Source organism: Leptodactylus fuscus, chromosome 1, assembly GCF_031893055.1.
Source record: "Leptodactylus fuscus isolate aLepFus1 chromosome 1, aLepFus1.hap2, whole genome shotgun sequence".
In the NCBI taxonomy this organism is placed as follows: Eukaryota; Metazoa; Chordata; class Amphibia; order Anura; family Leptodactylidae; genus Leptodactylus; species Leptodactylus fuscus.
The window spans coordinates 297,944,381-298,016,469 of record NC_134265.1 but is presented as its reverse complement, the minus strand read 5'-3'; the positions used below and the strand labels follow the sequence as shown (position 1 = coordinate 298,016,469).

Sequence of the window (72,089 nt, the reverse complement as noted above, 5' to 3'; positions counted from 1 at the left end):
GTAGGTTATATCTTCCAAAGACGTCTCTCCTTGTAATACCCACTTCCACAATACCCAGTCAAATATGGAAGTGGCCCAAGAGCTAAAATATTGATTGGGGATGTCTGGTTCAGTTGAAAAAAATAATTCATCCTAACTAACCATAAGAAAAGGGAAAAACACCACAATAAATCTATTAGACAATATTCATATAATAAGGGAAATATAAGTAATAGAGATGAGTGAGTAGTACTCGATCGAGTAGGTAGTCGATCGAATACTACGTTATTCTAAATACTCATACTCGATCGAGTACCACTCGCTATTCGAATGGAAAAGTTCGATGCAGAACCAGCATTGATTGGCCGAATGCTATACAGTGGGCCAATCAACGCTGGTTCTTCTCCTACCTTTAGAAGTCTTCTCCGTGCAGCTTCCCCGCGGCGTCTTCCGGCTCTTCATTCACTCTGCCAGGCATCGGGGCTGTGCAGAGCCGACTGCGCATGTCTGCTTGTAGTGCGGACATGCGCATTCGGCTCTGTCCAGGCCTGATGCCTGGCAGAGTGAATGAAGAGCCGGAAGACGCTGCGGGGACGCTGCAAGGAGAAGACTGCTCGGAGGATCCAGCCCGACCCTCACTCATGGACTTGGTAAGTATAATTTGATCGAACGTTGCCTACCCCTGAAACAAGCATTCCCCCCCCCCATAGACTATAATAGGGTTTGATATTTGATTCGAGTAGTCGAATATTGAGGGGCTACTCGAAACGAATATCGAACCTCGAACATTTTACTGTTCGCTCATCTCTAATAAGTAACAGTACATAAGATTGAAAAATAATAATAGTCCACCAGGTATATCCTATTATTCTACTATCCTTGGAAAATGGGTTCCCTGGATGACAGCTACCATAAGAGGTGTTACTTTTTAGTAGGGATGGGATGGTTCTAGGTTATCCCAAGATTTTTTCAAGGGATTTTTAGGAAGGTTCCACCAGAAAAACTATTATGTAGGTGACAGTTTCCACATAATAAGGGAAATCGGACATACTATACATAACTTCTGATATTACACTGTCAATGTATCAACCATCACAAAGTCCCAGGCGTTACGTTTAATATTCTCACTGATCTTATAGGAATTCTCCTCTACGATGATGGCAAATCCTTCTTTTCTCTGGATGTAGAGCATGCCTTATTCTCATAGTCACAGGGCTAGGTGTAAAAACGTTTAATAGAAGATCATCCCCATATAGATGTACATAGTTAAGTCTTGTTTTTGTTTTTTTGTTTTTTAATTCAAGTCGACATTATTCAGTATATCTATTGGTATACACTAAATTTTGTCCTCTTTTTGGTGGCAACTTCAACACACAAACATCTCACAATATCAGAGAAGTGTCCAAAGACACACTGATAGAGAATTTAGATTGTCAGCCCTATATGGACAGTACTGACAATATCTGTAATGCGCTGTGAAATATGATGGCATCATATCAGTAAGAAAAAAATGGCATCGTTACCAAGTGTCAAAATCGTAGTCTTGGAAACATGTTTTGATGTATTTCTGCATTCATGTGCCTCACATAACTGCTCTTTGAGGGCATCTTCAGATGGCAGATATTCATGGTCATGTGTCACGACCTGAATTCTGGTAATAAAATTGTGTGTTTTTCTGGTGGAGATATGATCCGGTGTTTTGTGGTCTTCGGGTGGTTTCCTTGCCATTGGTCCATTCTGTTTGTGTGTTTGGCATCAGCCTTCAGAGTATACTTGAGGTTCTCTGGAGCGAATCTCAGGTGTTGGTCGTTGTCATTATCCTATGGGACGATTCTGTGGCCTTTATTAGGAGGAGGGCTGGATTCACTAGTTGCTGGTTTTCGTGGTTACCACCTAGAATTTGTGGCTCAGGGAGGAGTAGTGTTTTGGTAGTATTACAACTGACTAGGAAGTGGTGTGAGTGTTGCCTTGTGTGTGAGTCTGGTTTGTCCCTCCACACTTCAACTCTACCCTGTCCTTCAGTTCTGTTCGCCTGCCACTGTCTTGGTGTTTGTGAGGAAGTTTGGGTTCCCGTTTGTTTTGCCCCAGTCCTGTGTTAACCCTTTCCTCACCTCTCCACTGTCCCTCTCCTCATTCTCTTGTTGCGTATTGTGTTGTGCTGTGTGTCTGAATTCATGGTTTGTAAAGTCACCGCAAACACTAAAAAAAAAACCACATACATAAGTCCTATCTTTCATAGACATAAAGCAAGGACGTATTACATACAGAATACAAAAGCCTCCAAACCAGCCATGAAATCTGCTCACACTCTGCCAAGAGAGTTTTCTAACATTTCCTACAGAGTTATTTCTCTCCATAGGCTGATATCTCATTATCATATTAAAAGACAAAGTGACCTACAAGTGGCAGCTACTTGGCCGCACATGGGACTTTTGGCCAGACATTAGAGGATGGGATAGTGTAGAAGAGTAGGCTAAGTAGGTTTCCTGTTCTAAATGTTAGGCGCTATTTATGTAGTACTGTGGAAATCACGCTTCATGGGGTGATGTAGTAGGCATTTTATGGGGTATTGTGACAAGCACTATTTATGTGGTACTGAAGCCGCCAACATTTATGGGGCACTAGGACAAGTACTGTTTATATGGCAGTGTGACAGACACTATTTATAGGACACCAGGGGCACACATGGTTTATAGGGCTCTGTGGCAAGTACTGTTTATTGGCCAATATGGCTGGAATTTTTACACTGTATAAAATGTGGGTTTTACTTTAACCCTAACTATACATTTTTCGTAATCTAGCATAGAACCTTAAAGGGGTATTCCCATGTACATAATTATTTTTAAATTTGTAGATAATTAAAAGTTAAACATGTTTGCAAATACAAGTAATTAAACATTTTCCAGAGTTTTAAGGATTTTCTCTAAATATCTTGTGGTCACAGTCTGTTGTCTTGATCAGCTGCCAGTGGATATGACCACGAATGCAGGAACTTTCTAAGGTCAGAAAATCAGCCATGATTTCTTTATTGTGGCTGGGATATCTTCTAATACATGTAGTGTCCCTGCCTGATATTCCAGGTACAATAAGAAAATCATAGCTGGTTCCTGACAAGTCCCAGACCATAGAAAGTTTCTGCATTAGTGGTCATAACCATTGGCAACCAATCAAGACAACAGACTGTCACCACTAAGAAAGTGAGAGAAAATCTTTAAAACTCTGCAGATTTTTTAATTACTTATATTTGCAGAAATGTTTAACTTTTAATTATCTACAAATATAGATATGATTATGTACATGGGAATACCCCTTTAAGGAATACATAAGAGAGCCATCTTTACTTTATGCGTCACCTTCCATTCTAAATCCGCAAACAACTGCACTAATACTGCATGTCTAAATTCAGCCTTCAGTTTTCACACCATATTGCTATATTAAAGCATATCTCATAAGAATGTACCAAAAAAAGGAGGAAATACAAAAGTGGGCAGTATGTCCTTTATACTCCACCTTCCATTTTTTGACTAAAAACAACAACAAAAAAAAAGCATTAAAAACTGCCCCAAAAGCTGTATGTGTGATTTTGGCCTTAACTACTTACCCACTAGTTTTATCCATAAGGTTCATTATATTTTGCAATGGCACCTATTTGATATGCCTATAACTTATTGACTAAATTTTATGAAATTCAATTATTAAAATTTTTAACCCCTTTAGGGAAGAATTAAAAAAATTGATACATTTTATCACTTTTTTACATTAAAAACCTTATGCCGCTCACTGTACAGCATAAATAATATATGAATCTTATTTTATGGGTCAGTAGAATTGTATTTTTGGCATTTTACTCAATCTGAACACAAAAAAATAAGTTGTTTTGTATTGGATAAATATGTTTATTTTTCATAAAAAAAGAAGGTGAACATGTCTTTACCTCTATTTTGTGTTTTTTAAATCAGTTTTTTTAACATTGGAAAACTTTCTTTAAAAAAAAAATATATATATATATTTTTTTTATTTTTTTTTGAAGAGTAGACAATGGTAATCTTCTGATCCATGATAGCATATACTATAATACTAATGTATTGCGGTTCATTTTGGTGTTAGCACAAGGCTGCCTGTCTCTGCAGATGACAGATGCAAGAGTCTTGATGAGGCCCAAGGCTGCCATAACGATACATTGACTGCCCTGATCACTGTATTGGGGTAGGGGGCACAACACTAAACAACCCCTTAGATTTTGATGTTAAGACTATGACATCAAAAGGCTTCAAATCGTGCTTGACTCCTCTGCTCCTGAGCATTAAAAATCTTCATTGTCTGCAGTACATGTTCAGCACTTAGCATTAAAGGGGTGTCCCCATGAACATAAATATATTGAAATTTCCAGACACTTCAAAGTTAAACATTTTTTGCAAATATAAATATAAATTTTGCAACTATAACTATTTAAAATTTAGCCACGGTTTAAAGATTTCCTCTAACCAGCTTAGTAGTAACAATCCTTTTGTTTTTATTGCCAATTGGTAAGTCCATGAATGCAGGGACTTTCTATGGTCTGGGGCTTGTCAGAAACCCAGCCATGATTTCCATATTAAAGGGGTGCATTCTTCTGAATGTTTAAATAACCCGAAACGCGTTACCATTGTAATAAAGCTTGGATTGTACATATCGGTTGATGTGTTGAATTGCTTGGTCATTAGGAGGCGCACAGTGCCTGGGTTTTTTAGGAATTATATGTTGCAGTTGTATACTTTCCAGTTTGAACGGCCTGTTGGACGTAACCCTCGCCTGAAGCCATTTGTGCCAGCCATGCACATTTCACCCCTGATTGGGTTTAGTGAATTACCCTCTAGTTTGGAGGAAAACTAAGGGGTTATTTTGTCACATTGTGATAGGAGGTCACTGAGTAAAAGGAGCTCACTCTTTCCTTGGGTTTCCTTTCCTCATCAAGTCCTATTAGAAAAGATAATACCGCAACAATAACTGAGTTTCTGACAAGTCCTAGACCATAGAAAGTTTCTGCATTCATGGATGGTTGTATCCATTGGAAACAATCAGGAAAAAAGATTGCCACTTCTAAGATGGTTAGAGAAAATCTTTAAAACATTAGCCCCTTTCTCCCTTCCAGACCCATTAGTAGTACCCATCAGAGCCCAGTCTATTGATTTTCATGTCATCGCTTCAAATCACCCATTTCCAATCTTACACTGTTCACTGATATTGAAGTTGAGGCTTCTTCCCCTTTTTTCGGATCACCATTCCAGACTTGTGTTACACGTGTTGCACTGTGTTTGCATAGACGTCTGTGATCCATGTCCTGGCTTTTGAATGGATAAGCCGACTTAATTTAGTATTTTTCCAACTCTCATGGCACTCACATGATGCAGTTTGGCATTTCCTTGGCCGAGAGACCGTTTTCGATGCATGAGTGACCTTTTGCCTGGGAATCAATCTCTAATAAAATACTGAGTGATTAAGGAATATAAGAACAAGTTGTAATTTGTGGTATACAAGAAGAAAAAGATTTTTCCAAGATAGGTAGAAGACCAATTTACAGATTTTGAATTGGGGCCCAGGAACCTCCCGTTACACCTCCATTAACCGTCATTGTTACGCTAGGTTCACACTAGCGTTCGGGTCTCCGTTCTTAGCTTTCCGTCTTCTCCCGGCAGAAGATGGAAAGCTGTCAGAGCAGGTCCGGCCGTGAGCGGCGGTGAGCTTTTTATGCTCTCTGCCGCGAAACCGTTTTTTTAAAACCGGACACAGAGTACTGCATGTCCGACTCTGTGTCCGATTTTAAAAAACTGGTTTCGCGGCGGAGAGCATAAAACGCTTGCCGGCGCTCACGGCCGCACACCTTTGAAACCCATTCAAATGAATGGGCATGAAAGAGTCCTGCAGGTTTCCGTCTCCTGCCTCTGTTTTGTGCAGGAAACGGAAACCTGCATAACAGAGACCGGGCGCAGATGTGAACGAGCCCTTAGAGACACATATTTTGTATCAGAAATGGAATTTTTAATGTACTATTATAAATATTGTATTATTAGGTATATTGTAGGGGTTTGTAATATTTATGACAATACTTGACAAAACTTGAAAACCTAAAATAACGATATCAGGTCTGCAAGTGTACAGTAACCTGGAGGTTATTCAGGACGATGGTTTGTTAAACCGAGTACTGAAAGGAAATTCTTTGTAGTTGCTATAGGATACAACGTATTCTCCCGTGTTATTGGCTCAGCCTTAAGAATTCTGTTGTAACCTTAAAATATCATGATCGCAAGTATTAAACATATGTCATACAGTTGTGAAAATGTACGTATATAAGTCAGAGGGAATACTGATTTATTGAGCATAAAATGGGAATCTAACTTTGAAAGTCTTCTCTTCCCTATTTATTTCTTGACATTCATTTAGGGCTGTTTGAACTGGAGGTAAGCAATCCATTAACTGTTACACTAACAAGTGTTAATGTAGTTCCTGTCTTTCCTCTAAAGGCCCATAAAACCTTGGGGCTTTTAGGATTTACACATTCTCATAAATCTTGTATCCAGGTGTTTCTAAACCACTTTCCGTAATCAAAAATGACACTGCTCTTGCCCAAATCTGGCTGAATTTCTTTCAGAGTGCATAAGATGTTTGCATAGACCCGTTCTCGAAAGAATGGGCGTCATGACTGAAAGCAAACTTTGTGACAGGTTTTCTTTCAGACCCGTTGTCTAATGAACCATGAAATAAGGCTAAGACATACAGCTGTGAAAATCCTACAAAAAATGTCATAAATGAGATACAAGCACCTTCCACGAGTGCCTTTTCTTCTGGTTGAAATGTGAGAATACAATTCCAAGGTAACGTAATAGCGATCCTTTTACTTTGAGACTGAAACGATTTAACTCATTAATGTAGTGTTAGAAATGACTTTCCGATATTAAATAAATGGAGCTTTTACGTTTTCACTGGAGCGGTTTTACTTCTAATACTTTTGCTTGAGCTTAAAAATGTTCACTCATTACCCCGCCATACCTAATGAATCCTATAATAGGCACCAGTCAGAGCACCTATGCTATCAGAGGAAGGTATGTGTCGATACGCTCCATGTCCTGCTAATTACAACTAATTAACTTTAATGTACATAGCAGAATGTTAATTATCCAGCGCCAGGAATGAGCATGCAGACATGAAGCTATGGATCAAGGAACTAATTCAACATCAGCAGGGATGTCTAGAGGGAAAATCCTATATTCATAAATAAAACTGTAGCTATGTGTCTAATATGGCAACCAGACAAATGGGACACACTAAAGCTGGCCACACACTTCAATATCTGTCTGTGAACACCTGCCTAGCCAGCAACTACTCCTAATAAAGTCCCCATACAAATGTAGGCTCGGATATTGCTGACCGTGTATGTGTTTTCAATGAGAATGGAGAATAAACCACTGCCAGCGCTTTATCTCCCTTCAGAGTTACAAATAAAAATGGTGAAATTCAACATGCCCATTTTTTTCTTCTCGTGACAAATGCCAAGTTAAAGTTGGCTGAACACGTAATACGCATTAGGTGGTTGGCCAGTCCCTATGAAATCACCAGATAAGACCACCTTTCGTCTAAGCAATGGAAGTAGACATTTACTGGAGTGTAGAGATGAGCGAACAGTAAAATGTTCGAGATTCGATATTCGTTTCGAGTAGCCCCTCAATATTCGACTATTCGAATCGAATATCGAACCCTATTATAGTCTATGGGGGGAAAATGCTCGTTTCAGTTGTAGGCAACATTCAATCAAATTACACTTACCAAGTCCACGAGTGAGGGACGGGCTGGATCCTCCGAGCAGTCTCCTCCTTGCAGCTTCCCCACGGCATCTTCCGGCTCTGAATTCACTCTGCCAGGCATCGGGCCTGGGCAGAGCCGACTGCGCATGCCCGCACTACAAGCAGACATGCGCAGTCGGCTCTGCCCAGGCCCAATGCCTGGCAGAGTGAATTCAGAGCCGGAAGACGCCGCGGGGAAGCTGCACGGAGAAGACTTCTAAAGGTAGGAGAAGAACCAGCATTGATTGGCCGACTGTATTGTATTCGGCCAATCAATGCTGGTTCTGCATCGAACTTTTACATTCAAATAGCGAGTGGTACTCGACTGAGTACGAGTATTTCGAATACCGTAGTATTGATCGAATACCTACTCGATCGAGTACTACTCGCTCATCTCTACTGGAGTGGTCTCAAGTCTTAGGGGGCTTCACACTACCGCCACTGTCTGCCCCGGGCTCTCCGTCCTATTCCCGGGGAAACAAGACAGGGGACGGCTTGCCGGCGGTCAGCTTTAAAATCCATTAATTTGAATGGGTTTTAAAGGTAACTGCCAGTGTTTGTATGCGGCCTCTCTGCCTGGAAACAGTTTTTTTGCACGAACACAAAGTCCTGGATTTTAAAGTCAACCACTGATAAGCTGTCCCCTGTCCAGTTTCCCCAGGGTTTAGGATGGAAACTCCGGGGGTGGACAGTGACAGTAATGTGAACGCCCCCTTACATTTTTAGAAATACTGGAGGAAGTTACTGTTTCAGCTATTCTAGAAACTCGCATAGATGATTGTAGTTGTGGTTCATCTTTGGAGCAAGGTCCATATTTGCACCATAGATGTCCTCATTTCCCCGACCGAGTGCTGTGCCACTTTTGCGAAAGAAGGGTGGAGTGGTGTGGCGATCAAGGCAGGTTGGGTTGGGGATGCCTTGGCCCATCTGAATTTATAAACACACTTGAATGAGAAAAGGGTGAGGAGGAGAGGAGAAACACAGCCCACTTGCAGAAAAAATGTCCATAAAAAATATATGTAATAGAAAAAACTCACATCCCTTGATATAGATCTGGATGCACGGACTTGGAAGATTCCATCGGCCTGCAACATATCCACATAGGAAAATTGTTTTGAATATGGAGTCCAGCAACCTCGTATTTTAAAATCCAACTTTTATTTAGTCCATAATAAAATTACAGGGTTTTCAGATCACTATAGTGTTAAATATTATATATTTACAATATTCTCTAGCAGACATGGGGTTAACACTCTACTGACATCATAGTCTTATATTTTGGGTGCATGGGTGCGGTTAGAGTAGACCATTTTAGAAATCTCCTTACATAGCTACAAGATGGAAGGTAACACCCACTCTCATGAATATAAATGAGTAAGAAATACACATGTCTGGGTCTGTCTTTGGGAAGACCAGGGGAAGACCAGGAGGTCTGTCTTTGGGAACACCAGGGTGGGTGGTCCAGGCAGATGGACATCCATGGACGTCGTAACCAGCCCAAGTCCACCAACCAGATGACAAGCATGAACCAAGCTGTAACTACAAGATATCCAGATGATTTAACTTCTCTGAAGATGTAAGCTATTGACATTGACTGATATTTGTATTATTTGGACATTTTCCCTGTTCCTGTGTTTTCCTTCAAGATATTAATAAACCTCTACACTGATTTATAACAAGCTGACTTCTTCCTATCGTGGACAAGGCCAGGTCCGGATATTTAACAGTGGACACAAGTCTCACCGGCAAATACAAGATATTTAACAGTGGCGAGCCAGCACGGTCGTTTTTTTTCCTGTTTTTCTCGTTCCGTTCACTTGCAATTAAGGGGGAAGAGAGGAGTATTTTGCAAGTTGTATGAATTGCAAGATTCAGGAAGACTTCGAAAAGAAACCTATATTGGTGAGATACAGATGACTGTTGTACGTGTTATATGATACGGAAGCCTGTGTGAGGAAAGCCTGTGAGGAAACACAGAAGGACCACAAGTGCCAGACGTACTGAGACGTTCTGATGACAGGGACCAACTGTTCCAAGGACAAGCTAAAGGTGAAGCTTTCTACAGTGGTGAGTAAAGATTTTACTTTTAAAGTATGGAAAAATTAGAGTCATTGTCTAAAAAGTGTAACGTTGAGTTTAAAATTGTGTCTAGTGACAATTTAGCGAGTATATGGCAAGATTTGTATACACAATGTGAGCAGGCAAATTCTAAGATTGAAAATAGAATTTGTTCTACAAAAGAGAAGCAGGTATTTAGGAATATAGCTTCTTTGGTAAAGATTTTTAATGACATGGTAACAGAAAAGAAATTAAGTAATAGTATGCATAAATCTGTTCAGACAGATGAGAAATCTCAATATGTTGATAAAGAGCACCATGTGGCAGTAATGGCCATAGATGGTGAGGAACAAATGATACAAGAAACTAAATTGAAATTAAAATCTCAGGAATATTTGATGAATCTGAGTAAAGCCATTCCCACATATGATGTAAAGATCCATGTGTGTAGAAACTCAGAAATTTTTGAAAGCCATGCAGAGAAATTTGATCTAAATATTGAACAGAGAAATAAACTGTTTAAATTATGGCTTCCTATTGATTTTACAGAACGTTTGTCTGCAAAAATGTCTTATGATAATGAGTCAAATGAATGGTTAAAAGACAGTGATGTGGAGAGATTAAAGAAACTAATCTGGTGCACTAGAGGTGACAGCATGCCAACATCTGACATACTGAATGAGATAAAGATTGGCAGAAAAGAATGTACTTTTGCATTCATGTCTAAATTTGAAAGGACATACAAAACTGTCATTCAAAAGGTGAACTCTTCATCTATGGTGAAAAGTTTTGTTAAAAAGTTCAAATTCTTGGATGCAGTCACCCTTGCCAGTGCCTCAGATAAGAAGACTTTATTTGAAGCTGCTAGTTTATTGGACATGGCCAGAAGACATCAGAAACATATGTCAAATGTAAATCGAGTATGTCCAAAGCAAAAAGCAAAGCCTATTAAGAGACATCTGTCAAATCATGTTAAAGTGTCCCCTATTTATAGGAGGGAAAGTGACAAAATCTATGAGAAACGTAGGAAATTACATGTTGCATATAAACCATATGCCATGCAGGAAAATCCACAAATTGAAATTCCAGTATTAACTGAAATTAAAGAATTGCAGCCAACCAAATCTATTGATAGTCAAAAGATTGTATCTGGGAATGTACCAGTTGTCTCCAAAATGTCAGATCTTTTCAGTAACCCAATGGCATCTGACCTGTCTTATATTCTTAGGAAAAGGGCAAGCTTGGCATTCTCTCATGACCTGGCGAGGCTATTATGGATGGACGTGTTGACAGGAAGTTCATGGGTTTAACTTAAAAATATATATCTGAAAGGAGTTCAGGGGTCGAATTTAAAAGTATCTCTGAAGGAATGACTATCTATTGAGTTTTACTTATGTACTATCTGGCTATGTAAAGAGAAATCCCTTTTACATGAGGAGAAGTCCAATGATCAGGTATAACCCACATGATTATGTGATAATGTTTGTAACATAATCCTAATTATGCTATTGTGAATAATACTATGGATCATATTATTATATATATACACACACATATAGGAGGAGAGCCTGATGTGTGGTGACAGATTTTTGTCATAGTCCACTCTCTGGATGCAGAGAGAGGAGGAACATGTTATGTACATTATATGAATATGATCAAATAGTACTAGGGATCCATAAAGTTATTAAATTTTCCATTGGTTAAAATCATTATTGTATTAATTTGGTTTTTGCTAACGTTTATCTATTTTTTTCTCATCAGATATAGATATATGGAAAAATGGATCAGTTCAATCAGTGATGTCCATTCATTCATCATTCTTTCCTTATAGCCAAAAGAATACATGGAGTGTCTAACTATTAATGAGTAAACTAATTTCACATGGTGTGACTAATAACAATGCATGATAAAGTGATAGAAGTTCTAACTTACCTCAAGCATGTTTTTCAATAGTTTCATGTAAAGTCCATGTTTTTAGGATTTTCAAGTTATAATCCATTATGTATGAAGGCATGCAACTAGGCATGGAGCTCTTACTTACTGTGAGAATAAGTGTTCGTTCATGTGGTCAGTTGATTGACAGCAACACACTGTGACCTGTGACCCTGATGGGCTGGTCAGTATAAGTGTTATGTGTGTTATGTGTCCACTGGTGTATACAACAGATCTGTGACATCACAAATAGGCCTAAGAAAATCAGGATGCATCCAACAAGGAAAAAAGGAAAATATATCCAACAAAGAGACGTCTATTTTCTTTCTATTTTCTATTTCTTTCTATTTTCTATTTCTATTTTCTTTTTCTATTTCTTTCTATTTTTTATCTTATATGATCCTCTATATTAAATTGGGAAATTAGCAAATATATTTGAAATCCATTGAAAGGAACCTCATATGTTTATACCAAGTGTTTAAGTCACATGAGCTGAGGAAAAGGTGACAGCTGCACTAGGGTGAAGGTTATTTTAGTTTGTGAATATTTTGTAGCAAAAGAAGAAGCTTTTGACTAAGATATAGATAGCTCTTCAATATATTTGTTCAAACCTGACAAATAATAAAGGCTTATTGGGGTAATTGGATCATGGGATAATAAATATATTAGTTATGGTGGAAAATCTAGTTAGCTATAGCCAGTATTGTATTATTGTTTTATTATATTATTATTCATTATGTATTCTTACATGTACACACACACTTGCATACACTTACACACATCAACATCTACAAACATTGGGAAAACAAACATTGGGAAAACAAACATTGGGAAAAATATGTCTTATATGCAAATGAGATAAGCTAATCATCTTCATGAAAGGAGAAGTATAATATCATCAAAGGATATGGGATATCAAGAGAGATAGTCTCTGGTTTATTCTTTAAACTTCTGATTATAGGATGTGACATTTTGAAATGCTTATGTTTTATATACTTATTTAATATGTATGGTGTTCACATACAGCCAGTACACAAGAATATATACAGTTAAGTTTAAGACAGAGACAAGAGTGTGTTGGCACAAGTGTTGTCTCTATTCTTGGTATTGGAGGTATCTGAAAGGTTAAGAAGGTCACAGGAATCTGTGAAGAGACGAGGTGTTAAGAGGAAACTTTAGGCACATACGTTTTTATGAATAAAGGTTAATATTGTGTCTCAGATAAAGAACACAATGATATTTAATAAATGAATGTTTAAAATAAAATAATATCTTATTAAAAAGGAAATAAAGTGATTAAACTTTAGAAAATGTATGATTAAGTATAATATAACACATTCATATAGGAACATATGTTTAGTATAATTGGTGAAAAGTTCTAACTAAAGAATAAATATTGTGATTGTCTATAGAATGGTAATTAATAATCACATTATATTTCAGAGTTATGTTGCAATTTGTCATCACAAGTAAATTACACATATATATTCATACATATAGATATAAAGATATATATGTTGATATATGATGTTTATATAGATTATTGTATCCAAAGTACTATTATCTGATAGTTTGATAAATGTATTGAATATCAATATTTTAATAAGTCAAATATAAATATTGATACAATGTAAAGAGAAGTATGATATATAAATGAGTGGTATGGTACACTGTGATATTATAGTTTAGTTAATTGCCTAGTTTGGCTTAGCTATTAGGGAAAGAAAACTTATCTTCAATCAAGTCCAAGATTATGATAAAGTTTGATATCAAATGTTAATAAAAAGACTTTAACAGTTACAAGAAGAAGATGTGCGGGAAAAGACAAAATCTGAAGGTATGATGCTATATGCTTAAGCTTATGCCAAGGACTGTGTTTAAAAACTATTACTGGAGTTTGGAACCTTTGATCAGCGGATGATTGGACAGATATAAAGACGTCCTCATCAATGTTTGGTGGAATCCTTTCTATTTCAAGACTTCAAGTTGTTTGTACGCAAAAGGGTTATGAATGATAAAACCCGAACACAGATATTGTGTATCCAAGAGACTGAGATTCCAGGACTGAACCTTACTGACAAGCAGCAGGGATGATGTCAGAATTCACACTTGCCTTGCTTTTGCAGTATTGCTCCAGAAGTGTCACATGATTGTACAGTGACAGGAGGTCAAGGTAATTACAGAAGGAAACCCTTCTACAGTCTATGTCTTGGTGAAGTGAAACATAACATATGGACTTTGCTGTTATATCAATATCTTCACAATATGAACTTTAATGGACAATGTTATAATATCTGCACAACACGGAGGAAATCTAAAGGACTTTAAGTCAAGAACTACATTTGTGGTAATAAGCCTTCTATTATGACGGAAGAAGAGATGACCAGAAGACCAGACGATGAAAGAAGAGCCTTCATCAGGTGTAGGTTAGATAGTGGATCAAATTGTTTCCATCTTTGATCACAGTTTACCATAACATACCATAACATTTATTAATGTCAAAATGTATTGCAAATTGATGAAATTATTGTTACATGGACAATCAATGAAAATTAAGTTCCAGCAAAGAAGAAAGAAGATATAATCTAATTGAATGAATATTGTTGTATGGTATATCTTGAGAGTTCAAACAGATATTTCACTCTCAAAAGGGGGAAATGTTAAATATTATATATTTACAATATTCTCTAGCAGACATGGGGTTAACACTCTACTGACATCATAGTCTTATATTTTGGGTGCATGGGTGCGGTTAGAGTAGACCATTTTAGAAATCTCCTTACATAGCTACAAGATGGAAGGTAACACCCACTCTCATGAATATAAATGAGTAAGAAATACACATGTCTGGGTCTGTCTTTGGGAAGACCAGGGGAAGACCAGGAGGTCTGTCTTTGGGAACACCAGGGTGGGTGGTCCAGGCAGATGGACATCCATGGACGTCGTAACCAGCCCAAGTCCACCAACCAGATGACAAGCATGAACCAAGCTGTAACTACAAGATATCCAGATGATTTAACTTCTCTGAAGATGTAAGCTATTGACATTGACTGATATTTGTATTATTTGGACATTTTCCCTGTTCCTGTGTTTTCCTTCAAGATATTAATAAACCTCTACACTGATTTATAACAAGCTGACTTCTTCCTATCGTGGACAAGGCCAGGTCCGGATATTTAACAGTGGACACAAGTCTCACCGGCAAATACAAGATATTTAACATATAGTAATTCCCATATTGTGAGAGGAAAAGCGTTCTGGCTGACGAGTTTTGGAAGCCAACCTTCCTTAGTTGTAGCCATCTGAATTTATGCCAGAAATGTACTCCACCTCCTCACTGGGATAGATTTCATTTTTAACACATGGGACCTCCTGGACTGTGCCACAATTATTAAGAAGACAGAGTCTCAGACTAATTCTGGTGCCTCTGCATAGTTAGACTATGGACACAAAATGCAACAGTGAAAGTTTTTTTGGTTTTTTTTTAAGTATGTTTTAAGTTTTTCTAGTCTTACTTACCTCTCAGGTCAAGCACAACATTCACCATTCCAGAATGGAATGCAATTCCTTTCTAAAAATAAAAACTGGATGAAGAATGTCTAAGTGGTTTTTGTTAGTTTGGAAAATTTGTTTCCTCCTTATGCTTTGGAAAGTTCAAAGGCCAGGTCAGGACAAGAGCCTCAGCCACAAAAACCCAGATAAAGTACTATGAAAAAGTTTTAGGCAGGTATGGGGAAAAATGCTGCAAAGTAAAAAAAAAAAACATGCCAAAATTAGAAATAGAGGACGGTACTGCCAATGACTGTCTTATAGGACGGACCCCTGACTCAGTTAATGAAATTAAAATATTTTTTTAATTACAATATATTAAAAAATGACCAGTTATAACAAATCCATTCCCACAAAACTACATATTATGCTGTCCAGCTCCTCCTGCTCTATAAGACCCTGCTTGAGGAGTATACTACATATTCAAGGTGACACATTTCCTATAATGGTTTATTTTCTTCAACTAACAAAATGAAGTGAATAAACATAAGAGAAATGTAAATCATATTAATATTTGGTGTTAGTGCCTTTGCCTTCAGAACAGCATCAATTCTTCTAGTTACAATGTTTTTGAAGCTGAGAGGTTGCACCAAACATCTTGGAGATCTAACCACAAATCTTCTGTGGATATAGGCTTGCAAATCCTTCATGTAATCTCAGACAAACTTCCAGGACCAAAAGATTGTCACACCAAATATTGATTTTATTTAGATTTATCCTTTTATTTCATTCATGTTAACAGTGTGACAAACTTAAACTATTAAAACTTCTATTTTTGAAAGCATTTTTATTTTGCTGTATTTTTCCACATCTGTCTAAAAATTTAGCAAAGTACTGTATGAATAGCTTTGTCTATCCCTCATACTATAGTACATGGAGTAAGAGTCCTACCAATATTATAAGGATGTTTGTTACTCAATCACACAAAAACGGCTGAACGGATTGAATGAAACTTGGCACATAGATAGATTGTAAACCCGATTAAAATATAGGCTGTTTTTTATCCCAGTAAATGACATGGCTTTGCGACTGTTATGAATTTATGTTCATATACTATATTACACTGCTCTTATCTGCACTTCTGAGAAATCCAGGGCTTTTATCTCTCAGTGTAAACACTCGCCTCTGTGGTTTGTGTACATATATTTGCATATTATCTGATCTGCTCCAGAAACTGCAGGCAACTTGACATGGGCAAACACCTTTAATCCAAATTGGCAGTTTGTCAATTTTAAACATGCCTGGAAAAAGAAAATCTAATTTGTTGCAAACAACAAGACCTATGAAGGAAGCCAGAAGTCAGAGAGTTCTCCTCAAGGGGAACTGAGGGGGATCATCAACGTCAACAAAACATGCATTATATGGCGTCGCAGCGAGCTGCTGAGCTGCCGCAACAATTACAGGCACGGTGCAAAGAACAACTTCAATGCCAGGTCAACTTGAGAGCTGCCGAAACGCCAAAGCAGGCGGATCATCAACGCCAACAACACGCTCATTATATAGCATCCCAGCGCACTGCTGAGATGCCGCAACAATCACGGGCTAGTATTAAATAAATCAAATAACGTGTAATCTTAGTATTAAGCTAAGACACCACATTGTAGAAATGCAGCAGAAAAAAACGTGCGTTATATGAACATGTCATTGAACTCAATGGCTAACTACATTTTACACGTGTAAAATGTACAGAATACACCGCGCGTAGACAGAATACACGGAGCGTAAACTCCGTGTGAAGGGGCCCTTAAAGCAGTATTTTTGGATTTCAAGCTTTCCTTAGAGCAAACAAAAGCACAGGCTAAGATTATGTCAAGTGAATAAAAATGTCTGAACGTAAAGGAGTGAAAGTATAAGATATAAATCTAAAACTGTAGGAAAAATATTAAGATCTGAACTTTATACAACCATCTTATTTCATCTCTGCAGACATCATACCTCAAATATTAAAGTGGCCTAGTCTTCTTATTAATTTTGGTATATTTCAGCCTTGCCTGTATCTCAGACTTGAAGGAGCTGGTGTAGATTTCAGGTAATACCTAAGACAAATTATAATTATAATAACATGACAATAGAAGAGGTCTTGTCTCTGCCCCTGAAAAGCTGGAGTACCAGTGTCATATTCGGCTGCAGTTTGCTTGACTGTGCCCTACCTGCTCCCCAGAACTATCCTTCACATTCCCTTGACACAGTAGCACAAGAAACCCCACAAGGTCATTAGTTGTAAATACTGGCCCACACTAGTCCAGCACCCATGACCTTGCCTCCTTTGATGTTGCTCAGATTGCTCAATATTTCCCATTTCAATGTGAATTCACACTAAAACTGAACTCACTCCTATTGTCTGAACTGATTTATGACACTGTTTTGTCTGTACATGAACCCTATGGTTTGTACACCTTAGGGCTCGTTCACATCTGCGTCGCCCTCTCCGTACTGCAGGTTTCCGTTTCCTGCCTAAAACAGAGGCAGGAGACGGAAACCTGCAGGAGTCTCTCTCACCCATTCATTTGAATGGGTAAGAGAGATGTCCGGCCGTGAGCGGCGGTGAGCGTTTTGTGCTCTCCGCCGCGAAACCGGGTTTTTTAATCCGGACACAGAGTCGGACATGCAGTACTCTGTGTCCGGATTAAAAAATCAGGTTTCGCGGCGGAGAGCGCAAAACGCTCACCGCCGCTCACGGCCGGACCCGGTCTGTGGTTTCCGTCTTCTGGCATGCAGAAGACGGAAACCACAGAACGGACAGGAGAATGCAGGTGTGAACCTAGCGTTATTAAGCAATGGCTAAGTGTTGTCTGTTTTTATTTTTGTTTTTTTTTAACAGACGTCAGAAGACAACTTTATATTCAACTAGCTGGTACCCGCGACTTCGTCTGCGGTGATTGTAGAAGTGGGTATATACAGGCGCGGGTAAGGTTTTCGTACTGTGTATAAGGGATGGGATATAAAATGTAACTGTGTATCTTGTTTTTGCTGTAATTCTGAGAATACGTGAGACTTTTGTGTTGAATGTAATTTATATTTCAGCTGCTATACGGTGCTGGTATAAACTGTACATAGTGTCTTTGGGACAGAGGTATTTCAGGTTAATATACTTGGATATACGACATTGTATGAGTTGTTATTTTGCGCCAGTACAATGTAAGTTTTGGGCACAGGATACTCTTGAGCAAGCCACATAAAGTCTGGCCCTGTGCATGACAGTTTAGTAACTCCATGTGCCTCTTATTAATAGCAATTAACCCCATAATGTCCCTCACATTAACCTCTGTGTAAGAGTTACTGATAGAGATGAGCGAGTACTGTTGGGATCAGCCGATCCGAACAGCACGCTCGCATAGAAATGAATGGACGTAGCCGGCACGCGGGAGGTTAAGCGCGCCGGCTACGTCCAAGCGGAAGTACCAGGTGCATCCATTCATTTCTATGGAGCGTGCTGTTCGGATCGGCTGATCCCAACAGTACTCGCTCATCTCTAGTTACTGATATGTGAGAGACTTGGAGGTAATAATTAAGTATCTTCATTACTGAGGTCTTTTATTAGTCCCTCCATATGTCTCACATATTAGTAATCTTTATATGGGGCACACAGGGGTTAATATGAGGGACATGATGGGGTTTATTCCTATTAATGTGAGGCACATGGAGTTACTAACACTAAACTAATAACCCCAAATGCCTGACATTAATGTGAATAGGAACTAAAGGAAGGGAGCTGTGTGCTTCTTACTTTCAGTTTGCTAGCAGCTTCGGCAGGAGCTATCACTATAGCAGGCAGGCAGAGACTTGAGCGATTAAGCTCCACCCCCTGGGTTTCCTGCACACCTCGCAAAGGGGAGTGTCCTTATGCTTGAGCTCTAGCACAGCACTGAAGAGACTCGGACTTCATTTAACTCTTGCAGGTCCTGTGCTGCTGGCGTGCCAGTGAAATATGGCAGGAGTGCCACTCTTGGCACGTGTGCCAGGGGTTGCTGACCTCTGTTGTAGAGGGTAATATGAATTTTGTGGCTTGCTATAGTCCAAAGTGTGTGAGATTGCAGAGATAGTGATGTGAGTTTGGGTTTTGTGGGGGTCCTGGGAAAAATGTATGTGCGCTATTGTGACAAAAAGTAGCCTATTGCGCAATCGAGTGTAGTGACTATGTTTGTGGAAAATTTCAGCCAAATCGGTGGAGCGGTTTTTGCGTGATTGACCGCCAAACATCCGAACATCCAAAGTCACAAACCCACAAACTCACAAACATTTCACATTTATAATATTAATAGGATGTCTGTGATTGGGGACTATTCAGATGACTGCCCTTTTGATGGCCTGTTGCATTGGACCATCAAAATATAGGTCATGTCCTATTTTTGTCCCTCCATACCCTACACTACACTATCCATACACTATAATGTATGGATGGTCCATGAAAACAGGTGCCCTTCAGGTGCAAGATGGCTTTGAAAAATGGACATTTTTCAAGACCATTTTGCATCTTGGTCATAGGAATGTAGCTTTACACTACAAGCTTCCACGCCTGCAGACCCAGTGCTATAGGGTCCAGTAGTCATGGATGCCATATGCCATGGAAAGTGAATACTACAAGGTGCATGAAAGAAAAATAGAAAATTGAAGACTAATGCACAGACTACTATCAGCATGGTAGTATGTGGTCCAGATGTAGGGCTTATGTCATGAAAATTAGTTATCCTATGGATAGGGGATAAATTGCTGATTGGTGGAGGTCCATCTGCTGAGACCCCCCCCCCCCAATCCCAAGAATGGGGGTGTTTTATCCTTTTTGTGAATGTAGCTGTGAATACAGGAAGCTCAACCCTGCTCCATGCTCTTCAATGGTAGTGCTATAGATAGATTTCTGTACTTCAGCTATTTCTGGAACTAGCACTGAAATGAATGGGAACAGGAATGCACATTTTGCATCACTACATTCAAAACACACAACAGGGGTTAAAACATCCCTATTCTTGGGATCGGTGGGGGTCTTAATGGATGGAGTCCACCAATAAGCAATTTTTCTTGTTTAAATAATTTTTGTAACATCACTCCTTTAGATACTGACTGAGAATCACAGTAAACATGGATTTCTATTTGAACCTCAGTACAAAATCTATAACATGTACCCACCTACCATGTGTATACTTACAAGAGTGGTGTTTTCTAACCCTTAGTTCACATCTTCATTTGGTAATCTGCTCAGGGAGTCCACATGGGGAACCCCCGAACGGACTACCGAACACATTGGCAAGCCGTGTGTAGTGAAAGCACATGGACCCCATAGACTATAATGGGGTCCACGTGCTTGCCGCGAGATCTCCTCATGAGTCATGCAGACAGAACAGTAGATTGTGAAGTACTTTCCTGTCCGCATGTTCCCTCAGAGATCTTGTGGCAAGCACATGGACCCGATTATAGTCTATGGGGTCCATGTGCTTTCACTGCACACCGCTTGCAAATGCGTTCAGTAGTTCATTCGGGGGGGTTCCCATGCGGATTCCCCCGAACGGATTACCAACGCAGATGTGAACGAGGCCTTATACTGCAGGGAAGCCTTTGGGCCATCTTAGACCCTCTGTTTTATATGATACATTTCACTCAAGAGCACAGGCTTTATTTTGCTACCATATTCAATTTTAGTATTTGTACCACATATATAAAGATTGCGATTAGAAATATCCCTTTTGTTCATACACGACTAAACATTGACAAATGGACAGATTTAAGTTATGTTGATAGTTCTATTCCTGAATCCCTGTTCCCCATTGGTAGCCCTTTTAGATGTGATAGGAAGAATAGGATTGAATGCAAATGTGATATTAGCTTTCCTATCAACATAGCGGAACCCATAAAATCCCTTTGTAAGACAATGAGGTCCACGGGGCACTGGTGGTATTTTCCTAGAGACAGATCTGGCCATGTGTCATGGGGGGCCAAGGGCTGATTTATCATTGCTTTGTGCCAGAATTCTGGTGGTTTTTTTTTTTTTTTTTTTTTTTTTCCTGTTTTTAGTCTTTTTTTTTTTCTTGTGTGCACTTTATTTTTAATAAGGTCCATTTATTTCATGTTTTGCATCTTTTTTCAAAAGTGACATGTAACATGGGCATTATTGAGTGAATAGTCTAACTCACTATATACAACATTTTTTAAGGCTGAGGCCTCACGTTGCGGAAACGCAGCTTTTTTGTTGCGGGTTTTTTGAGCGAAAGCCAGGAGTGGATTGGGCAAACGGTAAAAGAACAAGCGCTTGCTATATATCTCCCATATACTTTTGTAGCCATTCTTTGCTTTGGTTCAAAAAAATCGTAACAAAAAAAGTTGCGTTTACGTAACGTGGGGTCTTGGCCTAAAAGTCACAACATTTTTGTGCAACCATACTTCACTTCAAACTTTAGTTGTACCAAAAATTTTGGAGCAGGAATGGAGACTAATTTATGAAACAGCATGTTACATATTGATAAATGTGTCAATAAAAGTCACACTAGGAAAAAAACAAGTCAGAAAGTTTAAAAAAAAAATCCCATCATGATACATAGAACCCATAATGCTTTCCAAAATTAGTTATAGAAATTGTAACAAAAAACAAACAAACAAAGGGCCCCCTTCACACGACGTAAGCACGTCGCTCATTTAGGCACATATACACATGTCCGAGCGAGGCGCTTCAAAACAGCCCATTGATTTCAATGGGAAGCGCGCGTATATGCCTATATACGCGCGCTGCCCATTGAAATCAATGCTCTCTGTTTTGAAGTGCCGCACTCGGACACGTGTATACATGTCTAAATGAGCAACGTGCTTACGCCGTGTGAAGGGGCCCAAAGGCTTTATTATTACATTACCCTTGTAACGTCTTGGTAAGGAAAACTAGAGGTACATAAAACATTCAGCTCTCAGTATACTCTCATCTCATGTGGGCACTAGCTTTCCTGTGAGACAACCAAGGCAACAATCCGGTATTAAAGCGCTCAATCTCTTCACCATCTGAATTGATCTAAAATAGTAAACAGATAATATAACATGGAGCGCTGCACCTGACCAGTAAAAGGAGCCTCTTCCTCTCTGAACATTGGGTATGAAATCTCCATATTGTTCCACTTTGGTTATGTTCAAAAATGAAATTTTACACATGTGAGAACGATCATCACAAATCCATCTGCAGGAATGTGATGTAAAAGTGCATCTCACGGAAGAAGATAGCTTATATAACTTATTACTTCAGCTGCAGTGAGAGTCTGAAGTTATCACTGCTGTCATTCGCTGTCAGCCTAGATGAAGAAGATGCGCTACAAAACAGACATTTGTCAGACTCAAACATATGTTACCCAATAGATGGTAAAAATCCACTAACCCAGCAATGGATACAGTTTAATCCAGAATATCTTTATCATCCAAAATAAGGGGCTGTAGAGGTAGGATATTAAACATAGTCCTGCCAGCTAAATAAGAAAGCGGGATTATTAAAAGGTTACACATTGATACAATGACTGCTTCTAAATGCACAATCATGTAAAAATAATATACATTATATATTTATATTTATTATATTTTATTTCAGCATTATAAATACTGAAAGAAATATATATTACATCTATTTCTATATGATGCATATACATATATAATATAAAAATAGATGTAATATATATTTCTTTCTTTCAGTATTTATAATATATATATATATATATATATATATATATATATATGTATATATATATATATATATATATATATATATGTATATATATATCTCCTGACATGTCTATTTGATTTATTTTAAATTTGTTTTTTATTGAATAAAGGGAAACAGAGAAAAACTGATTTTACAAATATCGTAAAACAAGTAAAATAGGAGGCAAAGGCGCAATAGCATATCTCCTTGTGGGATAGCACGCAAAGTCTTATAAGATCAGGTACGAGAAGTCCGACTCCATCGGAATCCGGGTGGAGGAACGCAGAGTTGTGTGCGGTTATGAGTATACACTATGCACATTACAATCTGCAATATACTGTATATACAACCAAGTGGTTACAAAGAAAGAAGAATAAGTCAAACAAACAAAATTAAGGAAACAGTATAATATAGCTCAGTACCTGTGAAAATGATATGTACTGATACAGATATGAAAGCAGTCTATCTAGTACTGATACGGATACAAAAGCAGTCTATCTAATATATATATATATATATATATATATATATATATATATATATATATATATATATATATATCTCAAGAAGTAAAAAATAGCCATCCAATGAAACTACAAAGAAAGTTCAGGATTAATTGATTTGCAGCTGTCCTAGGGAGAGGCATAGACCATTAAGAAGGGGCCCCATTGCGCTCTAGATAATGTAACCCCAGCTCCCACCTGGACCTGAAACCCCCCCATAATAATTTTGAAGCATATTTTTTTACATCTCTGCTTTGTATTATTCTGTTATTCCTCCTAGAAATGTATGAACTAAGAGTTGTCACCTTTTCCCTTGTCAACGGCATGTGTCCTTACAAATTCTATCAGTGTCCAACCCCATTTAATCATATATTTCTAGGAGGAATAACAGAGGAACAGCACTTTGAATGCAAAAAATCTAGTATTTCCTATTATAGGCATATGAATAGAAAGGGGAGAAAGGTGCTCTTCAAGGCTGAGGTTAAATGTTGTGTAAACGTGTTTTTTGGCTGTTGCAGAAACACAACAGAGAAAAATGCTGCATTTTACAGAACCAGCCAGTGAATGTAATATGTAAAAGAAAGAAAACTGCAGTAGAAAAGCTGTTATACAACATGTGTTTCTTCTTCTGAATTTTTTTCTGTAGCATTTTTCAACTGTTTTTTTGAAACATGTGACCTTACCCTAAGTGAACCATTATCTGTATTGGTGCAGCATATAGTTACATACCCCCCAACATTTGAAAGGTAGAAAGAGGGACAAAATGTGCGGCGCACACAGGGCGCCGCTGAAAAATTTTCTCCGCCCACTTTTATTTTCACTCCGCCCATTCTCCTTCATTTTTCATGTGCTCCCACACAGTAGAATCCTCCTACAGTCACCCGTAAATTATGTCCCCCCCTCCATCTCTCCCCCAGTTTCATATACACCCTTCATCTGCCCCTAGTTTCATGTCCCCCGTGTCTGCCCAGTTTCATGCCGTTCCCCCCCTTCATCTGCCCAGTTTCATGTCCCCCGTCTCTGCCCCAGTGTCATGTCGTTCTCCCCCCCCCTTCATCTGCCCCAGTATCATGCCGTTCCCCCCTTCATCTGCCCCAGTGTCATGCCGTTCTCCCCCCTTCATCTGCCCCAGTGTCATGCCATTCTCCCCCCCTTCGTTTGCCCCAGTATCATGCTGTTCTCCCCTCCTTCATCTGCCCAAGTGTCATGCTGTCCTCCCCCCTTCGTTTGCCCCAGTATCATGCTGTCCCCCCCCTTCATCTACCCCAGTGTCATGCCGTTCCCCCCCTTCATCTGCCCCCAGTTTCATGGGCCCCCTACATTATGTTCCACCTTAATGTTTAACATAAACAAACACACTCACCTTTCAACGCTCCCCTGCCGCTTTCTGCTCTCTCACTCATACACATAGTTGTAGGCAAAAGGAAAATGTTTGTTTTGGTACCGTGTTAGCCAGTGGTTATAAAATATAAAAAAAAAAAAATTTGCAAGTCTTCAGTAGGTGATACCTTTTTTAATGGCTAACTCATAATGATGACAGAATATAACGTTTCGAAGCTTCCTCTGAGCTTCTTCAGATATAACTAAAAAACACTCTGTAGAGGCTGCATATTTATGACTGGACACAGGGGTAGGATTACAGGAGGGAGGGGGGAAGATTGTTTGTTTGATTGATTGTTTGATTGATTGATTGTTTGTTGTTATAAGTATATAGTAATAAGCCTCTTCCCCCCTCCCTCCTGTAATCCTACCCCTGTGTCTAGTCATAAATATGCAGCCTCTACCAAGTGTTTTTTAGTTATATCTGAAGAAGAAGCTCAGAGGAAGCTTCGAAACGTTATATTCTGTCATCATTATGAGTTAGCCATTAAAAAAGGTATCACCTACTGAAGACTTGAAATTTTTTTTTGTTTTTTATAGTTGTAGGCGTGATGTGACGTCATCGCGGCTACAAATGCCAAAGCACAGCGTTAAAGCAGGAGCTGAGCGGTGTGACAGCTCCTGCTTTAAACGCCTATGTATTCAGCTCATCGGCATCCGTAGGACGCTGATGAGTTGAAATTGGGACATACCTCCCACCAACCGGGACCGCGGGACAGGACACCGAAATCGTGAGTGTCCCATGGAAATCGGGACGGTTGGTAGGTATGTAGTTAGAGGCTGATATGATGGACCTGGTCCATAATAATATGCTGATATTATTACTGTACTGCCAGCACCTATTCCTTTCACATGGTGCTCAGAGTTTCCATACATTTGGATTATTAGACGCACCAGAAGATGAAGGAATGAAAGGGATCCTAATAGTCTGACATATAGACATATGGTAATGACTTTGGCTTATAGTACTTTGCTTGTTTTTTTGTTTGTAGCCACTATAGACAAAACATTCTGCCAGCTACTAGCCCTTCACTACTTTCCCTTTCACTACACTGTAAAGACCAGGGATAATATCAGGATTGTTTTATGCCAGTTTATTGTTACAGAAGAGAACTCAGTAACTATGTAGCCCCTCTATTCAGTTCTTTCCAGCCCTTAATCATTGCTATACATATGCCCCCTAACTCTATACTCATCATATTTATTCATTTCTTTTCAGTTACTTTCATAGCGCTCATATATTCCACAGAGATTGTCCCCATTTTTATTAGTCATTGTTCTTAACGGGACTCAAGAATGTTTTCTTTCTTTTCTTTCTATTTTCTTGAAATCTATTATTTGTTGATTGCGATGATGAAATTGATGTATTTGATCAAGTATTTTTTTTAAATATAACTAAATTTTCAAACAAATCTTGATTTCCTGGCAGTATTTGTGTCATTAATAAATTTTGTAATATACTTGTCTCCTTTCTGTGAAACCCCTTGTAATGTTAGGAAAATAAGTGAAGGGGGTCATTTCAAACTGTGATATCTCGTGTATCATACCTACAACTCTTACCCTTTGGACACAAAAGTATGAAATATTGCATGTTTTTCTTGGCTAACATTTCCCTTATAATTCGCAATAAATGGGGCATTATAAAACATAGAAAAGAGCTTCTGGTGTCATAAACAAGAGAAGATTATTATTTTTTATAAGACACATATGTAGTTCTACATGTATAATTTCCACAGATATTGTCAATTGAGATATTAGGATATTGGGATATTTTTATGCAGCTGCTCCCAATCCCGATTGTGTTTTCAACTGATATCTCTGGAAATAATGCAGTTAGGTTCTAAGGTAGTGTAGGACATGGTAGTCACATATGAAAGATGAGTATCTCCTCTTCCATACAATACTAAACACACATTTTTGCATTTTATAATGCACAAGATATACCGTATTTTGCGGACTATAAGGCGCACTGGACTATAAGGCGCATTACCCATGAGCGCCTTATAGTCCTGTCTAGGTTCATATATAAGGCGCACCGGACTATAAGGCGCACCGAACTATAAGGTGCAGCGCTGTCCGGTGCGCCTTATATGTGATTGAAAGCGGCGGCATGCAGACTTTGCCGGCGGCCACTTAACCCACCGTGTGCCAGCCGCTTCTATTCATTGCAATTGCACGCATCCATTGAAATGAATGGAAACGCTCGGCACGCGAGGAGTTAAAGGGATTCTACCATTAAAAGAAGTTCTTTCCTCTTGACCACGTCGGAATAGCCTTAAAAAAGGCTATTCGTCTCCTACCTTTTGCCATAGCCAGCACTGCCTTCTTCCTGAGCTGCGTCCTCCCCTTCTGTGTCGTCTTCTTTGGGCCTCATGGATGACGCATGCGCAGTCGGCTCTGGCTGCGAGAGCCTGTTAGAGCCAACTGCGTATGCGTCATCCATGAGGCCCAAAGAAGACGACACAGAAGGGGAGGACGCAGCTCAGGAAGAAGGCGGCGCTGGCTATGGCAAAAGGTAGGAGACGAATAGCCTTTTTTAAGGCTATTCCGACGTGGTCAAGAGGAAAGAACTTCTTTTAATGGTAGAATCCCTTTAAGCGGCGGCCGCCGGCAAAGTCTGCATGCCGCTTCCATACATTGCAATGGGAGCGCGTTATTCAAATAGTATTCGCGCATCTCTAACTTCAATTGTAAGAAAGAATTGTTACAATTGAAGTTAGAGATGAGCGAATACTATTCGAATAGCACGCTCCCATTGTAATGTATGGAAGCGGCACGCAGACTTTGCCAGCGGCCGCCGCTTAACTCCTCGTGTGCCGCCGCTTCCATCCATATATAATGTGCATCAGACTATAAGGCGCACTTTTGATTTCTGAGGAAATCATAGGATTGTATAGTCCGGAAAATACGGTAGTTGTTTGGCGTGATTCTTCCCCCTATGGGTGTATGTACAGTGCAGATGCTACAGGCCCTTGACCCTGAGGAGGTCCCAATGGCTCCTTCTCCACCACATAAAATATATCAATATAAATTGTACAAAATAGCTAGGGGTTCCATTACAGGTTTTGCATTAGGGCTTAGAAGATATAAGTTACGCCTCTGCCTCTACACTTATTTTCCCTGCATTACACACAAACCACTACACAGTGAGAAGCAGAAGCAATGGAAAAAGTAAAGACATACAGGATTTCACAGATATGAACAAAAATCTGTTAATAAGTAGTGTTGAGTGAATAGTATTCGAATCCTAGATTCAAATAACTCCGCTCCCATAGGAATGCATGGGAGCGGTCGATCACGAAGGGGTTAAGTGCCGGGCGGCTTCAATGCATTCCTATGGGAGCGAGGTATTTGAAACTAGGATTCGAATACTATTCGCTCAACACTATTAATAGGGTATATATACAAAATTTATTGATCACTCAAATACTGTCAGAAAATCAAAAGTGTTATGAAAGTTTAGTTACACTTTATGTAATATATTTTTAAAAAAATCATTATCTCAAACTTTACCGACAAAGTTAAACCTATCTGCATGGTTACAAACTGTGGGAGAAGGAAACATAAACACTGGTATGGAGAGAGAACCTGGAGGAAACACAAACACCTGTATGCAGATGTTGCCCTGGCGGGAATTGAACCCAGAACCCAGTGTTACAAGGCGGCTATGCTAACCACTATGCCTAAAATCAAGGATTAGGCGTGCACCTTAAGGCAAATCCCAACTCTCCATATATAGTGAGATTTTCACATTAGTACAAAAACCTCAGAGCCCTGGTTTGTATTCTGCTACTCCCCAGCTGCTTTAGAACTACAACTTCCATAGGGCATTCTGTAAAGCTCTAACTTAAAGATCAATATCATCCGGTACTTTCCTGTATTATTGATTTATCTGAACCTTCTTCCTTATCATCAGAACAAGTTTCTGTAAATTTTGTGAATGATCCACTATGCTGCTATATCATTTCCTATCAGTATGTCTTTGGAGTGTGGGAGGATACCCATGCAAACAAGGGGAGAATATATATATATATATATATATATATATATATATATATATATATATATATATATATATATATATATATACAGTCCTATGAAAAAGTTTGGGCACCCCTATTAATCTTAATCATTTTTTGTTCGAAATATTTTGGTGTTTGCAGCAGCCATTTCAGTTTGATATATCTAATAACTGATGGACACAGTAATATTTCAGGATTGAAATGAGGTTTATTGTACTAACAGAAAATGTGCAATATGCATTAAACCAAAATTTGACTGGTGCAAAAGTATGGGCACCCTTATCATTTTATTGATTTGAATACTCCTAACTACTTTTTACTGACTTACTGAAGCACAAAATTGGTTTTGTAACCTCACTGAGCTTTGAATTTCATAGCCAGGTGTATCCAATCATGAGAAAAGGTATTTAAGGTGGCCAATTGCAAGTTGTTCTCCTATTTGAATCTCCTCTGAAGAGTGGCATCATGGGCTACTCAAAACAACTCTCAAATGATCTGAAAACAAAGATTGTCCAACATAGTTGTTCAGGGGAAGGATACAAAAAGTTGTCTCAGAGATTTAACTTGTCAGTTTCCACTGTGAGGAACATAGTAAGGAAATGGAAGACCACAGGGACAGTTCTTGTTAAGCCCAGAAGTGGCAGGCCAAGAAAAATATCAGAAAGGCAGAGAAGAAGAATGGTGAGAACAGTCAAGGACAATCCACAGACCACCTCCAAAGAGCTGCAGCATCATCTTGCTGCAGATGGTGTCACTGTGCATCGGTCAAAAATACAGCGCACTTTGCACAAATAGAAGCTGTATGGGAGAGTGATGAGAAAGAAGCCGTTTCTGCAAGCACACCACAAACAGAGTTGCCTGAGGTATGCAGAAGCACATTTGGACAAGCCAGCTTCATTTTGGAAGAAGTTCCTGTGGACTGATGAAACAAAGATTGAGTTGTTTGGTCATACAAAAAGGCATTATGCATGGCGTCCAAAAAAAACAGCATTACAAGAAAAACACATGCTACCCACTGTAAAATTTGGTGGAGGTTCCATCATGCTTTGGGGCTGTGTGGCCAATGCCGGCACCGGGAATCTTGTTAAAGTTGAGGGTCTCATGGATTCCACTCAGTATCAGCAGATTCTTCAGAATAATGTTCAAGAATCATTGACGAAGTTGAAGTTACCCCGGGGATGGATATTTCAGCAAGACAATGATCCAAAACACCGCTCCAAATCAACTCAGGAATTCATGCAGAGGAACAATTACAATGTTCTGGAATGGCCATCCCAGTCCCCAGACCTGAATATCATTGAACATCTGTGGGATGATCTGAAGCGGGCTGTCCATGCTCGGCCACCATCAAACTTAACTGAACTTGAATTGTTTTGTAAAGAGGAATGGTCCAAAATACCTTCATCCAGGATCCAGGAACTGATTAAAAGCTACAGGAGGCGACTAGAGGCTGTTATCTTTGCAAAAGGAGGATCTACTAAATATTAATGTCACTTTTCTGTTGAGGTGCCCATACTTTTGCACCGGTCAAATTTTGGTTTAATGCATATTGTACATTTTCTGTTAGTACAATAAACCTCATTTCAATCCTGAAATATTACTGTGTCCATCAGTTATTAGATATATCAAACTGAAATGGCTGTTATAAACACCAAAATATTTAGAACTAAAAATGATTAAGATTAATAGGGGTGCCCAAACTTTTTCATAGGACTGTATATATATATATATATATATATATATATATATATATATATATATATATATATATATCCATACAGATGGTGCTCTTAGTCCCGGTTCACATCTGTGCATGGGTTTCCTTTAGGGGAATCCGCTTGGTGACCCCAGAAAGGAAACATAATCCACATAAAAAACGTTTACCTTAGGAAACCTGCGGACCCCATAGACCAGGGGTAGGAACCTTCGGCTCTCCAGCTGCTGTGAAACTACAACTCCCAACATGCTTCACTTCCATGGGAGTTCCAAGAACAGCAGAGCGAGTATGCATGCTGGGAGTTGTAGCTTTCCAATAGCTGGGGAGCCGAAGGTTCCCTACCCCTGCCATAAACTATAATGGGGTCTGTGTGGTTTCCGCATGCATTTTTCATGCGGAGAGGGGAACGTAATGACCTGAACCGGGCCATAGCTGGATTAGAACCCCGCCAGCCGCGTTGACCACTTTTTTTTGCATAGGGTTCCTTTTTCCTCTTTTCCTGCGCAATGCACAATACCTAATAAAACAAGTGAGAAAAATGAAAAGAATGAAATTAAGAACTTGTCTTCATTTTTTTTCACTTTACGGGGAACTGTTCTTTGATTATATTGACTATGTTACTCGATCCCACCACATCTTAAGCTGAATTTGTATACCTAGAAGTGTTTTAAGGATAAATAAGGTAAAATATGTCTTGACAAGTCACCCTGGAAGCATTAGATGCCAACTTGAAGATTTGTTTAAGGTTTTCAGATGTGCCTGCTGCTATGGTAAAGCACGTCTCCTATTCTGTGCTGATGTTATAATTGGGGGCTTTTAGCAGACAGCTTGAGTTTTATGTCTAAAGTTCAATATTTAAAAGGCTCACATGAGAAATGAAAAGAATAACATTTTAGTACGTACTTAAACAGGTTCTGGGATATAGAAAGATTGATCTAATCTGTAATACATACACCATCTGTAATTCCTAGCAGAACATAACACTGCGAGAGAACCATGGACTTATCTGAGCATATAAAGCATTTTATGGGTTTGCTGGGAAGCAGATCAGTGTTTAGGAAAGGATTAGACCTGGTCCCTGTTGGAGGTTGTAACTCATATCCATTTATTTGATGATTTGCTTTTTTTATTCATATAAAGTGGAACTCCAGATTTGTTATTTCAGAATTCAGCGTTTAAACGTATTGGTGAGGAACTCAACATTTTATTACACTTTAAAGGTAGAAATTATTCGCTATTATTTACAAAAGGCATGTAATGATGTTTGCCATGCACGCAATGGGGATTATGGGCTAAAAAGGTTCAAATAAAGAAACGGGCACATGGCACATGGCAGACAATATGTATAGCTTTCTATAGCATTAGTCTAGTAACGTGTTAATACAATTATTCGCATTAAGGTATTTCGTTCAAGTCATTTTCACATATGCTCAACACACAGAAGAATATTTTCAAACATATTCTAGTTTTATTCTAGACCATATGGAAAAAGTGAACCCCAGGATATCCTGCTCTATTCTGCTCCATCTCTACTAGTATATTTAAAGAGAAGGGCCAAAAGAGAGAAAAGAAAGAAAAATGAGGAACGGATAAGGCTGAAACATAGAAAAAACAGGATTAAAGTGATGGGGTGATAAGCAACATTTGGCGGTTGTATTATTTCACTTCCAAAAATATCAGCATTTGTCTTTTCGTTGTGGATGCTCTTTCTGAAAACATGGAACAGGAATAAATAGTTGGGTGGGAATTCTCTTTGATGGCTTTTATCATACTATAAGAGAGATTTTCAAGTTTATTGCACATAACGGCCCAGATTTACTATTATAGTTACAACTAGGCACTGGCATAAACGTGACAGATCTCTGGCGCAATGTGGGACATCTTTGGTTCAGTGGAAAGCATCTTTTGCACACTTTGGTGTATCTTAGTGCATCTAGTTGGGGCAGCAGTTTTTTACATGTAAACATGTGAGAGCAGCCCCTGCAGCCTCTATTATGCCCCACAGTGGCCCCTGCAGCCTCTATTATGCCCCACAGTGACCCATCCAACCTCTATTATACCCCATAGTGGCCCACCCATGAATTATTATTATACTCTGGGGTCTTTTCAGATCCCAGAGTATAATGATTGGACAATCTAGGAGGTGACAAACATATAAAACACTGTTACTTACCTATCCTAGGCTCTGGCGCACTCCCTGCAGCTTTCGGCCATCTTCAATGTCGGGCCTGACATCATATGGGCCAGACTGGCGTTGCAATGCATAAAGACCTCAGTCTGACCCACGTGACATCTGCGACATTACCATAAAGACCCAAAGCCTGCTGGGAGTAACACCAGATCCAGAAGAGGTGAGTAAAAGTGTTTTTTATGTTCACTCACCTCCCCTGAGTCTCTGATTATTATACTCCGGGGTCTTTTCAGATAATAGTGGTAGTTGTTGGGGTTCACGGGCATGATCCTGCTCACAGCCACTTCTGCTCCCCCCTTCTGCATCCTATAGCTGAAGAGTAAGCAGGGGCAGCAATGAACAAGAGTGGAGATAGGTACGTAAATAGGCCATAACCTGCTGGGTAAGAAAAATCTATCCTCACCTACCTGCAATCCCTTGATGGAGCTGCCACTGACTCCTCTTCTTTCACCTGCGCATAAGACATCTGCAGGAGGCATGATGACGTCCTAGCATTGACGCCTGACCCGAGACATAGAGGTGTAAGCCAACTTAGGACATGTCCGCTCAGCTTTGTTTCAGAGCGGCCTGTCTTGGACTGGCTTAGGAAAAAAAAAAATTATCAAAATTTTTTTTTGCAAAAATGACGCCCCTCATTAGAGGTGCGTCCTGGGGGATGCATAGGATGTGTTTTTTTGTGGGGCCAGGTTACTTTTTAGTTATACCACTTTACCATACCACTTTAGGGAATGTCTGTTGCTTTGATCACTTTTATTGAAATTTTTATCAAAGATGAAACAGAGAAAAAAATGGCGGTTTGGCACTTTTGATTTTTTTTCACGCTACAGCATTCACTGTCTAATGCCCGGTTCACACATGCTGATGTGTTCCATCTGTAAGGGTCCGCATGAGGACCCCTACGGACGAAATACAAGTGCAACTGCAAGCGCTGTGCAGTTCAAGCGCACGGGCCCCATAGACTATAATGGAGTCCCTGTGCTTGCCACGCACTGCCCGCACGAACGATTCGTGCGGGCAGTACGCGGCAAGCCCACAGACCCCATTATAGTCTATGGGGCCCGTGCGCTTGAACTGCACAGCACTTGCAGTTGCACTTGTGTTTCGTCCGTAGGGGTCCTCTTGCAGACTCTTACGTACGGAACACATCAGCATATGTGAACCAAGCCTAAGGTGTATGTGTTTCACAGTGATATTTTAGTTTTATATGTATTCTAGGGAAATGTCACTGCACAGGAACGTGAGAGGTACAGGGCTGGTGGGGACCGCCCCTGGGGCAGTTTTTACACTTTGGGGAGGGGGGTGAAGCTTTGAGGTAGTAATGTCCGCTATCAGAGTGGACTCTGATTGTGAGCATTAGCTCCAGGGCTCCGCTGTACATTGCCTGGAACATTAGCCAATTCTGCAGCAGAGTGGCTGCCATCATCTTTACAGACCCAGCAACTGCCATGATAGTACAGCGGATGTTGGGAAAGGTTTGCTGGGATAGTCTCTCCTCGCTCCCAGAGCCCGCAGCATTGCCCCACTCCATTGCCCCCCATTTTGTATTCAGATGATAAGAAACACCCCCAATTTTCCTAAAAAATGGGGGGGGGGCAGAGTGTGTCTTATAGTCCAAAAATACGGTATAATACGGTCTAAAGGCTTGACATGACATCCATCACATATTCATTTTGAAAATACATTGAATCCTGACATTGATAGTGGCATGTGAATAGACCAATTGAAATTCAGGTGCTCAATAGTGGCCATTATTCATTGCAATGTGAGTAAGTGCCGGCTGCACACTTGAACGGACAGAAATGGCAAGGCGCTTGCATGTGCACATACATTAGGTCCATGAAAAAAACAGAATGGCCAAGTGCATAAGGTCTAACTATTAGTAAATGTAGGCCATTGTGCCCAGATTTTATGCCCATTTGGAATCCATTGTATTGGAAATTTAAGCAGGAACTAAAAGACCTCTTGTACACGACAATGACGTTTTTGACTGATCTAACATCCAATAAAAATGGACATCCATTTGTTCCATTTTTTTCTGTTTTTGATGCCATCAGTTTTACATTAGTTTAGCACTTCAAAGGGGTATACTGGGATTGGAATACATTTGCCCAATCCCACCGTATGACTGACTGCTGCAATAAATCAGTGACCTCAGCAATGTACCAGTGATTGGCTGTGGTGGTCATGTGTAGTAGACGAAACTCCAACAAGACAGGCAAGCAAAGAAGGGACAGCATGGAACTCTGGAGCAGTAACAATAGAACAGCAGAGATATTTAAAGGGATTGTAAAGTCAGTTACATTTAAAGGGTCTCTACTACCTTCCCCAAACATATGCAACTGCCAGCACCATGTTGCAGAAGTTGTTGAAGTCTTATGGAAAAATGCAGTTGATGTACTGGTGATGGGCTTCTAACCCTGGGATCTCTGCTCTTGCTGCTGAAGTAGCATGGGTGAGGTTATTGCATAGGGTAGAACAGGCAGGAGATGATAAGGCTGAGTTCAGACGGGGTATTATGGACCGGAATTTGATGCGGACGCCATCTCAGATTCCGGTCCATAAAACGGGTAGCCACGACTGGATCCACTCTGCTCAGGATTAGTCCCAAATTAATGGGCCTAGTCGGGGGTGTCTTCAGGTGGATGTTGCAAGGCGAATCCGCCTGAAGAATGACCATGTTGCTTCTTTTTTCCAGGAGCTGAAACAGACGGCTCCTGGAAAAAAGAACTGACCGGCTCCCATTGATTTCAATGGGAGCTGTTCTTTTGGTCAGGATTTTGAGGCGGATTCCGCTTCAAAATCCTTACCAAAATACCCCATATGAACTCAGTCTAAGAATCCGAGTGGCAAGAGCAGTACTCCATGGAGCTAACAGTCCACCCACAGTCCTCCATCGGCCTTATTTCTTTAAAACTTCAATGTTGTTTTTTTTTTTACAAACCTACAAAAGTGGCATAGATAACAAAGGTATATTTTTTAGCACTGTAACATGCAATACGGTGGTGGCCATTGAATATGCTTGGAGGAGGTCAAAGACTTCCTTTAAAAAAAAAAACAAAAAAAACATAGAATGGGGAGAAATCGCAAAATAAGTCATGCATATCCTTAGTAGCCTCATGTTGCTACCATGTCTATACGTCCTGGCTTCTCTGATGAATTCTACTTCTTTGTCACTTCCTATTTGCAAAGCTAAGAGATAGATGGTCAGAAGACCTGGAACGCATTGGAACGGGAGTGGTGGGGGATTGGTAAAATGAGTGTGACTTACTTTATTATTTTACACCATTAAGTATAGTCTGTTACTTGAAATTAGCTTTTTCAGATAAATCTAGGGATAGAATTAAGTTTGTTCCTGTTAAGCTTGAGAAGTTTCCAGTCATACCATCTGTTATAAACAGGTTGTAAATCCTAACCTTGGAAAGCATCGGAGCGTAGATAGAAGCTGATAGATGAAGGGTATCAATTCAGACTTGGAGTTTCTAAGTTACTCTTTGATGGTGCCTGTTATAGTAACACCATATCATTATCTGGTGCTCTGCTTTAGTATTCCATCAACATAACACGGCGTTAGATCAAGAAGGTCCTATCTCCACTTTTTGTCAAAAACAGTTAATAATGGAACGTGGTTCTTTGTCCATCAATCTACTGTACATGCTGTTTGAGCGGTATAGCATTATCTGTGATATTCACTGAGAAAACGTGAATGCAAAATGGTTTCATCTCCAAATATCTTATCTATTCAGAGTAAAAAAGTTCTATCTTCTTCCACCAATAAAGCGGCTGTCCGAATTGGCGTGGGTATGTGCAGACTCAGACAGCCGCTTTATTGGTGGAAGCATTCTGGAGAAGAGGACAACATGGCATTTCGTAGGCGTACACGTGATGCTGATGAAATAATTGAGTATTTTTAATAATTCTCTGATCTTACTGGCATATCTGGATCTGAATATTGTCCATCAATAGATGAAGACACTAAGAGCTGTTCTTCATCAGAGGAATTTTCCTTCTATGTTACAGTTGCGACCCAACCACCGGGTGCCAACTCTCATAAGAGATTGTAAGTACTGCAATGTTAGGCCTGGTTCACATCTGCGTTCAGTATTCTATTTGGGGAGTCCGCATGCTGACCCCCCCAAACGGAATACTGAATGCACTGACTAGCGGTGAGCTTATGAAAGCACATGGACCCCATAGACTATAATGGGGTTCAGTGTGCTTTCATTGCTCATCACTTCTCAATGCATTCGGTATTCCATTTGAGAGGGGGGGGGGGGGGTCCCGAAGCAGACTCCCCAAATGGAATACTGAACACAGATGTGAACCAGGCCTTACAAAGATGTTCCCGTCTCTTTCTTGTTTGGTGAAGTGAACAGAAGATTAAAAAACATTAAATAATAACAATGTTTCACATAAAAATCTTCTATTATTCATATTAACACTTACAAGTTCTAGGCCTCACCTGTTATTACTCATCTATTTCATTCCAATTATCATTGTTATTTGTTATTTGGAGCGCTCCCATTGAAGTGAATGGGAAGTGTTCGGGAGCCTTCCGCAGCGCTCGCGTGTACGGCTGTGAATGAGAATTTTTTACAAGCCCGGCGTTACTCCGTGTGAAGGCAGCCTAAAGTTATAAAAACCCCAAAATTCCCTTTTTTCTATAGAAAATGAATTATATTAAAAAAATCCTAAAAATTAATAAAAACAATACATATTTGGTATTATCGCGTCCGTAACAATCTGTACAACAAAACTGAAAATATTTAATGTACACTGTGAACGGCGGAGAAAAAACCCGCCGGAAGTAATGATTTTTCGCAATCTCATCTTACAAAATACACTATAAAAAGTGATCAAAAAGTCATGCGTACACAACAGTACCAATAAAAAGCACAGGTTGTTACGCAAAAAATAAGCCCTCAACCATCACTGTCAACTGAATAATAAAAAATGTATGCCTCTCAGAAGATGGCGATGCAAAAATCAATTATTTACGTCCCCAAATGTGATTTTGTTCTGCAGAATTAGTATCACATAAAAAAATAATATAAATGAGGTATCACTGTAACTGTACCAACCCGCAGAATAAAGGTCACATGTTACTTATACTGTACGCTGCATGGCGAAAAATTTAAAAGGTAAAATACAATATCAGAATTGTTGTTTTTTTTTTAAATCCAGCAAGAAAGAGTTAATAAAAAGTATTCAATAAGGTGTAGGCACCCAAAAATGGTGTCATTACAAAATGCATCTCATCCCGCAAACAACAAGCCCTCATATGGCCGCGTCACCAGAAAAATAAAGAAAATATAGCTTGTATAACGTGAAGACGAAAAAAAAACAAAATCGCCAAATTATTAGAGCACAACTGGCTGCAGCAGGAATGGAATATATAAGCTGTGCGAGCGAATATCCATGGACACCCCATATTTACAGCTTATGAGGGAACAGACACCAGAAGTGACCCCCAGAGTGACTCCCCCAATCATAGGAGCTACTGGGACATAGTAGGGAATTTAGTATTTGCAATGTCCTCCGCAAAGCTTATATGTTCCCTCTTCGCCATCCGCTGTGCAGTCACGTCTGGGATACTAATACTCACTACACTCCCTGATAAATTCTTTGAGGGGTGCGGTTTTCAAAATGGGGTCACTCCTTTGAGGAATCCACTTTTCTGGTACTTTACAGGCTCTACAAACATGACATGGCATCCAGATACCAAACATCTGAATCTGCACTCCAAAAACCACATCACGCTCCTTCCCTTCTGTGCCCTGTCGTGTGCCCAAATTGCAGTTTATGCCACATGTATGACACTGGTGTACCTGGGATAACATATGTAATGTCATATGTGGTATATAATGATATTAGGGCACATGTATGACACTGGTGTACCCGGGATACCATACGTAATGTCATATGTGGGTATAAACTGATATTAGGGCACAGCCGAACACAGAAGGGAAGAAGGGTTATTTGGTTTTTGGAGCACAGACTTAGACGGTTTGGTTTTTTTTTGGGGATGCCATGACACTTTTGCAGAGACCCTAAAATTGCCCTTACAAAATGGGGTCACTTCTTGGGGAATTCCAGTTCACTGGCACCTCCAGGGCTCTGCAAAAACAACATGGCGCCCAGAAAGTCCCTCTAAATCTGTACCCCAAAAGCTAAAAAGCGCAGTGCTCCTTCCCTTCTAAGCCCTGCTGTGTGCTCAAGCAGCAGTTTACACCCACATATATAATTTTTTGACCCTCGGGATCGCCCACTTAATAGTTTTAGGAGTGCAGGTCTCTGACAACACATAGTGAGTGCAACGTATTGGGCACCAAAATGGCACATTTCTTTAAAAATTTCAATTTTAATTTTTAGGCTCAAAATGATAATACCCCTTGATTCATTCCTTGACAGGTAGTTTCTAAAATGGGGTCACTTTTGAGGGGTTTCCATTGTATTGGTACTTTAGTGGCTCAGCTAATGCGACATGGCACCAGAAAACTGCCCTCAAAAGCCAAATAGCCCTCTTTCCATCCTGAGCCCCACCATGTACCCATACAGCAGATTATGGCCACATATGGAGTATTGGCATGTTCAGGAGAAATTGTGTAACAAACTGGGGGGGAGGGGGGGTGTTTAATTCTCTAACTACTTGCAAAAATTAAAAATATGGCGCTAAATGGACGATTTATTGGAAAAAAAGAAAAACAGCTGTGAGGACAAAATGTTCACCAAACTCCTAGATAAATTCTTTGAGGGGTGTAGTTTCCAAAATGGGGTCACTTTTAGGAGGTTTCCGCTGTATTAGTAATCTAGGGGCTCTGCAAATGCGACATGGGACCTGAAAATTATTCCAGCAAAATCTGCCCTTTAAAAGCCAAATAGCGCTCCTTCAATTCCAAGCCCCACCATGTTCCCATACGGCAGATTATGGCTACATATGGGGTATTGCCGTCTTCAGGAGAAATTGTTTAACAAACTGGGGGGGGGGGGCTTTTACTCCTTTAACCCTTGTGAAAATGAAAACTTTGGGGATAAAATGACATTTAAGTCATTTTTCATTTACACATTCCAATGTTAGTAAAATCTGTGAAACAGCTGTAGAGTCAAACCCCTTGATGAATTCTGTGAGGGGTGTAGTTTTTAAAATGAGGTCACTTTTATGGGGTTTCCAGCAAAATCTACTGTTTAAACACCCAGTGTCGCTCCTTCTCTTCCATGCGCTGCTGTCTGCCCAAAAATCAGTTTACACCCACATGTGGGGTATTTCTGTGCTCGGGAGAAATTGCATGATAAACTGTCAGATGCATTTTCTCCTTTAACCCTTTGTGAATGTGTTAATTTTAGGTCTAAATGAATGCATTAGTGAAAAAAAAATGAAATTTCTAAATTTCACCTCCATATTATTTTTATTCTTATGAAATGCTTAAAGGGTTAACAAACATCCCAAATGTTGTTTTGGATGATTTGAGGGGTGTAGTTTTAAAAATGGGGTAATTTATGGGGGTTTCTATTATACAGGCCTTTATAATTCCTTTCAGAACTGAAGTTGTCCCTAAAAAATTAGTTTGGGGAATTTTCTTGTAAATCTGGAAAATCGCTGTTACACTTGTAAGCCTTGTGACGTCCAAAATAAATTAAATGACAATCAAAATATGATGCCAATATAAAGCAGAGATATGGTAGATAATATTTATTCATGTATTTGGGTGGTATAACTATCTGCCTGAAAAGCAGAGAATTTCACATTTTGAAAATTGCAATTTTTTCCAAATTTCCATCAAATTTCCTATTTTTTTTTTATAAATAAATACAAAAATATTGATTAGTGTTTACCACTAACATGAAGTATAATGTGTTACGAAAAAAACAATCTCAAAATCACTTGTGTAACTTAAAGCGTCTCAAAGTTATTGCCATTTAAAGTGACATATGTCAGATTTGAAAAAAGAGGCCTGGTCCTTAACGCACTTTTGGGCTGTGTCCTTAAGGGGTTAAAGCTAAGTCCACACTGCTGTTATTCAGGTCCATTGGTCAGTTCCATTAGAGGATCAGAGCAACAGACTAAAAAGCCAGCAGGATGATGCAGATCCATTCAGTACGATGTTAAAATAAGAGGGAAACATCCTGTCTGTCTATTGTTTCAGATGGAGGACAACACATTACATGCGGGATTCTCTCTTCTGTTAAAAAATAACCTAGATAGCTTCAGTATTGTTTTTAACATTAAAGTGAATGGAGATGGATGCAAAATCCTTTGTTGGATTAGAACAACAGACTTGCAAGATGGCAGTGTGAAGATCCCCTTAATAATTGAATTTCAGGATAGGCCATCCATATCAGATCAAAATGGCATCCAACTCTTAGTATCCTCTCTAATCTGCTAACTAAACAGGTTACATTTGTACAACAAGCAATGTCACTGAAGGCTGCCAAACATCAAATTGTCAAGGAAAACCCCTTTAAACCAAATTGATAGAAAACTCCAAATCCTTTTTTGTACACATATCTTTTAAAGCGTCCTGCTTTGAGCATCATTATACAATTTATAGAAAATCTGAACAAAAATGCTGAGTATATCATTACATTAGTAATACGGATACCGAGTTACAGTCTGAATGTAGGGTCACATCTGCACTGGGATCTCAGTATTTCAGGTCCATGGGGACCCGAACGACAGGGAGAGCAGTACATGGATACTTTCTGTTAGGAGGAATGACCAGTGTGGCAATTAGACGCAGGGTGCACCTGGGAAATGTAGTTTACATAGTGAAGCAAATGCTGCTGCATAGTAAGGACCACCCACGCTTGCCATTGTGTGGTGAAAATGTAATGGAATAATGGGGGTGCAGATCTTGGAGCGGACACATAGCAGGTAGGTGAAGTTTTTGTTACTGTGCGGATCAAATAGTTTATTTCAAATTAAAAAAAAAATTGTTTGCTGGGAATATTCTTGTAAGTTTCCGCACAGCAACCTCCCAACTGCCATACTGATGTCCCACCACAACACCAGCCCTTTATAAAAAAACCTGTCAATCTTTCTAACATCTGCCCCACACGGATCTGCATACAACAAGGCCCCTGCAATTACTGATAGAATTTAGAAAATTTTTATTAACTCACAAGTCACAACAAAGGACCTTAGGTGTCTAAGAAAAAAATTGCCTACTTGGGGCAACACGGTGGCTCAGTGGTTAGCACTGTAGCCTTGCAGTGCTGGAGTCCTGGGTTCAAATCCCGCCAGGAACGACATCTGCAAGGAGTTTGTATGTTCTCCCCATGTTTGCGTGGATTTCCTCTCATTCTACAAAAACATCCTGATAGGGAAAAAATGTACATTGTGATTCCTATATGGGGCTCACCACCTACATTAAAAATACATTTTTAAAAAAATTGCTTACTCACACCCTTCTTATACATTTTTCTAGTATTATAGGACACCATCTTTTTGCCTCCTGACCTTTGATAACCCCAGCTCACTTAACATCTCTGTAGTTTTTTCCGGATGTAAAATAAGTTCACTCCAATCGCATCATGATGACATGGACCTTGCCACTTCTATATATTCCTTGTTGCCGCCACCTTTTACATATTCACTTCAATACAATCCTAAAGTAGGCATATGCCTTAAAATCCACAAACACGCAATATTAAAGGTTTTCCAAAGCAACCCGACCATTCCACAGAATGAAAGGCCCACAGTAGTGGGTTGATCAGCACTTTTTTATTCATGATCTATCCTCAATAAAAGATCAGTGGGAGTTTGATACTCAGGATCCCTACTTTTTAGCTATTTGATGGGCCACAGCACTTTTGTGAGCATTGTGACCCGATTTATGTCTATTTCATAATGGCCATCCAGTGGAATTACATCCAGGTCCCATTCATTTCTAGGAGGGATTAAATACATTGCACAGACACTATGAAACAAATGACGTGCAATCTAAAAAGTGAAGAGGTCACAGCACTCTCTCAAGTGTCACAACCCCTTCAAATAGCTGATCAGCGGAGGTCTCAGGTATTGTTCTCTCACTGGTCTCTTATTGATGACCTAGCCAAAGCATAGGTTATCCATTAAAAGAACTAGACAACCCTTATAATGGCCTAACTTTCATGGATAAGCAATTGTTGTGTTTTTATCTGAGACAATGTTGCAGCAATTAGTAGTGTCAGATTAATAACTGGTTGTACATAAATTATATTAAAATAAATATCATATATAGAATATAACCAGTTCTATGTCCATTGCTTTGGTTTTACTGCAACACCACAACTGTTACCGTTAAGCAAACATTTGGCCTTTTGGTTTGTGAGCTCAGTTTTATATGTTAAACTTGGGGATTTAAGCATAACCCTGACATGTACATGTGACAGCGGAAACATTTTCTAAACCAACCAATAAACCAAGTGACAATGGAAAACATGGTTCATAATTTATGAGCTCACTTTAGGCAAGAAATCTACAGGTCTAAGTCGGTAAATCTCTCTGCTTTGTATAATGACCCTTTTACTAGGGGAGTCAGAGAGAATAATCCTCTTATAAATCCTGTGACTTGTAAAGGGCAGGATGTTATTTTTTTCCTCTTCTCTATGAAAACCAGTGCAGTTTAACAAGACTGTTTCGGGGCATATTTTAATGCTGATCTACTTAAACAAGAATAAAGATAACCCCAGGTTAATGGAAACAAATTAGTTTTTGCCTTTTTTGTCACACAATGAATCCTCCTGGCTTATCCCTACTGTATACGTCTGTTTTTTCGGAGAAATGTGTCATTATGCTGGACAGGATCTGTTATTTTAATAGAACTACTGGGTCAACTAAACTTAAACAAATCACCGTTACAAAGTTTATAACACATTCTAGCACATGTGATACCACAAATACTACAGATACACAGTGGCGTAGCTATGGGGGGTGCAGAGGCTAAAGCCTTACCCGGGCCCTGGTGCCTGAAAGAATTTAAAGGAGTGAAGGCCTATCATAATCACTTTACAATAATGTAGCATACAGAGCTAACATTTCATACAAGTAAATACTATTCTTATACAAAGATAGAAGATAAAACTTAATCTGAACCTCTGATCCTCTCAAGACCTCCGACTCTGCTATGTTCTTATCCGCTTTTCACATAACTGTCTCCAAGACCTCTCCCGTGCATCCCCCACACTCTGGAACTCACTAACACTACACATAAGAAAGTCGCCCACAATCACTAGCTTCAACTTTTTTATTAAAGGGGTTGTTCCATCACAAGGATCCTATCTATACTGCTAGTTTATGTGGATTTAAGACTTTTCTTAAATACATTGCTTTATCAAAACTGCTTTGTTTGGCCACTATCTTAATTTATTCACTTCATTGTTGACACTGCATTTCTATGGCCACTGGGCTTTTCTGCTCAATTCCCAAGTGATGTAGCTGCCTGCTTTCAGGGGTGGAGGGAGGGGCTGACAAGCAAGGGAGCTCCTCAGATAGGGGAGGGGGAGGTGAGAGCTCCGGGATTACTGTGCTGTCTATCTTCAGCTCTTCCATTTATCAGCTGGTTTAAGTGAATTTGGCTGATAAGGGCTGAGATAGGGAGTCCGTTACCTCTGTATATAATGCAAGCTGACTCAATCCAGCTCTGCTACATCAGCCTCTACATCAGCTTCATACTGTGGTAATGCATTTACAACCAATCCCTCATTACTGACTGCAAACATAACAGATAGCAGAGCAAGTGAAGCCCCGCCCACCAATGTGCCAAGAAATCCAGGAAGTGAATAGAGCACAGAGCCTGAAGGTTGGTGAACAAGGGTTATGGGAATGCATCAGGATGTGTTATAGACATACACAAAGCTGAAAATGGCTATATCTTTGGTGTTCATCAATCCATGGTTACACAAATTATCTATAAATCCTAAAAATTCTGGATTTTTGTTGCTTTCTCCAGGATCACGCGCACAATAGGCAATCCTGAATGAGGTGAAAAAGTATCCAGTGGTAACAGCAAAAAAAAAAAAAAAAAAAAATACTGAAGGCTCCGAAAACTGCAAAAACCTCTCCTCACATGTATACAATTAGAAAAACACTGAACAAGAATGGCGTTTGTGAAAGGAAACCACAATGGAAGGTGCTGCTGCCTAGAAGATACTTTGCTGACCATCTCAAGTTTGGTTAAGACCTCCACAATCTTCCACAGTGCTTTGGGGGACATGTTCTGTAGTCAGATGAGACAAAAGTGGAACTTTTCAGTACAAGTGTGGTACAGAACTGTGTTTTGGGCAAACAATGAAATGTAATCCGTATCAGGAGAGTAAGATCAGCAGTACATGAACTCAAGTTGAAGAGATGGATCCAAATTATACAAGCAAATATTAAACAATCGGTTAAAAAAGAAAAATTGCATTTTTTGGAATGGTCAAATAAGAGCCTGAAGATGGCTCTATATAATAGGCATAGTCTAGGGGGTCCGTGTGCCTTCATTGCTCACCGCTTTTTAATGAGTATGGTATTCCATTCGGGGGGACCCCAAACAGACTTCCCAAATGGAATACGGAACGTAGATGTGAACCAGGCCTAAGATGTGTAAGAATGGCTTCAAAAATAGAAATGTAAATAATTAATTTTGTCAATGAACATAAGTATGAATAAAATATAAATCTAAATCAAATCAATGTTTGGTGTAACCACCCTATGGAGACGTCCTGGAGGTGATGATATAGGCCCCACAGAGTCCTTATCTCAATTTCATCAACTCTGTCTGGGATTACATAGAGAGATAAAAGGATTTCAACAAGTCTCCATCCACAGATTTCTGGTTAGTTCTCCAAGAACAATAACCTCCCTGCAAGTTATTAGTTGGACAAAGCTAGGTCAATGGATGCAGATCGCCAAAGCATGCGATTATAACGTTATCAAAGAGACTTCACGATCCAACAATACAATATTTTCAGAAATTTGTAGACCGGGCTTTTTAATGGTTTTAATTTCGCCTGAAGAAAGCAATAGAAGTGAATGGGAAGCACAAAACGCACGTTTTTTACCGAGCAGGGACTCTAGGCATCACAGTCATCTATAATGGTAAGAATCGCTACCTGTAGGATAACTGTCCTATACTACTATCTTGTTTTCAGTACAGCACAGTAGTCCAACGGAGAGGCAGGGACTCTTACCATCAAAGATCAATATGATGCTTGCAGTCCATGTTACCTGCTCAGTATCCGGTACCTGAGAATTACATTTATTGCTACAAAGCATGAAGGCTTGATCAGACATAATTTAAAAAAATAAATAATCTGAACAAAATTTTATCAGGAGGAAGAAGAAAAATCTAGAAACCTTTGTGTAAAGTCCTAAGCCAAGACAACGCAACTCCTAGTATTGTTTGTGTGGTGTGAGCTTAGCTGCTCACTCGCCTGTAGTGGTGGGTTCTAGTACTGCAGCACTTACTCATTGAGTGCTCGCCATGTAAACTGTGCTGTCTCAGTACGGCTGATCTGCGGAGGTTCAGGGTGTCAGACCCCCACAGATTTAATATGGAAACTGGATAACCCTAAGATAAGACTTTTAAAAAAGAAAAATATTTTCAAGCTTGTATTGTAATTCTATTCATTTGCACTTGTATACAAAAACCAAGTAGAGGTCCAACAGGAATTTTTATGAGCTAAATAACGTAACTCCCATAGGTTTTCTCCCCAGCAACCAGTATGTATATAGTTTAGACTGTGAACCTAAAAAACATGTGTTATGAATGTGTGACATCGAAGCTAATACATGCAAAAGAATCTGCTGAACCCCCGTCAGACAACACATCAAAGTTAGCCAGCTGTGTTTGGGACGTGTGACAGCTTTGTGTAATCGTATACTAGAAATCTGGGGTTCCTTTCCACACATCTTTAGCAAACATTATGGACATTATTAACTAGTGTAAGCTGACATGTTACAGTATGGAGCAATGAAGGGGTAAATTTCTCTGCTGTACAATAGAACATCCCATTCCATCATATTCATCTCCTGGATATTATATAAAATTACCACAATCTGAATCAATCATACATTTTTTGCAGCAATACAAACCTTATTAATTTATGACAATGGAGTCCAAATGGAAACAATACTTCTAATATCATACATACATCGATCAGCCAGAATCTTACAATCACCTTCCTAATATTAAGCAGATCCCCCTTGTGCCACCAAACATGTACATGCCCACGAATGTGTGTTTCGTCACTGTGCTAGTCATGTTTTTAACAGCTAGAACAATGATCCCATGATTTATATGGCTCCCATATAGATGATGAAACATTATTACAAGTCTATGTAGGGGCAAAACTCAGGGCAGGTTCTATTCCTGTTTGTTTTGGGTCTGTGGAGGACATATGGGTATCATTCATGTGCCGTCTGTGTCGTGTTTCCACAGACCCATAGATTAACATGTTTGTGTGCATGTAGCCTTAGCACTGTAAATTGAGAGGTGGGGCCTCTATGGATCAGACCGTCAAGGATCTGGGAAATGTAGAGGCCTACTCAATGTCTCCTGATCGTTTTTGCAGTGTGACAGAGAATTATAGTGCTGCCACTGCCATTATGGAATAATGTTGCAATAAAAGGGTCTAAACCAACGTTCCTTCTTGCTACAGTGCATCCTGGTTCCACCACCCATGTCAAGAATACCAACAAACATCCGGCTATTCACATGATGTGAGAGAAAACAGGATTCATCCATCCAAAACATCCGCTTCCATTGCCCCAGGGTCTGTTTCCGATGCCCACGGTATACTCAATAAGAATTGAACAGGGGTTGTGACACTTTTCTATCATGGTCAACTTTGAAGAGGAACTTTCATCACCTCCACCATTTCAGGTTCTTAGCACATGTGACTTGGTCCTACTGATTCCAGCACAGTTGGAATTTTTTTTCTCTACCCTCACCATTCCAGAGTAACAAGCAAAGTTGGTTTTGGTGACTGATGTGCTATTTAAAGAGGACCTTTCACCACCTCCATCGTCTCTGATTGTTAGGATCTGTTAATAGGTGCTGTTACCTGGACTCCAGTGCAGCTGGAATTTGGTCCCTAGCCCCCACCATTCCTAAGGAAAAAACACAGTTAGTTTTGGTGCTTGATGTGCTATTTAAGCTCTGTAATGTCAGAAGGGCGGTGTCAGGCAGGGGGTTGTGATTCAGAGGCAGCCGGTGTCAGAGCTCAGAATCCCACCCCTTGTCCGCTCCTGCCTGACACCGCCCCCCTGACAGGAAAGAGTGTAAATAGCGTATCAGACACTAAAGATAACATAATTAACTGTTCAACAATGATGGGGACTACAGAAAATATTCCAACTGTGCCAGAATCAGTGCAGCAGCACCAATTTATTCATATAAAGAGCTGGTCTTATTAGAAGAGGTGAAAGTTCCTCTTTAAGCTCTGAAGTGTCAGAAGAGCGGTATCAGGCAGGGGGTGCGATTCAGAGCTCCAGTAAGAGACAGCCAGTGTCAGAGCCAAGAATCACACCCTTACTTGCTCCTTCCTGGCACTGCCCTCCTGATGGTACAGAGACTAAATAGCATATCAGTCACCAAAACCTACAACATTGATTGCTTGGGAAAAGTAGGGGCTAGAGAAAAAATTCCAACTGTGCCAGAATCAGTGGAGCTGTGTCTACTAACAGATGCTAAGAAATGGAAATGTGAAGGTGGTAAAAGGTTCTCTTTAACCCCTTCCCGCCGATGGCATTTTTTGATTTTCGTTTTTGACTCCCCTCCTTCTAAACCCCATAACTTTTTTATTTCTCCGCTCCTAGAGCAATATGAGGTCTTAATTTTTGCGGGACAAATTTTTCTTCATGATGCTACCATTAATTATTCTATATAATGTACTGGGAAGCAGGAAAAAAATTCACAATGAGGTGGATTTGAAGAAAAAATGCATTTCTGCGACTTTCTTACGGGCTTTGGTTTTACGGCGTTCACTGTGCAGCCAAAATGACATGTCCCCTATATTCTGTGTTTCGGTACGGTTCCAGGGATACCAAATTTATATGCTTTTATTTACATTTTGACCCCTAAAAAAATTCCAAAACTGTTAAAAAAATTTATTTTCTAAAAGTCGCCATATTCCGACGGCCGTAACTTTTTTATACGTAAGTGTACGGGGATGCATAGGGCGTCTTTTTTTGCGGGGCCGGGTGTACTTTTTAGTTCTACCATTTTCGGGAAATGTTATTGCTTTGATCACTTTTTATTCAAATTTTTATCGGAATCAAAACAGTGAAAAAACGGCGGTTTGGCACTTTCGACTATTTTTCCCGCTACGGCCTTTACCGAACAGGAAAAATATTTTTATAGATTTGTAGAGCAGGCGATTTCGGACGCGGGATACCTAACATGTATATGTTTCACAGTTTTTAGCTACTTTTATATGTGTTCTAGGGAAAGGGGGGGTGATTTGAACTTTTAATACTTTTTATATTTTTTTTTACTTTTTTTTTTTTTTTTTTGCATTTATTAGACCCCCTAGGGGTGTTGAACCCCAGGGGGTCTGATCACTAATGCAATGCATTACAATGCTAATGCATTGCAAAAAATCATCCTTTCTTTTGCAGGCTGCATAGACCAGCCTGCAAAAGAGAGGATTTGCAGACAAGCCTGGGAGCCTTGTACAGGCTCCCGGTTGTCATGGCAACGGGATGTCGGCCCTGGAGCATGCTCCAGGAGCCGGCGATCCCGGGCAAAATGGCGGCGCCCATGCGCCGCCGGGATAATGGCGCCTCCGGCGCCTTTGACCGCGGCGCCGGAGGGGTTAATGCCTCCGATCGGTCCGGGGACCGATCGGAGGCATTAGAGCCGGTTGTCTACTGCTTAAAGCAGTAGACACCCAGCGGCTATGGCGGCCACCCGGCTCCTGGGCGGTCGCCATAGTTACAGACCCGACATGCGCCGTACTATTACGGCGCATGTCGGGAAGGGGTTAAAGTGTTCTTTCTTGCAATGTTTTTGGTAGGTACTATCCACTGTTACCGAAAACACACTGACAGACTGGCAGTCTAACCTAATACCACGTCCTACCACCAAGGACGTGGGAAGTGCAGTTTTCACTGCAGCTTTCATCTTTCCTTAGAAAAACCTCCTGATGAGCTAGAATATCAGCTAGTGAAATACGTATAACATTTAAATTGAACCAGAGGATAGATAGGACTGCTGCTTATCCATTGTATACTGGCTATATCATTACCTGGTCAGACCTCTGAGTACTGTTGGGAGCTAATGCTGCATATTAACTCTTGCTCCTCCAAGTCCTGCTGAACAAATGGAATACTTATCTATTTTTTCCTGCCAATTGGAAAGATAAAGGGGAGAGTTTCACTTTATCAAAGAGATAGAAGCTATATCTACCTAATCTCTTTACTGGTTAGTGAATCTCCCTATTGGAATATTTTATGCTATAATGGGCACAATTTTAATATATTAAAAAATAAAAGTTATGTTTTATTTCTACTCCCTCAGCTGTATACACAAAATATTTTGAGTAGAATACCCGTCAGTGAATTCATATATGAAAAGAAGGACCAGCTTACGTGTTTCGAGCAGTATAGAACAAGCCCTTAGTCATAGCATAATGAAAGTCAATACGAAACTGTTCATATAACCACTACTTCCCAGATAACTCCTGTTCCAAATCAGTAATTAGCTATGCAAATGAACAGGAGTCTGTTACATCTAGATCAACAATACAAATCGAGTACACTCTTGAGTATACCTCATAATACACATAAAACACATAGATATGCATATATATACAGTTTCTAGTAAAAGTTATATTTTATTAATATCAGCAAGCTGGAGTTTTTTTCACTTTTTGCATACAACTCAAGCCCCGTCTGACGGTTCGGGAGCCTCTCCGTGCAGCTGATCTCTGCTCAAAGTATGTACAATTTTCAGTGTGGTTTAAGAGCAATGTAGTGTGTTTTTTGTACAACAACCACTGGATGGCCACACAGACATGTAGCATGTACATCTCTTGACAGAGTATTCGGATATCCTGTATTTTTTTCATGCTACACATCTCAAGATATGTCGAGCTGTGTGGCACATCGAAAAATATATTTGTACTGAACAATTTTGTGTGGCCCGCAGACTAATCCACGCCAAGCCTAGTATGTTCCATTTAGTGGTGACCGCCGCTACGCTACATAAAAATGGCCGGCTGTAGCACAGCAGCGGGAGAATGTCCCGGACCTTGGGCCCGCCCCCTGTAGCCTAGTAACGGATTGGGGAATTTTAGCAGCGGAGCAAAGACCTGCAGTGACAAGGTAAGTGCCAATTTTACAAACCCCAACAAACTGCTTTTATTGTCCCCTATTTTGCCCCCAAATCTTTCAATTACTACAACTCCCAGCAGCTCCAGATGCCCTGGAGCTGCTGGGAGTTGTAGTGCACGGTGCACTACAACTCCCATTGCTCCAGGGCATCTGGAGCTGCTGGGAGTTGTAGTGCACCCACCCTATATAGATAATGTCCCACACTATTGTTATGCTGGTGCCCTTTTCTAGAGCTCCAGCAATTGTTTGTAGACCTAGACTGGCTGGGATCTTGCTCTGCGGCCCACATGCTGAGTTGAGTTTGAGACCCCTGATCTACGATGATGACGCCTAGAACTGCAATGAATAAATAAGCAGATCATATATATGTATTTGTCTGCTCCATCTTTACTGAACACTACATATATGGAAACGTAATAAAGCTGTGCAACATGTGGGCAGGGTGAGAAAATAAAATGCACAGGATATTTAATAATTTTTCAATACTTTTCAAGCTATGTTTCTATTTAAGATACAGAACGCTCACTTTTTTTTCTCATTACTACCTCCGCAGGACACATGGCCAGTTCTCAACATCCATATATAACAATAAAAAAACCCTCACTTCTATGAGAGCGGGATGCAAACTATGACCTGATATGTGATGCCGAAACATAAAAATGTCACTAAACAGAGTTATTATTAAAGTGGCAGGAGAGCTGTGAATACTTAGAAAAATATTTTATTTTACATATTTTCCCCCCAAATAAAAGCATATACATCAATCCAAAATAATAATATCCACAATGCTATGAGCTATTAGAGAACTTCAAAAGCCGAGAGGTTTCCTCCAACCTAAAAAGCAACAGAGAAATACAATAAATAAAGCACGGTTAAAAAAGTCACGAGCAACATATTGATGGATATATTACATGGTGGCACTGATCTGAAATAGCTTCATCAACCTGCTATCAGGAAGTGATAAATGGTCAGATGGCGTCCTGTCCTATCAATGATGGTCTTGTAATAAATCTCACCCAACACATCTAGCTATGATGGCACAGCTATCTATACACTTCTTATTGTTACTTACATTTTGGAGAGTCTGTCCATTCTTTGCTTTGTGCTCTCCTGTGGACAAGTATAAGCGTTAGATTTTCTTTTCAACATTCAATATTATACGAAACAAATGACTAGCACATGTTATAGTTCTAGCTGACAAAAAAAACAAAAAAAAACAGCACAGATGTAGCAGAGCTGAATTTGTATTTAATGCATACATTTGCACTTAACATAATTTTACAGATCATACATAGAGGTAGTCTATATAAACAGCTAAGTTAGGGTCTGTTCACACTTTATTGTTCACTCCATCAGTGCAATATTTTGGGAGTTTTACGGACAGCTCTGATGGAAGCCTCTGATGTATGGCATTTACAGGCATACAATTGCATACATTGGCCATTGACTCAACTGTTAACAAAAACAGAGCTACCATATATACTTGAGTATAAGCCGATTTTGTCAGCACAGTTTTAGTGCTGAAAAAGCCCCCCTTGGCTTATACACGAGTCATGCAGCACAGGGCTGCAAGGACCTATATAAATTAAGTGAAGGGGGCGTGGCCTTCAGTGGTCGCTACAGTAATGGTATAGGACACTCCCCCTTCGGTAGCAAGAGAGATGAAAGCCCGGGAGGCGGCAGATCCCTGCTCCTGTGTCTGCATCAAGGAGCTCATACAGTAAAGTGACAGTGAAACACACAGGTACCTGCTGGGGTTACTATCCCTAGTAATATCAGGCATTTGGGGTTATTAATTTAGTTTCAATAACTCCATGTGCCTCACGTTAATAGCAGTTAACCCCATCATGTCCCTCACATTAACTCCTGTGTGCCCCATATAAGGGTTACTAATATGTGAGTCATATAGAGATAATAATAAAGTGCCTTAATAATGTTTAATGTAATAATTATTACCTCCATGTCTCTCACATATCAGTAACCCACTCAGTTAATGTAATTTTATTGGTATCTACTGTATATACTCAAGTATAAGCCGAATTTTTCAGCACTAATTTTGTGCTGAAAAAAAGCTCCCCTCGGCTTATACTCGAGTCAAGCAAAAAAAAAAAAAAAAAATTTCCTTTTTTTGGGAGGGTCTCCCATAAAATAGTGAAAATAATGAAAAAAAAAAAAAGTTAAAAAAACAAAAACAAATAAAAAGTTCTAAATCCCTCCTTTCCCTAGAATACATATAAAAGTAGAGAATTACTGTGTAACACATACACATTAGGTATCCCTGTGTCTGAAAGTGCCCACTCTACTGAACATAGGGGATGTGCAGTGCTCCTGTTCCGTCAGGAAGGGGTTAATAGGAGCACTACAGACACCCTATATTCAGCCAGACTGAATTCCAAGTGGGAGGAAAAAACTGTCCTCAAGCTCAGGGAAGGGGCAGACAGACAACCAAAACACCCCCTCCCCTTCCCCAGCAACTACAGCACCCAAAGACTCCAACCATTTTAATTTTTGAAGTTTTCCAGTAGCTGCTGCATTCCCCTCCCCCCTCAGCTTATACTCGAGTCTATAAGTTTCCCAGGTCTTTGTGGTAAAATTAGGGGCCTCGGCTTAAATTCGGGTCGGCTTATACTCGAGTATATACGGTATATTGTATGGCATATATTTGCTTACAGTTTCCATCAGTATAGGAAAAAATATCAGAAATTATAATGACATGTACCTGCCCAATGTATGTCAAAAAGACTTCCTATTAATAGATGCTGAGAGCATAAAGGCTATTAATGCGTTTGGTACCTGTGCCAAAATCTTTTGAGTGCATAGGCCGAACGTAACAACAGAATGAAATGTAAACTGACTATAACACACTAGATAATCTCATGCCGAAAAATCAGTGGATTCAGCAGGCCAAAAATTAATCTACGGCTTTAGTTGTCTTTCCTAGAATACCAATCAGGTCTTTACATACAATGAGCCAGCAAAGTATGTTGGGATAAAGAACATAAGGCAGGCTAGACAAGGTAACAATCTACCTATACTCTAATGAAGTTTATGCCATTCCCACTCACATAATCCTAAAAATATATATATTATTTATCTATTTGCACCTCATATGCCTGCTGAAAAGGTAAATTAAAATCACGGTCTCCCATCCCCACAGTTCCTCCCATCCCTTTCTCCCTGCTCGCACTTGTGACTTTCTTACTTGCAGCAGTTAGGCTGGGTTCAGATGGGGGTTTTTGCACTGGATTTTGACGCAGGAATCCGCCTCAGAATCCGGTCTAAAAAATGCCTTCCTCAGCTAGCGTGACTGTCGCGGAATCCTGCTCCAGATTAGGCCCAAATGAATGGGCCTAGTCGGGAGGGAGTGTCATGCCGCGGACGTCCGCAGAATCCACGGCAAGAAAGGGCAGCTCGCGGAAAAGGGAAGTGAACAGCTCCTATTGAAGTCAATGGGAGGCGGTTTTTTGACACGGATTCTGAGGCGGACTCCACATCAAAATCTGGTCCAAGAAACCCTGTGTGAACCCAGCGTTATATTGATGATTTTCTTCACTGTTGCAGCTGATCGGTGCAGGCTCTGGGGGTGAGACCCACCAATCATATACCGATGGCCTATCTACAGGATTGGTTATCAATTAGAAAAATGCCTTGGAGTTCTGGATAACACCTTTAAACCCTTAATAGTCACAAAAATTGCAATCCCCCTCTAACTTTTGTATTATTGCAGATTTTGAATTTATGGCTCAAACTCCGGTGCCTTATGTGCATTTTAACTCTTTAGTAATCTAACACATTCTAGTGTTAAACTAGTAATATTTTATCCCTCTCTACATTTCCGCTTTCATAACTTTTTACATTTTATTTCAATATAGCTTGTATTTTAAGACTTTTTAATCACTTTTTGCTTTAGAGAGGTGAGAAGATCAGAAAATATCAATTCTGGCATCTGAATCAACCAGAATAAATTATATGCTAATTCTATTTTAAGGGATGTTACGCATTTGATGATACCAATCATATGTTATGATTTTTGTTTTTATTAACTGTAAAAACAACTTAGGTGCTGCAGTCAGCATTTACTACATATGAAGGGTTAAACAGGAAGTATGCTTTCTGATTGATAATGGGGCGTGATATCATGATCAAAAGTCCATGGTCCTCCCATGAGTTACCTTAAGTGACAGGAGAATAATACAATAATTTTCTCCGCTCCCTGCACTGTCACTGTGCTACACACTGGTTAAAGTGACAGTACAAGTATATTCAGCTTCGCTTCAACCAGTGATATCTAGCGATTGTGGCTCTAGCCTGCGTGGCACCGGAATTAAAGCTGTTAAAGTGACAGGGTCCCTGGACGAATCCTGCTGAAGGTGAACTGTAATGTACTTTGCTCAAGCACCGAGCAGGATTCGTCCAGAACCGTAGGGCGGGAGGGTAAAGTCTTGTTTTATGGTCGCTGACTAGTTGACCACACATTTGAAAATAAACTCTAGTAAATCTAGTATCTATCTAATAGAATAAGCTGCTGCCAAATGATAATAATAATAATATATTTTATTTATATAGCGCCAACATCTACCACAGCACTTTCCAAAATGTAGGGATCAAGAACAGACAAAAAGATACCTTATAAAGTAATCGTTACTTCACACACTGGGACTGAGGGCCCTGCTCACAAGAGCTTACAATCTATGAAGTAGAGGGGGTGTCACAAGGGGTAGCAGGGGAAGCATCAGAGGTAGCATTGCTTATACAGTGGTCCAGCCATTTTAGTGATTGAGGTTACTTTCATTCCACATAAATAAAGCTGTACGAGCTGTCACCAGTCGCGTCCTTTAATGTACAGATGGTGCCTGGACATATAAAGTTACAGTCCGATATGGCATCATATCCTGTGGGGTAATGCGGGAGCGTGAACAGAAGAGGGTTAGATTTAGAGATCCTAACAATGGGTTTACATGTCCGACTTTGTGTTCATGGAAATAAACCAGTTTCACTGCGGAGAGATTGCATATGGACACCGGTAATAAGCTTTAAAACCCCAATAAAATGAATGGGTTTTCAAACTGACCGTATGCAAGCCGTCCCTAAGCTGTTTTTCTGCAATTTTGGCGGAATCACGGCAGGCGGACTGCAAGTGCAAGTGTGAGTGTCCACTTAGGAAGACAAAATCACTGATAATAAATTATTAGAACGCTCCATATCTCTGCTTCAAAGCCCCCTGCACATATGACATCAGAGTGGGATGTGATTTTGGAGATAAAGCAAATATGCACAAAGGAAAAAAAAAAAAAAAAAAGTTCACCAGTGCATTCCCCACTAATATATAAGCAGGTCCCCTGACTATTAGCTTTGCTTGAAGTCTGTACATTCTGGCTTCTCTGATGCCACTATGACTCTCTGTATCACAGTCTCTGCTCTACTCCAGCTAAAAGACTATAAAGTAAGGTGGAGAGAGTTACGTGACCGAGGGTCGGCACATCTGCAGAAGAATCAGACTTCCTGCGTCAACAGATGTGCTCTGTGGGACCTGTATATATATTTATAATAAAGCTTATCTATTGTAGAGAATGAACTAGTAAGCTTTATTTTCCCTGCATGTGTCCTTCAACTGCAGCCATCCCTTTCTGTGTCTTCCAGGTAGCACAAACTTTAACATTAGTAGCTATTAACTAATATTAGTTTAACCAGTAGGCATCACTTATGTTTTTGTGTTCTTTTGACCCTGGATGGAATTCACACAGCTATTGCCTACCTGTGAGTCTTCTGTCAAGTTGCTATAATTCACATCAATAGCTGTGGGAGAAGAGTCTGCAGATAGCAAAGAACTGTATCCGGACGACTGATGACGGTGATCTGGGATATCTGCCTTGATGGTCAGCCCTGCAAGGAAACATCCATTTTTAAACTATTTTTGTTCATTTACAGGGTCAGCCATCAAACAATGTGATTTACTATTAGCGATGAGCATACAGTGTTTATATAGAGTCCTACAGCCCCAGGTCTATCTCTGCTGTTCTCATTGCTAAATTATAGACACAAAAAGCAATAGCAAGAGACCCAGACAACATGAAATCCAAACCTCTAATCTCAAGAATGTTCTGCTGATCACTGCAAGAGATAAGAAAACCGCTGCTGTATTCATACATAAACATTACAATGCTGTTTGTGGAAAGGGTGACGTATTATTTTCACATATTAAAACACTGCAAAAAATTCTAAACCTCTGCAAAAATAGTAGAGAATGATGAATACCTCTCCCATTGTGATACAAGAACTATATTTCTCCATAATACCAGCAGATGGCAGTAAAGCTACACAATAGATTCAGAGGAATGACACACAAGAGGCACAAGACCAAGAAATTTACCTCTAAATATATAGGGAAAATAGTGTAGTGCCGTGTTAGCCAGAAAAAAAAATCATGGAAGGATCAAATACTGCGCATCTTAATAGTACATGTAAAACTATAATATGACCATTTGAATCAACTGTTTAGAACAGGCCTGGAAAATTATATTAAAAAGAATTCTGGATTATCCTAGAAAGATTACTGGATGCCAATGGACAGCACTGGCGGTCTGTTTCGACTTTCTGCCGTCGAGTTGTGGAGTCCCAGTATAAAGCATCCAGAATGCGAATCAGGCTTCAGATATTGAGGACCTATCTAGCAGGTAGGCCATCAACATGCAAAACACACAGGCTTTAAGACAACCCCTTTAAAAATATCATAAAAATAAGCCATAACTCTATCTCACTACACCTTCAGTCTGACTCCTTATTTGTAATAGACGTGACACAGTGTGAGATAACGTTACATAGCACTCACCAGGAGGTGCAACACTTGTCATTCTGCTTGATGTACGGTCCTCACTTATAGAGGTGAATTCAGTTGTCAATTCTCTCTGGAAAGATTAAGTAACATTTTTCTTAAACTGTAATAACTTCTTTAGTTTTTTGTTTTGTTTTTTTTAAATACAGTATATGACACATTTTGTAATGAACTTCCCCTTGTCCAACATACATAAGATGATTGTCTGCAGCTCCCAGCAAAAGCTTTTATTATGTAAAACACAGTCTCTGAGAAACTGTATCATCTCTTCTCCAGGTATGTCTACATATAGGGCCACATTCACACAGCAGACAACCCCTGTCCATATAAGCTGTATACAGCATCATAGAGAAGGACATCTGATCTGTATCCCCTTCTAAGATCCAAAGTAAATTGCTTCTAAGTAGAAGTAACCCCTACACACACCCGGCACATGCAGCGGATAATACATTTCACTAAAATGTTAAATGCTAAATGTAAGACCAGATAAAACGTTTCGTTGACAACTGACAGGAGGATTTTAAGAGGTGGACTTGTGAGGATTACTATAACTATTAAAATGGTTCCGTACATTAAAGGAGTATTCTGGCAATTTAATGGTTGAAGCAGTGACAAGGACTCACACAATGTGAAGCTGAGATCAGCACAACTTGCTTCTCTGCTAATGTCCCCGATGTGCAGAGCATGCCCAGTGAAAAGGGTGTTCTGAGCTCGGCTTCACTGCTCGCAGTGTGCGTGCGTTGAAGTCTCTCATTGGACAGCTGGGATTTATAACCTTTGACTGCTAAGGATACTGGTGGTGGACGGTGGTAGGATACTAACAGTCTTCCTGTATCCTCATGGTGAATAAAGTGCCACTGTGAACAGCGCTCCATTCACTGCTATGGGACTGGAGTGCTATCTGGACAGGGAGTAAGTGTCTGCAAAGGGATAACACCTTTAATTATACAATAATGCAATGTTTGGTTGCGACACACTGACTGGCAAACATCTGTAGTCTAGCAGTGCCTGCATCTCAAATAATGAGAGTGAATGAGGCAGCATCAAGATGTGCACATTGATGTGAACCTGCCTCAGCAGACACAAGAGAATGTATCAGGATTACCTTTCTTGCAAGTGTGGTGTCATAACTTTTATGTGCCAACAAAACTGAGCCGGCTCTGGAGAGAAGCTGTGACTGAACCGGCTCTGGAGAGAAGCTGTGACTGAGCCGGCTCTGGAGAGAAGCTGTGACTGAGCCGGCTCTGGAGAGAAGCTGTGACCGAGCCGGCTCTGGAGAGAAGCTGTGACTGAGCCGGCTCTGGAGAGAAGCTGTGACCGAGCCGGCTCTGGAGAGAAGCTGTGACTGAGCCGCTCTGGACAGAAGCTGTGACTGAGCCGGCTCTGGAGAGAAGCTGTGACCGAGCCGGCTCTGGAGAGAAGCTGTGACCGAGCCGGCTCTGGAGAGAAGCTGTGACTGAACCGGCTCTGGAGAGAAGCTGTGACTGAGCCGGCTCTGGACAGAAGCTGTGACTAAGCCAGATCTGGAGCTGTGTGTGGTGCCGCTCCTTCTATCCTGCTGACTTGGCTACATCATAAATGATAAGCTACAAACCTTTTTTGACTGCAGCATTCGGTCTGTTTCCAGGAGCAGGACCCGGCTAAGAAGGTTATTCCAGTCTGTTTCGTCGATGATTATTTTCCCTTTCATACTGGTTTCCAGTGCCTGCAGTCTGTCCTCCATCCAGTCAAGCCTTGAAAGTTTCTCTTGACATTCAGCAAGCTGGACTTTCAGTAAATCTATCTGTGTGTCCTTTGTCGACTGCAATGAAACAACTGTTTTACATTACCCAGAGCATATTCATGTGAGCACATGTGCTCTGTGTTGTTACACTGCTTTCAATACTTATTCTACCAAGACAATTCAGAAGCTCCTTACTGTCACACAAACAGATCCTTTAAGTGAATTATCAATGGAGAATGCTTAGAACAACTTGTGCGCTTCACGTGGCCACCCTGCCAAATGTTTACATAATTTTCTAAGCTATTCTATTTTATGATGCATCATTGGAACAAAAAAGGTACATTATCAGATCATGGATTTAGATACCCAGGACCACTACAAGTCCCTTCTACTACAAGTCTCATAAATCCTTGCAGGTGTCTCTCCTTCAGCGACCCTACTCACTCTACTGGGGTAGGCAAACTTTGGCACTCCAGCTGTTGTAAAACTACAACTCCCAGCATGCATACTTGCTCTGTTGTTGTTGTGACACCAATGGAAATGAATGGAGCATGTTGGGAACTGGAGTTTCACAGCATCTGGAGTGCTGAAGGTTGCTGACCCCCGGTCTACAGTTTGCTTCCTCCTGTTGGCAGGAATATAAAACATACATAATAGTCCTGACACAGTCTACTGCCCCCCTACTTCAGTAGGATCAATGTGCTGTGGTGATCACTCATATGCCAGTTAGGCATTGCATATGTGTGACCAGAAATGTAGGAAATAAACTGAAGTTCCAGCTGCTTCTGGTTAATGAAAAATGTACTACATGGCATCCATATTACCTCATTCTCACACGGATCCTCAGCTTCACAATCTGATGTAGAAACTTCAGTTGGTGGCATGAATACGTCACTAGCCACAGAAGGCAATGTAAGGTCAGGACCTGTATGACGCTCCACAAGGATCCTTATCTGTAAGAGAAACAAGAATGTCATTATATAGAAGTGTCACTAACCTCTCCCTACCTTTATGTGGGGTCATCTAAAAGAGGCCAAGTGTTCCTGGTTAGATGTGGGGTGTGACTGGCTTACAAGGATGCTACTTTTAGATGGTTTTGTATAGTAAATATACATATACATTTTTTCTTTTTTTTTTAAGAAAACTTTAATTTGCATATTTTTACCAGCTTATTCACCTGATTCCTGCTCTATTGTAAGGAGAAAGAGTATTGAAACCAGGATATGTATATAGAAGACTAAGGTATTAAGAATGACTACTGTATGTGGGCATACTAACATTGATCAAATATCTAAACCAGTCAACCAGAATCCCTGCACCCCTGAAGAAGCTTCTCCCTATTAAACAGGCCCTGCCTGCTACAGGGGGCAACACTGGTTCTCTATGTTCTTACAGATGTTATGTTGTGTAATTGCTAGCGGTGTCCACCTTATAGATTATATACAGATACAAGGAACTTTGCAAACATACTGCATTACGTATACTCGAATTACACCCTCTTTATAATCAAGACCTGTATTCACAGCTCTGCTCCCTGCTTTTGGAAACAGCCAGCAGGCTTGTATATCGGACACATCCCTAACAGCATAGTTGAACCCCTTTAAAAGGTGTTAGCTGAACACTCCCAAAATCCTTCTGCTCATCAGCCGCCACCCCTTCCCCCCAACATCTAGCAGAACAACCCCATACAAATAAGGGGCACCACACACAACCTATTTTTTCTTTTTGTGGTATCTGTGCCTGCAGTAATCTGCTCAACGACAACACACAATCCCAAAATAGTGAAAGCTGCAACTTATCAGTCCATGTGGCAAAGGACAAAAATTTGGAGACCACGGGATCTCAGCATGGATATTAAATCGCCCTATTAATATATTGGTTTGTGTGAATGTGGACTTTGAGATTCGGTCAGTTCGGCCAAAATCAACGTTCATGGTCACCAAATCTTTTATAAATTTCTAAAACACGGCATATACAGGCTCAGTACAAGACTCACAGTCGTTCACCTTTAATTCTGTGTAAAGTTTAAGGCTGTCAATGATTCCACAGAACAGTACTGACTTATGTGACGTGGCAAGAAAGAACAATGACAGTCTCCTTTCAAAAGAAAAACTTATACATTTCAGAAAGACGTAAACTAGATAGGATTGCATGTAGGAGGCAAAGTTTAGTGTAATGGATCCAATGCTGGGATATCAGTCTACGTAGAAATGACAGACATTGACGATAATGATTCTCTTGAGAATGAGTGGACTATTGTTAGTCAGTGCAGAAGATGATAAATGACATGCAGACTGAGCTGCCATTTCCCAAAAGCATTAACGGTGTTCAGATAGCGGTTACATAGGAGAAAACATGGTCACATCAGCTAATGTACACTAGTACAACACATATATGTTGATAAGTTACAGTCAAGTGGTTAGACTTATGTTAGACATTTATATCACATCATAGCAAGCATGCTCAGCTTTACTCAGAACTCCCATAAAAGTATATGTATTTGTAAGTGCATAAGATTGGAATACTCCTTTAAGTTAGCCATAAGCCTCCAACAGCTATAGGCCAAACATGCACATGTTTTCATGGGGAAAGAGGACTCAGGAAGTCTGAATACATATAAAATGGTTGGCCCTGCAGAAATCAACAGGTCAGGTGGACATTAATATAAAGTGAGTGGCAAGCTGAAGAATAAAAAGGACAATCAAATAAATGGTATTCCCAACTTAGAAAGGGATAGCATATCAATGGGATATGTCTACATGTTCAATGAAGGGACCTCCACAGATCCTGGAAATGAAGGGCTATAGTGCTCTCAGCTTACCGCTGTGCATATAACCAGGGCCAAACCAAAAACTCTTCTATTTTTCCACAGACAAATGCCGGCTCCTTTGTAAATGGTTGGCAGCCATGCTCAGACAGAAGTATAAAAAGCTCCTCTAATTCTTGAAAAATCTATTTAAAGGGGTTGTCCAATCTCAAGGATCCTATCTATACTGGTAGCTTATGTAAATTGAAGACTTTTCCTAAATATATTGCTTTAGAAATGCTGCTTTGTTTTCCTGCTATGTGAACTTATTCCTCCCATTGTTTACACTCGTTGCTATAACCACAGACCTGGGAGATAGGACAAGTGACGTCACTCACTCAGTGTTGGCAGAACAATCAGTTCAGCTAATTGCAGTTTGTTGATAAAAGTCTGTTATCTCCCTACGTAAACATACAGAAAACACTGAGTTCTTCTCTACAAGTATCTGCATATTATCTGATCTGCATAATTGTTGCGATACCTCAGTGTCCCGTTCAGCAAGGGGGAGGGGAGGGGGAAGAAATACAAAAAGTGAGAAGGGACAACAAGCAAACTGCTTAAACAGGCTGGGGCCACACGGTGGCTCAGTGGTTAGCACTGCAGCGCTGGAGTCCTGGTGTTCAAATCCCGCCAATGGCAAAAAACCATCTGCAAAGAGTTTGTATGTTCTCCCCGTGTTTGCATGGATTTCCATCCCATATTCCAAAAAAGACATACTGATAGGGAAAAATGTACATTGTGAGCTCTATGTGGGGCTCACAATCTACATTTACAAAAAAAAACAAAAAAACCCTGCTTAAACAGGGAGATGGGAAAATCCCTTTAATTCCTAAGCAAGTAAATATGTAACAAACTATATATGTTATTATTTCTACAATAACAGTAATTGTATAATTAGGTATAAAATAATCATTTTATTTTAAAGGGATTATACCACTAAAACGCTGTTTTGTGTGCTTTAGACGTCGGAATAGCCTTTAGAAAGGCTATTCGTCTCTTACCTTTAGACGTGGTCTCCGCTGCGCCGTTCCTTAGAAATACTGGTTTTTACTGGTATGCTAATGAGTTCTCCGCAGCAATGAGGGCAAGCCCCAGCGCTCAAACGGCGATGGGGGCGTCCCCACTGCTGCCTAAGACCCTCTCTCCAGCAACGCCTTCTTCTTCACCTGCATCCTCCCCTTCTCTGTCGTCTTCCTTCTTCGTCAGCTCTGACGCCTGCGCAGTCTTGTCTTGTGGTATCGAAAATATGCCGGCATGCGCAGGGCCTGCTCGAATTGCTGCGGAGAACTCATTAGCATACTGGTAAAAACCAGTATTTCTAAGGAACGGTGCGGCGGAGACCACTTCTAAAGGTAAGAGACGAATAGCCTTTCTACAGGCTATTCCGACGTCTAAAGCACACAAAACAGCGTTTTAGTGGTAGAATCCCTTTAAAGGCAGAGTCAGAAACTTTTTTTTCCAACTACACCTAAAACTGACCCCAACTCCAAAGCCCTGCTCAGATCAACAATGCAGCATGACAAAGGCAAAGACACATACACATAGAAAAAAGATATTTTCTTGTAAATTTTCATAATGAGCTCTGTGCAAGTACAAAAACTGAAACTCACCTGTTTTTCCTTTTCAGGCTTCACAGCTGTCTGCACACAAGTCTCCTCGGGATAAAACACTTCACATTTCTCTTTTATACAAGGTGTTTTCTTAACTGGGTGCAATTTAGCCTTGAAAAAGAAAAGCAACAAAACAAACAAAACATGAAAAAAATGAAAAATTCTGCTTACAAACGTAAACATGTACATGAATAGAGGACACATTCAAGGCCTTGTGACAAAAAAATAAATACAAATAAAATCTTTGAGCTTTCCTAGAAACAGGTATATCTGCAAAGACTGGACTTTTACTATAACAGATTGAGAGAAGACGACTCAAGGACTCTGATAGTAATTTTAGGGAACTGTTCTTTAGCCTGTTAGAAGAAAGCATCCATAAGATAGAAAACATAGTGTGTACATGGTACAAGCAGTAACAACGAGGGCCAGAAGATAAAGCCTTAATATATTAGAATGAGCCTTCACTTATTCTTGTAGATCACATCGTACAACGGAGAGAACACATTGTACAAACAGAAAGACGAGGATGAAGCTATGAGTAATGGAGTCTCGTCTTATAGTTAAACATAAGTCTTACAGCACCGTTCATCTTAACCTGATAGAAACAAATGAGAATTTTACTGGATTATCTGCCAGTTTAGAGATGTTATCAGAGAATATCAGCAGATAGACACATGTGATCTTAAAGCAACATTAATCTAATCATATTTTAATGGCGAAAGACATGGATTACATAACATGAACACAAGGGGTGGCCATACACATTAGCTGAATGTCAGCCAAAGCCGGCGATTTTGACAGTATCGCCTGACTATCTAAAACACACGGCGGGGTCTCAACTATCTATTGGGAAATGCTGAACAAAACTGCAGATGCAGTAAAGATCCTGTAATTCCTAAACGTGCTACTGATTTACTTTGTAGGATAGAAAATATGTAACACGCTATGAATCTAATTTTTCATACAATATTAATAATTGCATAATCTAATTTAAAATAATGAATCATTTTATTTTGAAGCTGGAGTTGGTAACTTTTTTTCTGACTCCATTGCTACCCAAATCTGTCTCCGTCTCCAACATATAGTAATGTTAGGATCACACTAGCATTCAGGTTTCCATCCTTCGGGTCGGCACGGGGACCCCGAAAGCAGAAACTCTATCCGCTTAACCCTTAGGGTAAGTTCATATGGGGTTTTTTAGTCAGGATTTTGAGGCCGCATCCGCCTCAAAATCCTGACCAAAAAGATGGCTCCCATTGAAATCAATGGGAGCCGGTCAGTTCTTTTTTCTTGGAACTGTTTGTTCTGGCTCCCAGAAAAAAGAAGCGACATGCTCATTCTTTCAGGCGGAATCTCCTCGAGACATCTGCCTGAAGACACTCTCTCTTCCCGATTAGGCCCATTCATTTGGGCCTAATCCAGAGCAGAGTGCGTGACTGGATGCCGGAGCAGTGCAGTCGCAGCTCCGCCTCAGGTTCCCGTCCAAAAAACCCTGTGTGAACTTAACCTTACATACAGAAACCTGCAGACCCCATAGACTGTAATTGGTGTAGAGAAAAGTCCTCCTTGCAGGACTTTTCTCCTTGCCGATTTGAAGCAGAATATGGGACAGAGTCTCATATGGAGACTTGAATGCTAGTGTGAACCTAGTATAAGGCACAATTGCATAGAAAAGTACAATAGGGTTTGCAAACTTATGTGAAAACACCAGAAATCCTACCACACATTTGTGACGCTCAGAACTATCTAGCAATACATGCGTCAGGGTTACTGATTTTTAGATTGATAGCAGTGCAGCCACCCAACGGTTGCCAAAAAAAATGTCTTTTTGGCCTCCATCAGTCACCTTTTTTCCCTGTCGAGCCAATCACTGGCCTCCATGTTGACTAGCTGAGCAGGCATCTGCAGGTATTTCCTGTATGCGTTGAAACACTAAGAAGTAGGGACTAGCAGCAACACAGGCAGTGGTTGGGACCAGACCGACCGACAATCTACACATAGAATTTTTTGATAGGGTCCCCATTCTGAGCTCTGTTACATATATTATGGAATTGGTAGAAAACCCCAATAGATCCTGTTTATTTTCTTTAGGCAGATATATATTTTGGTTACCCTAGACTTTCCCCCTTATACTACCTCAATGATTATATCTATATTATAATTTACCAGGATTTCAACAAACAGTAGACTAATAGTGTTATCAAAGAAAATATCTGAAATTAAAAGGATTCAAGCTAGGGGAAACACTGGATGAATAACCTCCTGTCCTGGAATTTGCAGGCCACAACATGACAGAACAGATTAGATGAAGAATGTATAGTAAAAGCAAAAACTGTGTATACGTGGAAAATGACATAAAAGGAAAAAAAATAAAAACAAATACTTGTGCCATTGGCATTATTTCACTATGGAAGTCCTGCTCTGCAGCAAACATTCCCCATAATAAGCCAAGGTTAATGGGGAAATTGTAAACACATGGAGAGCAACCGGACAGCAGAACAATGCACACCCACAATGAGGGGTGGGGGAACGGAGCATACATTTTATGACAGTTTTTAGCCTAAAATACTTTTTTTTTTTAAATATTGCACATTCTTGAGCCAACATTTCACACCACATGTGTTACTATTTTGAAAACTGGTAAAGTAAGGGGTGGGGCCTCCCACGACCTGAAAGGGTTTACTATAATTTACAATAGATCAGAGACTTAAAGGGGTTGTCCGGGATAAAAGCTCATTTCTACACTAATCTAAACCCGCTCCCCCCCCTTCTTTGTCAATTACATAATTTATCAAAAATGCATTTCAAGCCTCATCCCTGGGGCGATCATGTGACTGCCCCAGAGACATTTTCTGGTTATCCTGTGATGATCCATTGCCGGAAACTGAACGTCACTACTACTCCTCCCCCATCCTGGTCTGTTAGTGCGATACATGGGTTAATAAATGCACCCATATACCTTTAGTAGTGTTTTGAATAATATCTGAGAGCTCCAGGCATCTTCTGCATTTGTTTACATATTGCTGCTTCCTGCTATTTAGCTTTCATACTAGCTCCGTCTCACCTCACTCCACCCCCTCCCATACACTTCTTCCTTGTCTTTCTAGCTATCCCGCCCACTACTAGCCCACCCCCAAGCCGATTATACTTACCGCTCTTCCAGACCTCCATATGCAGGACGGTCCCTTCCTCTTTTCTGATTCTGCCGGCGTATGCAATAGTCACGGGGCTGTTCTGCAGCTGATAATCTACCTTCACTGCTAGGTAGAAATGGTTTGTTGGCTGCAGAGCAGTGCTGGGGCTATTGTGAACACCAGCAGAATACTGCTACAGATAGCTGTTGGTCTCTGATCGGGCCACACTCCTCCCAACTCAATTACTGTTTCCAAGAACAGAAAAGCAAACATATATATAAGTAAATTAAAAATGCTGATCTTGAGACAGTTCACCCAGTTTCTTATGTGTGGACAAGAAGACAAATGCTCTATTCATTTTCATGTGCATGTCTAGCAGGGCTGAAGAGTTGGTTGGCAAAAACCAATGACTCAGACTCATAATTGCTGGAGACCCATGGTCAATCAGAAGCTGCAATGCTCCTCTAATTCTCAAAGAAAGCTAGTGATTGAATTCCTATTTAAGTAAATATGCAATAATTCATGCATCTAATTAATAAACAACAATGATTAATACCATTAAAAACAATCATTTTATTTTGAAGCCTCAGTCGGAGAACTTATTTCCAACTACACCCAAAACTGGCCCTGACTTTGACTTCACATCAAAGTCAAGCTGGTTTTGAATGAGCGACAGGAAAGGGTTAATATTGGAAGCAATAATGTGCATTGAGAAGGGTGAGGGTTCAAACAGACGAAGAGATCAGTGCTTGGGACATTGGCTAAACCTAAGGGCAGACATTTTGAAACCGCTTTCGCCGCAGATACCACAAGATGCTTACAGGCGGACACTGCCAGATTTTCGTCTCCTGTCGGCAGAAGATGGATACCTACAAAGTGAAGACCAGGTGCAGGTGTGAACCCGCAGTTTTTTATGTGTTTATGCTATATAGTACATAAAGAGGACCTTTCACCACTGCCACCAACTCCAGTTTTTTACCAAATGTTAATAGGTGCTGCTCGACTGAGTCCAGCCCAGTTAGATTTTTTTTCTCTAGCCTCCACCATTTTTCAAGCAATCCATACTGTTAGTTTTTGTCCCTGATATACTGATAGACTCTGTACTCTCAGGAGGTTGTGCCAGGCAGGAGCAGAGAAGGGGTGAGATTCTGAGCTCTGACACCGGCTGCCTCTAATTGGAGCTGTGAATAACGCCCCCTGCCTGACACCACCCACCTGACATTATAGAGCTTAAATAGCACATCAGACACCAAAACTACCTGTACTTGTTGCTCAGGAATAGTGGGAACTAGAGAGAACATTCCAACTGTGCTGGAATCAGTGGAGCAGAACTTATTAATTAACAGATGTTAAGAACTAGAATTGGAGGTGGTGAAAGGTTCTCTAAGCCAAAAAGACACTTTTTTTTTACTTCTGTCAGGTGAGTGAAGGCCTAATAAAACGTAAGACATATCTGTGACCAAATGCAGCCAACTAATGAGCTTTTCTGGGAAAGTGCAGTGATTGCCTTCCGCGATTGTGCTATCCAAAAGAAAAGCAGAGCTTATTCTGTATATAAGAAAGTAACTTGGCCGGGCCATGGGTCACCTTAGTTTATTGATACTGATTTATATAATGTTTACTGCATCGCCTTTACCTCTACACTTATAACTATAACATACTTGCCACATGAACTAGATATGATGCATAAAATGCAGATATATCACTTATGTACCTTGGTCTGATTTGCAATTTCTTTGTGTTTCGTAACTACACAGTCAATAATGTCACACACTGTCTGCATTCTCCTCTCAGAAAATCCACTCTGTAGAAACTGTTGCTTTGTTAGAACAGGCTTGTAATGGAAGACATCTCGGAGAACCTGCAACAACAATGGTTTACAATGGAAACTCCTTACTTACACAATTTAGTGGAGACATTCCTGTGCAGCCCATTGATCTGGATCAGAAAACCCTCAGCAATAACTGAAGAAATATTTTATTTCATTATGTATAGCCAAGCCCTCCCCACAGCCACAGAATTAGGGCTCTATCTGAAGAGGGTTTCCCGTAATTGACATTAAATGATACTTGGGTCCATTTACTAGGACCTCCACCTATTAGTAAAACTGGGGACCCCATAGTCAAGACTTTAATAGAGCAACAGTCAGCCATGCATACCATCACTGCGATCAAGATCTACGACAGAAACCCCTGTCTGTCATGCCCTACACAAACACTGGTTATCAATGGTAGAAGTCGCATCCAACAGAACAATTCATCAGGGAGGATCATAGTGACAGCCACTGCCATTTAGGGACACTCAGCTCTAGGTAATGGATGGGGGTTCTTTACTGAGACATAGATCACTGCGACATTGCGGATATGCAGAAGAATGCAATACTTACCTTGTAAACTGCATCAATAAATCTCAGGTCACTCTTTGCAGCAAGTTCAATGTCCAATGACACTAAGATCTCGGCTATATAAGTTGAATAACTAGTAAATGTGTAGCTGATTATTGGTAGTGATGCTGCTGGGTCTCCTTTCACCAACCTATAGGTGATATAAAAAAAAACAATAAAAAGTACTTGAGTAAAAAAAAACAATATAAGCTCAACTAAACCTGAAAAAAAGAATAAGTCTTTATCAAAATGTCACCCTCATTTATTACTTTTGGGGGCCATTTCACTCAGTACACTCAATTGCACAATGTTGTAAAGAGGTGAATTATCCAGGAAACACATACAAAGTGCGAAACTGCTGTGGTAATAGCATGCGATTACTGCTACTCACAGACTGTACAATAGCAAGCGCAGTTGCAACACAGCACATCAAGAATGCTGTCCAGTAATTAGTCGTGACTGCACGCAGTCAGACAGCCTAGTTGTGCCGCCGATCAGAAGAACCAATGAGCAAATACTAACTGGTCTGCTGGTACACACAAAAAAAAACAAAAAAAACAGTGATTTGTAGCAGTGACGGACCCCAGGCACTGCATTAACTACTGGATGCACATTCATTTCATAGGCATCCCCAGAAATGCAGAGATTTTCAACTATGATAGTATTAGTGAGCTGTGTAAGGTAAGTTCACATGGGGTTTTTTGGTCAGGATTTTGAGGCCGTATCCAACTGAAATCAATGGGAGCCAGTCAGTTCTTATGTCCAGGAGCCGTTTTTTCCAGCTCCTGGAAAAAGAAGCATGATGCTCATTCTTTCAGGCAGAGTCGCCTCGCGACACTCCCACCCGACTAGGCCCATTCATTTGGGCCTAATCCGGAGCGGAGTGTGCACTGCACTGCTTCAGGTTCCAGTCCAAAGAACCCCGTGTGAACTTACCCTGTGCATTGCAGGACTCAGGTGCTATTACACATGTTGTTTTTACTCATGCCAACACATGCTGTGAAATGACACCAGTGTGGTTACCAAAAGTGCATGAGTAACAGCATAGATGTGTAATGGCACCCTTAGGGTAAAGTCACACATGTTTTTTTGGTCTGGATTTTGAAGCGGAATCCGTGTAAAAATCCGGCTCAAAAAACCACCTCCCATTGAAATCAATGGGTTCCTTTTTCCGCGAGCAGTTTGTTCACGCTCGTGGAAAAAAGAAGCGATATGCCCCTTCTTGACGCGGAGATCCGCCTCGCGACACTCCCTCCCGACTAGGCCCATTAATTTGGGCCTAATCCAGAGCGGCATGCTCACACTTCACCGGCATCCAGTTGCGGAAGGGCTTTTTGGAACCAGATTCTGACGTGGCTTACCAAATCAAAATCCGGACCAAAAAACCCTGTGTGAACTTACCCCTTATGCCGCAGTCATATGTCCTTGATAATCACAGACAACATGCCACCCTGCTCATTTGCGGGGAATGCGCTATCCATTATCTGTTTTTCACAACAAGTTAGTTTTTCCCCATTGTCTATTTCTATGTTTCTGGATCTGTGAAAAATGTACGACACATGGATGACCTTTTTTTTTTTTTTTTTATGGACCAACAGACTGTGATGTGGCGAATCAGTACAAAAAAAAAATAAAAAAATGTGTAAATTAATGCATTGAAAAAAAAAATAGAAATATAGGTCTGCCATGAAAAATTTGGACGGTCAGCTGTTTATCTGGGTGCTACAGGAAACAAGTAGTTTTCAGTGCTGACCATTCTGTAATGCTGCAAGTCCTTCTCAGGCTTATAGACGTAATGGGGCAAATTGGGATGGGTGATTTTTTACTAGACAATGCCTTAATGATCAAAATATATTCATTGCTCCTTCTTACCCTGAGTAGTCGACATCTCTAGGATAATTTAGTAACCTTAGCTTCTGTTCTAGTTTTCGGAGGACTCCTTTTACATCCCCTGTGGTCATGTTATCGTAATATAGAAGGCTTGAAAAATATCCTGGAAAAACAAATCGAACAAATCGGAATGGGAAAGCGTGAAATCAACAAACTGCTGAAGCAAAAAGAGAAGAAGAATGATCCGAACAGCACGCTCCATAGAAATGAATGGATGCACCTGGTACTTCCGCTTTGACATCGGCCGGCCGCTTAACCCCCCCGCGTGCCAGCTACGTCCATTCATTTCTATGCGAGCGTGCTGTTCCGATCGGCTGATCCGAACAGTACTCGCTCATCTCTAGTAGGGAGGTACATTCACCCCTGTTCATGGGATCAGTGGGGTCTCAGCAGTAGCGTTGTGATGCATAGATACAAGTATCACAGTGCTGTGTGACCCCTGACGTTGTCTATGCTTCACATCGTCACACAAATTACAGGCCTCACAGCCCCTGACATCAGGGAGAACAGGGAGCTGTGCCAGAGCCCAGGAGAGGTGAGTAATACACTATTTTAATTATTATTATTATTTTAATAGTTTAATCGCCTCCCCTGGGACACCGCTT

General features: G+C 40.2%; 1 protein-coding gene across 1 annotated transcript; it reads right to left on the bottom strand.

Annotated features, from left to right (window-relative positions):
* Positions 1 to 51,853: 51,853 nt before the first annotated feature.
* On the bottom strand, positions 51,854 to 71,589 carry CEP44 (centrosomal protein 44). Its single transcript, XM_075258320.1, has 10 exons — positions 71,467 to 71,589; positions 69,598 to 69,745; positions 68,926 to 69,072; positions 64,078 to 64,188; positions 60,486 to 60,614; positions 59,533 to 59,739; positions 57,936 to 58,011; positions 56,862 to 56,989; positions 52,179 to 52,216; positions 51,854 to 51,940 (listed from the first exon to the last, which is right to left on the bottom strand). Exons 1-10 carry the CDS (start codon positions 71,553 to 71,555, stop codon positions 51,895 to 51,897), a joined length of 1,119 nt encoding a protein of 372 aa, XP_075114421.1. The 5' UTR covers positions 71,556 to 71,589; the 3' UTR covers positions 51,854 to 51,894.
* Between the last annotated feature and the right edge of the window lie 500 nt (positions 71,590 to 72,089).

Bases quoted from the DNA above. Each gene is read 5' to 3' on its own strand.
- CEP44 (XM_075258320.1), bottom strand. From the start codon at position 71,555: ATGACCACAGGGGATGTAAAAGGAGTCCTCCGAAAACTAGAACAGAAG. The intron at 69,746-71,466 runs GTAAGAAGGAGC...TATCACCTATAG, and splicing joins AGAGATGTCGACTACTCAGG to GTTGGTGAAAGGAGACCCAG. The intron at 59,740-60,485 runs GTAATATGGATG...GTTTCATTGCAG, and splicing joins AGGATCCGTGTGAGAATGAG to TCGACAAAGGACACACAGAT.